The sequence below is a fragment of the Notamacropus eugenii genome, chromosome 2 (assembly GCF_028372415.1).
Source record: "Notamacropus eugenii isolate mMacEug1 chromosome 2, mMacEug1.pri_v2, whole genome shotgun sequence".
NCBI classification, from domain to species: domain Eukaryota; kingdom Metazoa; phylum Chordata; class Mammalia; order Diprotodontia; family Macropodidae; genus Notamacropus; species Notamacropus eugenii.
This window is the reverse complement of record NC_092873.1, coordinates 101201186-101272972: the sequence shown is the minus strand read 5'-3', so window position 1 is coordinate 101272972 and position 71787 is coordinate 101201186. Positions and strand designations below refer to the sequence as shown.

At 40.3% G+C, this 71787-nt stretch overlaps 4 protein-coding genes across 5 annotated transcripts in view; all 4 read left to right on the top strand.

Annotated features, from left to right (window-relative positions):
• LOC140523639 (trem-like transcript 4 protein) overlaps positions 1-1833 on the top strand; it is a 4731-nt gene extending 2898 nt beyond the window's left edge. Inside the window, exons 3-4 of the mRNA XM_072638421.1 lie at positions 343-464; positions 984-1833. Coding sequence (XP_072494522.1) covers positions 343-464; positions 984-1036 — 175 coding nt within the window. The 3' untranslated portion in view covers positions 1037-1833. The remainder of the gene's footprint in view (positions 1-342; positions 465-983) is intronic.
• A 12768-nt stretch (positions 1834-14601) lies between these two features.
• On the top strand, positions 14602-19904 carry LOC140526100 (natural cytotoxicity triggering receptor 2-like). The gene is made up of 5 exons (XM_072642041.1): positions 14602-14756; positions 15411-15752; positions 16746-16830; positions 18658-18779; positions 19299-19904. The coding sequence occupies exons 1-5, from the start codon at positions 14708-14710 to the stop codon at positions 19349-19351; spliced, it is 651 nt and encodes a 216-aa protein (XP_072498142.1). The 5' UTR covers positions 14602-14707; the 3' UTR covers positions 19352-19904.
• A 6763-nt stretch (positions 19905-26667) lies between these two features.
• Positions 26668-38440, top strand: LOC140522772 (triggering receptor expressed on myeloid cells 3-like). Its single transcript, XM_072638047.1, has 5 exons — positions 26668-26723; positions 32826-32989; positions 33644-33985; positions 36943-37065; positions 37590-38440. The coding sequence occupies exons 1-5, from the start codon at positions 26668-26670 to the stop codon at positions 37622-37624; spliced, it is 720 nt and encodes a 239-aa protein (XP_072494148.1). The 3' UTR covers positions 37625-38440.
• A 14874-nt stretch (positions 38441-53314) lies between these two features.
• LOC140526099 (natural cytotoxicity triggering receptor 2-like) lies at positions 53315-68279 on the top strand. Of its 2 annotated transcripts, none has more exons than XM_072642039.1 (6): positions 53315-53471; positions 54126-54467; positions 55514-55598; positions 61481-61599; positions 63358-63416; positions 67124-68279. In XM_072642039.1, exons 1-6 carry the CDS (start codon positions 53423-53425, stop codon positions 67319-67321), a joined length of 852 nt encoding a protein of 283 aa, XP_072498140.1. In that variant the 5' UTR covers positions 53315-53422; the 3' UTR covers positions 67322-68279. The 2 variants fall into 2 exon arrangements, with proteins under 2 accessions (XP_072498140.1, XP_072498141.1); XM_072642040.1 differs by lacking the exon at positions 67124-68279 and adding an exon at positions 64250-65107.
• Positions 68280-71787: the final 3508 nt, after the last annotated feature.

Genomic DNA, 71787 nt, shown 5'->3' with positions numbered 1-71787 from the left:
TAGTATCTGAGGAGGATTTCATCAGTAAGTCACTCAAGTATCTACTGTATGCTGTGTACTGTGCTGAGCTCTGAGGATACAGAGGAAGGAAAAGAAAATCATCTCTGGTCTCAAGGAACTCACAGAAAAATGGGAGAAACCATATGTAAACAATTCCCTAGAAAAACCGATGTACAAGATACATTATCCAGGAGATAATACACACAGGAGATAATCAGCATAGGGAGTGTAGGGAACCTCTACAGCTGGAGCTGAGAGCTAGATCTAAGGGTCCCTCACCCCACCACCACACTAATTTCCTGCACCTGTATCTCACTTATCTTGTTTACCTTTCTCCCATAGTCCACCACACTCTTCCATTTTCTCCAGTTCCTCAGTTATCCAAGTACTATGTGGGCTCATTGTGGCCAAAGGCCTAGTCTTTACAGCTCTGCTTGTTCTGCTGGGCAGGTGCAGGGACCCAGGTGAGTAGGAACCCTCAATCTGACTTCATTTTAAATGCACAAGATAGTGTGGCCTTTTCAATCCCCAGTCAGGGGCAGTTGCCTCAACTCCAAGCTCTGGAGGAAAGATGCCCAGGTATTACTAAAAGCTTCATTCTTGGAGCCAGACCCTGAGGTGTTATGATTGAGAATTCCTTGAAAATCCAACAGTAATAAACAAATACAAAGGATATGTCATCCTGAATATATGTAGCTGCCATTTCTGGTATTCCCCTGGAGGCCATGTGGAGGTCTTCTGGACACACACTGAGCTTATATCCACAAAGGAGTGGGATGGGAAGGAGGAGGGATAATGAGAAAGTGAAAATCCTAGTGTGTTCATTATTTTTTCTGCCATTGATTCTGCCCCTTTGGCTTGGGTCTCTACTTAGACCTCATCTTGGGTGGATTTGGGTCAGGCTTTAGGGGAAAAAGGAATAATTTCAGGCTAAAGGACAAAGGAAAAAGATTTATTAACTGAACTTTCTCTTATTTCCTCAGAGAAAGGGAGGGGCCACTCTGAGCTTTCTCAGGAACAAAATGACTTGAAATGAAATGAATTCATTGCAATGTACATCCCAACCTGATGCATGTTCCTGCCATCCTGAGCTTCGCCCAAGCTAAGAGCTATATGGGGATTTCCCTATCAGGACAAGAAATCCAGTTGCAATCCCCATGCTGATTTCCTGCCCACATCCATGAAGCCCTTTGTCTGCCCTTTCACCTCTGAGTGGACCTCAGAGTTCACCCCTTTTTCCTCTTATAATGAGAATCACCCCATATCTGCTTCTGGCATTCTTGTTGCTCTGTGGGTGGGTCAGTCTCTTTCTCTTGAGGACTTAGAATGACTCCTCATGGCATTTGAAATGAAGCCCAAATTCCTGGTACTCAAGACCTTTCATAATGTGGCCCTCAATTACTGATCCATTCTTCTTTCTCACCATTTTCCTGCAGCAAGAGACTCTCTGAGTTGGCCAGGTTGGGCTATTTTACATTCTCTGGAACATCATATAAAACTCAAGTATAAATGGGGGTTACTCATCTGTACATAATGACGCCCATGGGCGGCATTTGACTTATATAAACCATTTGTGAATATTGTCTGCATTATATTGTACATTTATTCATTTTCTTACCTATTTCCCAATTATGTCTTAACCTCGTTCAGACTGGTCTAGGTTCCTCTCTCCTCTTCCCCCTCCTTAGTGTCTCACATTTATCAATGTCTATTGTATTATAAATGAAAATTGGTAAGATTTTTAAATATCTATTAATACATTTCAAATAAAAATAAATAAACCTTCTATATGTTGAAAATCTTTTTTGAATAAAAAATAAATATTTAACAAAATTAGCGAGAAGAGCCACATTATTTTACATATTCTTGCAAAGCTCTTTAATGTCAGAACTAATAAGAGACAATTGGATTGTCCCATTTCATTCTGTATTCATGCTGTTGTTTACATTAGAATATGTGGAGAAAATTTGACCTTACACAAGGAAGAGAATGAGAATTTTAAGAGACAGAGTCTTGGCATTATGATGAAACTAGTTTTAACCTAGCAGATATTCAGAAAGGGTATGAGGGACCCTAAAGGATTCTTCAACCATGCTTTAAAAACCTCTGGATTAGATGGTGCATGAGATTTCCACCATCTTCTGAGCTATCGTCTATGATCCTAGGACCTAGTCGATATGCCCATCAATATTTCCTCTGGTCCCCAGGGGACCGATGGAGACATGATTAATTTGTGGTTAGATTGCAGGGCTGTATGTTCAACATTCAACCCTCCCCTTGTTCCTAACCTTCTTCAATCAAATCCCTTCCCTGGAGCTGGAAAAAGGACTGGTAAGGGTGTGGGGGAGGATCTAGTGTGAACAGAAAGAAGTGAAGGGGTAGTCTCTTTCATTGACCACTGGCCCTTTTTGGCCATAGTGAGTGGTTAACAAAACTGATAGCAAAGAGATCCATGAGTCTCCAACTGCTTCCACCATAGATCTCCTTCCTATCTATATACACCCATATTCCTAGCAGCTGCTGTCCACTTGAAATGCTCCCTTTCAGATGAAACAACTCCATTCCCATTTATCTGAGTCCTGATAGAATCCCAGCTCCAATGTTAGCATCTTTGTTCCCTCACTCTCTTCCCAAATCCCCACAGATTTGTGGTCCTAAACATAGGGTTCATGTGGGAGAACAGAAAATTAGTGCAATAAGACAAGCTCCACATTTAACTCTGTCCTTCTACAGGTTCACACAAGGACTCTAGGGCAGCCTCAGTGTTTAGGGAAATAAAGCCAAGATGGTAGACTGGCAGGAAGCTAGAAAGGCAAGCTCCCCTCCCACAAAAACTTCAAAAAATGTAAAAAAGTCAGCAACCTGAAACTCGATGGGGAAATACCGAACAAGTCCCACTGAGTCATTTGTCTAGTTCAGGTTAGCACAGAGAGACAGACAGAGAGGTCTTTAATGGGATTGGAACAGAATACTGTCTTGCCCAGAAAGAGAATGAGCACCGGACCAAGAGGATGTCTTATTTCCAAAACAAAGCGTGTGAAACCAGAACCAGATCACTGTAGTGGATGCAAGTGCCAAATGATAGCTTTGTTGTCCATTTGCCGAGATCTAAGTCATAGATCTAGGGCAGACTAAGAAGTGGCCCTGCCTATGAGGATGGGGTTCCAGGTTAGGGAGGCCCTAAGTGGTGTCCTGGCCTACTTAGATAGGAAAAAGTTCAAAAGAAAGGAGCATTATTGTGGCTCAGAGCCCAGGAGCAGAGCAGAGTCTCAGTTCCAGCATCTAGCCCAGGCTACAGAGAAATAGCAAGGCACGGATACCAGATCAAAGGGTAGACAACACTTCTGTTCCTATGAACCAACAAAGCCTTCCAGATGACTGATACATTCAGAGCCCACCAACATTCCACTCTTGCTCAAGCTGAAACTCAGATCAGAAACAGATTAAGCGGACACCAAGTACACTCGTCCTGAATTAAACTACATAGGGAGCTCTACGTGGGGAGGACTTGCAGGTCCTCAATCTCTCCCTCAGATTCTGAAATTATGGAGAACTCAGTTCTCACAAAAGCAGCAGACTTTCACTCCAGAACAACCACAAAGTCCACCCCTTGCACAAGACTCAGGCAAGAAATCAGCTAAAAGAATGTGCTATGAAAAATGAACCTAAACATAAAGAGTTATTTTGTTAGCAAGGAAGCTTAAAAAATACAGTTGAGAAGACAAGGAAAATTTCCCAACTTCTATAAACAATGACTCAGAGAAAAAATACAGGTTGGGTACCAACTCAATTAGAATTCCTGGAAGAGATGATCCAAGACTTAAAAACTGTTTTTAGAAATGAAATGAGAGTACATGAGAAAAATAATTGGAATAGACATGAGAGCAATGCCAAAAAGAATTAGAAAGGGGATTAATAGTTTGGAATAAGAAACTAAAAACCTTTCCTAAGCACTAAATTCCCTGAAAATCAGAAAGGACCAAGCTAAAGATAATAACTCCACTGGACAACAAGAAATATGAAAATCAAGGCAATGAATGAAAAAAAGAAGAAAACTTAAAATATTTCATATTAAAAATGAAGCTGGAAACCAGATTAAGAATATATAACTTAGTAAATATTGAAATACCTGACAGCTATATCCCACTGAAAAACCTAGAAATGATGAGAAATGTTGCCCAGATATTTAGCAACTACAGCACTAAATGGAACTATAAAAAAAATCTACCAATCACTTCCTAAAAGAAAACTCAAATTGCAAAAGCCCTGGAACATGATAAAGCAAATCTGCTTCAAGTCAAAACAGAACAAACAAAGAAACAAACTAAAAAAAAACAAAACAAAACCTTGTAAACATCATATAAAAGAAAGAGTTCAGATACCAAGCTACTACTCAGGATCCCACAACCATCTTCACAGTCATGCATCTGGCAAGCTTTGTGTTATCTGGACTCCTCACTCTCACTCACCAACACCCACCCACCCATCTGCATACACACACACAGAGACACACACACGCAGTTTCATACCCAATCCGCTGCCAAGGCTTGTCAATTTGATTTCCATGACATCTCTCTCATCTACCTCTTCCTCTCTTCTTCCTCTCCTCTGACACTGCCTCCACCCTGCTGCAGACACTCATCTCCTCATTGCTGTACCACTGCAATAGCCTGCTGAGTATCTCAGGTGTCTGGTCCATCTTCTTAGGAGTAATTAAAATGATCTTACTGAAGCATATGTCCCACCATGCCCAAATACTAATCATCATACTCTGGGAGCTCCCCCATCACTACAAGGAGCAAATATCCGATACTTTGGCATTCACAGCCCTCTCTCCTCATCTTTCCAGTCTTCTTATATTTTACTCCCTATCCCACCCTCTGCACAGCCCCGACCTACACAGCCTTAATAAATGTTTTGTTTTTTGGTTTTTGGTTTTTGGTTTTTTGTTTGTTTTTTTTTTTTTTTACTGAATAAGCTCCTTCTATGTCCTGCTTCGCTTGTCTCTGTGGATGAGACAAGGGGCCTCTGTTCCAAACACAGACATTCCCTTTGGCTTCCAGACTTAGACCTCCAATTGCACCGGCCTGATCTCAGGCTCCAGAAACAAGAATGAGAATATCCTGACCCTGATCGTGCCTGTTCCGGAATTTTCTTAATTCTATTTTTATTAATCTTGACTTTGGTTTTCAGAACTTCTAATTTTGGAATTAATTGGAGATTTTTAATTTGTTCATTTTCTAGCCTTTTTAGTTGCTTATCCAATTCATTGATTCTTCTCTTTCTCTATGTCATTCACATAAGCATTTAGAGATATAAAACTTCCCCTAAGCACTGCTTTTGCTGTATCTCATATGTTTTGGAATGTTGCCTCCTTATTGCCATTCTCTTAGACGAAATTACGGATTGTTTCTACAATTTGTTGTTTGACCCACTCATTCAATAGGATTATTTCATTTCCATTGAATTATTTGTCTATCTTTCCATAGCCATTTGCTACATGTAATTTTTATTGCATCATGATCTGAAAAGGATATATGTAATAATTATGCCTTTCTGAACTGGATTAAGAGATTTTTATGTCCTAATACATGACCAACTTTTTGTGTAGACGCCACATAGCACTGAGAAGGTATATTCCTTTCTATTCCCATTAATTTTCTCTAGAGTTCTACCATATCTACCCTTTCGAAAATTGTATTCACCTCTTTAACTTCTTTCTTGTTTATTTAGAGGTTAGATTTATTTCGTACTGAAAGGGGGAGTTTGACATCCCCCACTAGTATAGTTCTGGTGGTAATTTCTTTCTGTAACTCCCTTATCTTCTCCCCTAAGAATCTGGATGCTATACCACTTGGTGCATATATGTTTACTAATGCTATTGTTGTGCCTTAGGGATTCCGGGAACCCTGAAATGCAGGTGTATTGGGCACAGGTCTGTTTTTGAAAAAATTCAACTACTTCAGCCTTCTTTCAGTCCAAGTAGCTAGTTTATTGTAACACCAACAGAAGCAGGCCTGACTCTTAGTGACTCTGCAATACTTTTGATGCCAATACAAGCAGGCCTTATTTTAAAAATCTGAACAATTTAATGGAGGTAAAATAGACACTTTGATACAGAAAGACTGTGTGAAGATCTGGATGGAATTAAGAGTAGCAAGTAGCCAAGTGCAGATGATTGAGGGAGTGAAGTGGCCAGAGAACCACAGTGAAAGGGCAGTTAAAAGAATTCTTGACTGGGATGGGCCAAATGCTTCAGGTGATTGCCAGGGATCTGGATTCAGGGAATGGGTTCCTGAAATTTGTAAAAGTTCAGGGGCTTTTCTTCTTTGTGGTTCAGATCCAAAAGATATGGTCTTTTCCTTTGAGGGGCCCAAATCCTTTCCCAATATCAATATTACTTCACTGTCTGTGTTGACTTTTAGCACAATACAGTTTTCTTCCTTATCTCTTTTAATTAGATCTATTTTTGCTTTTGCTTTTTCTGAGATCACCACTTCTTTTTTTTTTACTTCTTTTACTTCAGGTGAAGCATAATGTATTAATTATGGTTTTACCCTTACTCTGTGTGTATTCCTCTGCCTCAGATGTGTTTCTTGTAAACAACTTATTGTAGGCTTATGGTTTTTAATGCACTCTGCTATCTGTTTCCATTTTGTGAGAGACTTCATCCCATTCACATGCACAGTTATGATTACTCATTGTGTCTTTCTCTCCATTCTATTTTTCCCCTTGTTTATACTTTTTTCTCTTTCTCCCTTTCCTTCCTCACTAGTGTTTTCCTTATGATTACCTCCTCCCTCAATTTGCCCACTCTTTTCTTTCCCTTTTCCCTGCTACTACCTATAGGATGAGATAGATTTCTAGATGAATTGACTGTGTATGTTATTCCCTCTTGGACCCAAACTCGCTGAAAGTACAGGTCAAATAAGGCTCATCTTTGACCTCCATCCCCTCTTTCCCTCCACAATAACAAATCTTCAGTCCTCTTCATATGATGTACTTTACCCTTTAATGCCTCCTTCAATTCTCAGAATAAAGATACAGTTTCAAATAAGCAAGTGAGTATTAACTTCCCTTGTAGGAATGTAAACAGTTTGCACTTATTGAATAATATATACATATATTTTTTCACTCCTGTTTACCTTTTAATGCCTCTCTTGAGTCTTGTATTTGAAGATCACATTTGCTGTTGAGACCTGTTCTTTTCATCAGGAATGTTCGGAAGATCCCTATTTCATTGAATGTCTATCTTTTTTTCTGGAAGATCATACTCAATTTTTCTGGGTCATTGATCCTTAGATGTAAGGATCAATGCCTTATGGCATATGATACTCCAAGTACTCTACCCTTTAAAGGTAGAAGCTGAAAAGGTCTGTGTAATCTTGACTGTAATTTCATGATATGTAAATTGTTACTTGCTAGCTGCTTGCAGTATTTTCTCCTTGATCTGATAATTCTGGGATTTTGTTACCATATTCCTTTGGTATTTCAATTTGGGATCTCTTTTAAGAGGTGATAGGAGGATTCTATTAAATGACTATTTTACTCTCTGGTTCTAGGACCTCAGGGCAGTTTTCTTTGTTGATTTCTTGAAAGATGCTGCCCAGGCTCTTTTTTTGATCATAACTTACAGGTAAACCAATAATTCTTAAATTATCTCTCTTGGATCTATTTTCCATATCAGTTGTTTTTCCAATGAAGTATTTTACATTTTCTTCCATTTTTTCATTCCGTTTACTTTGTTTGACTGACTGTTGCTGTCTCATATAGTCATGACCTTTCACTTGTCTGACTTTAATTTTATCATATTGTTTTCATCAATCAACTGTTGTACTTCCTTTTCCATTTGGTCAATTTTGCTGTTTAAGAAATTCTCTCCAGGAATTTTTGTGCTTCTTTTTCTATTTGGTCAGTTCTACTATTTAAGAAGTTGCTTACTTCAGTATACTTTTTTTCCCATTTGGCTAATTGTCATTTCTAAGGAACTGTTTTCTATAGTCACTTTGTATCCTTCCTTTTCCAAGTTGTTAACTCTGTCTTTCATTCTTTCCCCAATTATTCTTCTGTCTCTCTCTTATGTGACTTTTAAAATCCTTCCTGAGCTCCTCTAACCAGACTTTTTGTTCTTGATATCAATTCATATTCCCCTTTGACGTTTAAGATATGGGTACATTGATAATTTTGTCCTCTCACTTTGTGTGTTGATCTTCCCTGTTCCCATAGAAAGAATCTATGATCATTGTTTGTTTCTGCTTTTTGTTCATGATGTTTGGTTATCTCTGGCTTTTAAAGCTGAGCTCTTCTGCTGGAGTAAATGGGGCACTGACCCAAGCTTGTTGTGCCGGGGGGCCAGGGGCCTAATCACTGATTCTGTAAGCTGGGGCCACAGGTGCTTGCAGCTGGAAGGAGTCTGGAAGGGGTCTAGAAAAATGCCTGGTGTTAAGCTGGGGTTCTATTGGTGGTACCTGGTGTTTCCTGAGGCCAGGTGAGATTTTTCTACATTTCCCCAGTGCTATACTGAAACCTGTTGGGTTCTGGCCACTGGAGGATACCTGCCCAAGCCAGGTTGTGCTTAAGTGCTTGGTGGTTCTCCAAGCTAGTGTCTGCCAGTTCCCCTAGCTATGCTAAGGCATGTGGAGGGTACAGGCCATTTTTCTGTTGGCTCTGCTGTTTCAGGATCTTTCTGGGGACACTATTTTCTGGTTATTCAGAGGTCAATATGGGAGAGTGACAGCAATTTATTGCTTACTCTGCCATCTTGGCTCCCAGAAATTCAATCTGCATTTCTTCAAACACAGATGTGGTACTGTCAGTACATTCCAGGGGCTCCCTCTAACATTCAAGAGCCAATACACAATTGGCATTCTAATGTCTTCATAACCAATTGGATTTAAATAGGGAGGATTGTGCAAGGGTACCAGCTTTACTTTGTCCTTGGGAGCTTTCTGGGTCCAATGGCCAGATATGGCTTAGGATAACTCAAGATAAATGCAGATGCAGTGGGAGACCATAGACAATTTGATAACTGCTTGTGGACTGATTTACTGACTGGCAGAATTCCTAATCTATTACCTCCCAAACAGTCCCTCCTCCGGTTATGCAGGATCTACCCAGGCCTGGCTCTGCTCTTAATTCTGGAGCAGAAACAATGACAGCTTCTCTATTCAACTGCATCCATGAATCACCAAAAGGCCATATGTAAGGGACAAAAAAAGTTACTTCTGTGTTTTCTTGAAGACCATACCCGCACTATGAGAAATGGGTCAAGAGCAGATTCCTTTTGCATGACTTTTGAATCCAGGAATTACAATGTGTTTGAAAGAGCATTGTCCTGAGATCTGAGAGAACTTGGATCTAGCCCCAGCTCTGCTTCTTATTCATTTCGAAATGTTGCTTCAGTTCTCTGAACCTCTGTTTCCTTATCTTTCAAGTGAGGGAGATAAACTAGTCATTTTTCACTTCTGGCTGTATGTTGAGCTCAACAATTATTGCAAGAGATTGACTTCAAGAAAAAACTCAGTAGCAAATAAAAAAAATACCAAAAACTCGCATAATTTCTATATATTTATCAGTGATATGTATGTAACACACTTATTGCTCTTGTATACATCATTGCCTGCTAAGAGGAGGCAGGTCAGGATATAATATAGGATGACTTATTATAGGATGACTGTGCCTAATTGCCCTCTCTCTCCTCCCCCACCGATGAATGGTAAACCCTGGAAATAATATCAGGAATTCCACCAAGGGTAGCTTTTAACTCCCTTTGCATGCATTTAGGTTACATTAACTCAAAACTTTGCAAAGAAAGTCAATAGATGCCTTTCTCACTCTTCCCAGAAGGCAATCTCACCAAGGATTTTTCCCATTTCTGGTAGTGAGCAGATCTGATATTCTCATCAAGTCATCCTTGGCATAATCAATTAGTTTGTTCCACTAAATTAATCTGCAACACAACAGGATGCATTAACACAATGGTAATACTATGACATTAGGCTAACAGTGTTCATGGACCTTCATTGTGTCTCCTCCTATGCAGCTTCATGTTCTGCCTTGTCTCATGGAGATGAACATGACCAGGGGCTAGATTTCATCTTTCCCCATATGATATTTGACATGACTGGGGATCATACTACTTGGCCTCACTTTAGCTTTCTATCTTCTTTATGATTGATGGATGTTCTCACTGCTCTCTAAGATCAGTCTCAAACCTGTGGCTGGTCAGATTCTCAAGGTCAGAACACTGCACGTGAGAAGTGGCAGCTCTCATTAGCTTCTGGGAGATTTATGAAGAAAATGCTTTAAGAACACAGAGGTAGCCCAGAAAAGGGAAAAAAAATAAGACCATAGGAGGTTACTTTCTTGGTGAACAGATATCTCCTCTCATCCTTTCATATGAGGAAGAACAATGCTTACCATCAGGGAAAGACATAGAAATCAAGGCTTCTGTATCCCAAATAGGAAAAATAAATATTGAATGGGCTCAGGCCATGGAAGAGCTCCAAAAGGATTTTGAAAATCAAGTTAGAGAGGTGGAGGGAAAACTGGGAACAGAAATTAGAGACAGGCAAGAAAAGCATGAAAAGCAGGTCAACAGCTTGCTAAAGGAGACCCCAAACAATGCTGAAGAAAATAACACCCTGAAAAATAGGCTAACTCAATTGACAAAAGTGGTTCAAAAAGCCAATGAGGAGAAGAATGCTTTCAAAAGCAGAATTAGCCAAATGGAAAAGGAGATTCAAGAGCTCACTGAAGAAAATAGTTCTTTCAAAATTAGAATGGAACAGATGGAGGCTAATGACTTTATGAGAAACCAAGAAATCACAAAACAAAACTAAAGGAAAGAAAAAATGGAAGATAATGTGAAATATCTCATTGGAAAAACAACTGACCTGGAAAATAGATGCAGGAGAGACAATTTAAAAATTATGGGACAACCTGAAAGCCATGATCAAAAAAAGAGCCTACACATCATCTTTCATGAAATTATCAAGGAAAACTGCCCTGAGATTCTAGAACCAGAGGGCAAAATAAGTATTCAAGGAATCCACACATCACTGCCTGAAAGAGATCCAAAAAGAGAAACTCCTAGGAACATTGTGGCCAAATTTCAGAGTTCCCTGGTCAAAGAGAAAATATTGCTGGCATCTAGAAAGAAACAATTCAAGTATTGTGGAAGTACAATCAGGATAACACAAGATCTATCAGCTTCTACATTAAGGGACTGAAGGATGTGGAATAGGATATTCCAGAAGTCAAAGGAACTAGGACTAAAACCAAGAATCACCTACCCAGCAAAACTGAGTATAATACTTCAGGGGAAAAAATGATCTTTCAATGAAATCAAGGACTTTCAAGCATTCTTGATGAAAAGACCAGAGCTGAAAAGAAAATTTGACTTTCAAACACAAGAATGAAGAGAAGCATGAAAAGGTAAACAGCAAAGAGAAGTCATAAGAGACTTACAAAAGATGAACTGTTTACATTCCTACATGGAAAGACAATATTTGTAACTCTTGAAACTATTCAGTATCTGGGTAGTGGGTGGGATTACACACACACACACACACACACACACACACACACAGCACAGAGTGAATGGAATAGGATGGGATCATATCTATAAAAAATGAAATTAAGGGGTGAGAGAGAAATATATTGGGAGGAGAAAAGGAGAAATGGAATGGGGCAAATTATCTCTTATAAAAGAGGCAAGCATAAGACTTTTTAGTAGAGGGGGAAAGAGGGGAGGTGAGAGAAAAACATGAAGTTTACTCTCATCTCATTCCACTAAAGGAAGGAATAAAATGCACACTCATTTTGGTATGAAAACCTACCTTACAATACAGGAAAATGAGGAAGAAGGGGATAAGCAGGGTGGGGGGGGATGAGGGAAGGGAAGGTAATGGGAGGAGGGAGCAATTTGAACTCAACGCTCTTGGGGACGGGCAGAATCAAAAGAGAGAATAGAAGCAATGGGGGACAGGATAGGATGGAGGGAAATACAGTTAGTCTTACACAACATGAGTATTATGGAAGTCATTTGCAAAACTACATAGATATGGCCTATATTGAATTGCCTGCCTTCCAAAGGGAATGGGTGGGGAGGGAGGGATGAAGAGAAGTTGGAACTCAAAGTTTTAAGAACAACTGCCGAGTATTGTTCTTGCATACAACTAGGAAATAAGAAATACAAGTAATGGGGTATGGAAAGTTATCTGGCCCTACAGGACAAAAGAGAAGATGGGGACAAGGGAAGGGAGGGATGATGGAAGAGAGGGCAGATTGGTGATAGGGGCAATTAGAATGCTCAGGGTTTTGGGGTGGGGGAGGGGACAAATGGGGAGAAAATTTGGAGCCCAAAATTTTGTGAAAATGAATGTTAAAAGTTAAATAAATAAATAGATAGATAAATACATAAATGAAAAGAAACTGATAGCCAGATAGGTTAAGAGATTTGCCCAGTAAACTTGTAAATGTTACTAAATACTAATAACTAGCTACGAGATCCAAGGAGTAAATGTTGCATCCAAAAATTGAACCTAGGTCTTTTGACTCAAAGATTGTTTCCTTCCCTTACAGCATTACTTTAATATCTTCAGTGGTACACTTCCCTGACTTCTTTTTAGACCAGTAGTGAGAAACCTCTGGCCTCAAGACCATACGTGGCCCTCTGAGTCCTTGGGTGTGGTCTTTTGACTGAGTCCAGGTTTTACAGAACCAATCCTTGTATTAAGGGGATTTGTTCTGTGAAGTTTGAATTCAGTCAAGGGGCTGCATTTGAGGACCTAGAGGGCCACATCAACTTCCCCACCCCTGTTTTAGACTATATAATAATTCTCACACAGAAACCTGTCAACTTTTATTCCATACTTTCCAATGAATATAACTGCCAAACAAATAAAAAAAAAAAAAAAAGAACACAGAGGTAACCAAATGACTTTCTACTCAGAACATTCTCCCAGATGAACTCTTAAACCCAGTGATTCTTTACATTTTTGTTTCAGGACTCAAATATACTCTGAAAAATTACTGAGAATCTCAATGTGTTTTTAGAGGGGATTTATCTACTGATATTTACCATATTAAAAATTAAAAATAAGTTTGAATCAGCAGCTCACTAAATAATTCAATTAAATAATAATAAGAATTATAAACCTGCTACATGCTTCTGTATTTTCAAAAGTTAAAAACAACTGTCTTTAAAAAAAATAAAAGTGACAAGTGTCATTGTTTTACATAATTAAGGAAATCTCTTCACTCTCTGGCTTAATAGGACACGACTACATTCTCACATCTGCTATCCATTCAATTTGTAGCAACATGTTCTTTCAGCTGAAGTATATTAAAAAACATCTGGACTCAAATTGTTAGTTGGAAAAGGGAGGTATATTTTAAGAGGCAAGTACAAACTTAGTAAAATTATGTAAATAGCTGTGACCTATTAAGGACCCGAAAAAGAGGTTTTGGACCTGAGAGGTACCTGATTGTGCAGGAAACAGAATGCTGGGAATGGAGTCAATTAGTGCTGGGGGCAAATACAGTCTAAGACATTATATTAATTGTGTGACTCTGACAAAGTCACTAACCCTCTTTTTGACTCAGTTTCCTCAATGGTAAAACGACAGCTAGCAATAGTACCTACTTCCATGAGTTATTGTGAGGATCAAGGAGATAATATTTGCTAAAAAACACTTACCTCAGTGTCTTAGTAAGGACCACATAGTGCTTTCCCTTCCCTGCTCTCTTCCAAAGGTCCTTGGACCATTGAGAACTTCTGGCTTAAATGGTTTCTCTTGGCCATTAATTTATGCTCTATGGTGATCCATAACTTACATGGAAAGTAGTCTTAGATATATCCCTCTCTTTTCCCCAAGTGAATGATGGACAATAATTTCTGATTAAACCACAGGACTGTGTGTCCAGCAGTCACCTACCTCCTCATTTTCCCAAATCTCTTCAGCCAAAACACTACCCTGGAGATGGAAAAAGGACAGAGAGGTCTTAGTAGGAAGGACTTAGGGTGACCAGGAAGAAGAGGAAGAAGATGGAGAGTTGATGTGTCAGTCTCTCCATGTCCCACTGATCTCTCTTGGCCATAGGGAGAGGACAGGGAGAAGTGGGAGTGAGGAGATGGCATGCTCATATCCTGACTGTTCTTCTTGAATAGATCCCCCAATATAGACCTCCCCCCCACAGGAACTGTCATCCATCTGAGTTTATCCTCTCAGACCAGACAGCTCCAATTCCATTTTCCTGAATGCTGCTGAAGTGCTAGGCCCATGTCTCCTTTCCTTCACCCTCTCCCCTAAGCCCAGGCTCTTTGGTTACCTAAACATGGGACAGATATGTGTGAGATCGAGAAGCCTATGGTGTACCACAAGCTCCAGAAGAGGTTGTAGGGGTCAAGACTCTACCTGAGCTGGGTCTCTTGGTCATCCTTGAAATCAAAGCCCTGACCAACGGAATGCCCTAGACATAAGTGATCTCATCCCTCCCCTAGAAGGTCATCACTTCTGCTCCTTCTACTCCTCCCACTTCCCCAATCATATCTCCCCCCACTCTCTCTTACTTCTTCTTTCTTCTGAGAGGCTCAGAATCTGGCAGTGGAGAATCAGGACCATCACCCTCCTGCCATCCATCAACCAAAAGACAGCTTGAAGAGACCACCTCCCATGTCCCCTACCTCTTGACCCATGGAAGAATGATGGCCAAAGCAGTTCCACTACTGCTGTTGCCTTTTCTGTTAATAGGTATCTGGGAGTGGGGGTTGGTGAGGGAAGGGTTGAGGTGATGACTGGCAGGGAGCAGAGAAGAGAGAGGAGAGTGGCAGAGGGAGGAAGTTCAATGTTGTGTGGCCATGAGGGCCTAGGGAGGGATGGGAGCAGTGGTGTGCTAGAGCCAGCTCACATTGGCTTGGAACGAACTGATACTTACATTTCTAGTGAGAGTTTTTAAAATTGGCAATCACTGCACACAAATAAAGTGGTGGTTTATAGTTTTATTGATCTACTTAACTTAAAAAGTGTGCAGTGGGAATGTTAATGCAGATTAAGCTTTAAAATGTGGCAAAAGTATGTACATGGAAATGGATATGTTTATATATGTAGAATGAAAGAAGGGAGAGAAAAGAGAAGGAAAGAATGAAAAAGCAGAAGGAAGAAGAGGAAGAGGGCAGAGGAAGAGGGCAAAAACATTGAGAGAACTGGTTGTTAGTTGTCTTCTAGCACACCACTGATTAGGGACTCCCTTGGTGAGGGACTGGCTCTTGGAGGCATGTTTTCCTGGAAGATGTTATTGAAGGAGACCAGCTCCCAGGACCTTGTTCATATTCTTCTCATAAGGAAGGGAGGGGACTCAAGTCAGACCCAGCTGGGCTACCCCTGACCTGATGATCTGCTTTTCAGGGTCACAGGAACAAGTGTTCCAAATGAAGTACGAGGAAGGGCAGACACTCACAGTCTATTGCAGTTACAAGCTCCAGAGAGCTGAGAAGAGGTGGAAAATCTGGTGCAAACTGCAAGAAAATGGAAGACTGTGTGATACACTAATTATCAGGACACCAGTCTTCCTTAAACAACTTAGTGATGCACGAGTCTCCCTGCTGGATGACACCTCCACTGGTACCATCATCATCATCATGTCTAACCTCACTGTGGAGGACTCAGGCATCTATTGGTGTGGAATCTATGACTCTGCCAGCAGCACTATTGATACTATCAAAAGAATCAGCCTGGAGGTTGCCCCTGGTAAGTCCCTATCCACTCAATCCCCTTCAGTTCAAGCAGAGCTTCAGAAATACCTTCTGTGAACTTGACCCCATGCTAGGATGTGAGCTTACTCTTCCTTGGGGTCTCCAGGGAGAAGCTGCTCACCTGCTTTCAGCTCTCCAGTATCCTGCCCCTTCCTTTTCCCACTCTCTCCCCATTTCCTCCACACTCAGGTTTTAATGGTGGTTCCTTCTGATTCCTGGGGAAGGTGAAGCATTTTCTTCTCTGCTCTCATTCCATGCAGGGCAGAACATTTGTCCTGCGGCTTCTAAGTCTTGTGTGTCCAGTATCACACACACACTCATTCATGCAAATGCACCTGTGGCTTATACAGGCACAGACACAAACAGGGTTCTCCCAACGTATACACAGACTCAGAATTCTGCCTCAGTGATTAAGATGCCTGAAGCTCTGACCTCAAGAGACAGGGTTGCAAATTCCATCAGATATATTGTTTGAGCAGATGCTGGCAAGTTCTGATGAAAAGAATAGACATAGGGTCAAGTCTTAGTGGTGAAACTGATTATATTATTACTCTGAGAGGTCATTCTGCCTCTGTTAGACCTATTTCCTCATTTGTAAAACACGATTGGGTAGGAGAAGTTACTATTGTTACAATGAGTGTGGGAAATACACTTTCTGAATTAGAAATGCTCTGAAGCTGGAAACAGTTAGTATTGCCTTCATTCTGGACATGAACCATACCCTAATCCTGGGGATAGAAGTATCAGGCCCTTTGAGTGCCTAGGAGAGGAAAAGGAGTCTGATGGTGACCTTGGCAGTAGAAAGAAATAGGCTAGAATAGATAACAATACATAAGGAATGGAATATGATATGCTATCATCTATTACCCTAGCATGCCTGCATACCTCACTGGGGCCAGCAGTCTAGTGTTCTGGACCCTACAGGGACAAGAAGGAAGGTGAAAGTGTGTGGTCAAGAGCCAAGTGTTTCCTTCCTCTGTTCTTTCAGCCACATCATTCAAGACCACCGAATGTTCTCAACTTACCACTGAGATACCTCTCACCACCTCTGCCACCCCCTTGGCCACCAGCAGGTACAACTCCTTTTTAGAAATCCATTTATTCTCAGGAGCTCCCTCAGCAGTTACTGTAGGCTGCCTTGTGCTGCCCCAGACTCTTAGTCTAAGGTCAGCTCTTTCCAGCCTTCCCTTCTGGATGGGAAAAGAAAAAGGTCAAACAGAGGAAGATGAGAGTTCTTTGGGCCTAGTGGGACTGTACTCACTAGTTTCTCCCTTTTCCACATTTCAAAGTTTAGGATGACTTGAAATCTGATTTCTTTTAGCACTGGCTGCCATTTTTCACTCCTGAACCCATACTGCTTTGTGTCATATGCTAAGCCAGAGGTGGGGAAGCTTTTCATGTTGGAAGCCACGTTAATATTTAGCTGTAATAATATATATGTAAGAGGAACAAAAACGGATTGATAAAAATAAAAGGATTTGTTCTGTAAAATTTTGGAATCAGTCAAAGGGTTGAATGTAAGGACACAGAAGGCCACAAGGTCCCCACCCCTGTGCTGAGCCCTTCCCCTCCTGAACCATTACATTTCTGTCAGTAGGTACTGTTTATCAGGCTTCCTCATCTCCAGATAAACCAGATAAATTGCCCAATTCCTCTCTGTTAAACACATCTCTCTTCTTGATAAACTGGATGGCATTTCCTCATGGGTAATGGGCAGAGATCTGGTTATGTCACCACTGCACCTTTAGTGGCTCCTGATTACTTTCAGGATATAATCCAAACCCCTGGGTTGTTTCTCATGCTCTTCAGACTCTGGCTCCAGCCAACTTTTCTAGATTTCTGGAACTTTCCTGTATTCATCCATCATGCTCCAGCCATGCTTTTCCTCACACAAGACATGTCAGCTCTCATTTCCATTCCAGCACTGTCTGTCCCAGCTTCCAAAGCAATCATCTTCCTTTAATTATCTGGAGATTCCTCCAAGACTCAACTCAAGCACAAGACTCAACTCCCCCCTACAAGAGTCTTTCTTCATTCTCCCTAATTGGCAGTGATTTTCCTAAACATTTCTTTGTATTTATCTGGTTGGAACACTGTATCTACCTGTTGGTGGAGGTGTGGTTATTCCTCTAGAAAATGGGGCAGCTCCCTGCAGGATGAGATCCCTTCATTTCTATCCTTCTCTCCCACCATCCAGTGCAGCTCCTGGATCTGGACAGGCCATTAATTCCTAAATGCTCTTGGATTCATTGTGAGCCTGAGCCCTGCTCTGGGCCCCTGTGCCAATAGAAAACTAAACAAAATTATATCAAATCTTCCTACATCCTGAAGTCACAAAGTGCAGAGAAGTGGTAACCAGGATTCCTACTGAAGGATGTCTTGTGTTCCTCTCTCCCCTTCCCCCTCCTTAGTGTCTCACCTCAAATTCCCTCTTTGTTCTTTTATTCTTTGCAACCCCCAGCCTGTTACTGTTCCCTGGAAGAGCCAGGGAGGTCTCCTCTTCTTCACCCTCAATCCATTAACCCTTCATAGCAGACATACTGTGTACCAAATGTGAATAGTATCTGAGGAGGATTTCATCAGTAAGTCACTCAAGTATCTACTGTATGCTGTGTACTGTGCAGAGCTCTGAGGATACAGAGGAAGGAAAAGAAAATCATCTCTGGTCTCAAGGAACTCACAGAAAAATGGGAGAAACCATATGTAAACAATTCCCTAGAAAAACCGATGTACAAGATACATTATCCAGGAGATAATATACACAGGAGATAATCAGCATAGGGAGTGTAGGGAACCTCTACAGCTGGAGCTGAGAGCTAGATCTAAGGGTCCCTCACCCCACCACCACACTAATTTCCTGCACCTGTATCTCACTTATCTTGTTTACCTTTCTCCCATAGTCCACCACACTCTTCCATTTTCTCCAGTTCCTCAGTTATCCAAGTACTATGTGGGCTCATTGTGGCCAAAGGCCTAGTCTTTACAGCTCTGCTTGTTCTGCTGGGCAGGTGCAGGGACCCAGGTGAGTAGGATCCCTCAATCTGACTTCATTTTAAATGCACAAGATAGTGTGGCCTTTTCAATCCCCAGTCAGAGGCAGTTGCCTCAACTCCAAGCTCTGGAGGAAAGATGCCCAGGTATTACTAAAAGCTTCATTCTTGGAGCCAGACCCTGAGGTGTTATGATTGAGAATTCCTTGAAAATCCAACAGTAATAAACAAATACAAAGGATATGTCATCCTGAATATATGTAGCTGCCATTTCTGGTATTCCCCTGGAGGCCATGTGGAGGTCTTCTGGACACACACTGAGCTTATATCCACAAAGGAGTGGGATGGGAAGGAGGAGGGATAATGAGAAAGTGAAAATCCTAGTGTGTTCATTATTTTTTCTGCCATTGATTCTGCCCCTTTGGCTTGGGTCTCTACTTAGACCTCATCTTGGGTGGATTTGGGTCAGGCTTTAGGGGAAAAAGGAATAATTTCAGGCTAAAGGACAAAGGAAAAAGATTTATTAACTGAACTTTCTCTTATTTCCTCAGAGAAAGGGAGGAGCCACTCTGAGCTTTCTCAAGAACAAAATGACTTGAAATGAAATGAATTCATTGCAATGTACATCCCAACCTGATGCATGTTCCTGCCATCCTGAGCTTCGCCCAAGCCAAGAGCTATATGGGGATTTCCCTATCAGGACAAGAAATCCAGTTGCAATCCCCATGCTGATTTCCTGCCCACATCCATGAAGCCCTTTGTCTGCCCTTTCACCTCTGAGTGGACCTCAGAGTTCACCCCTTTTTCCTCTTATAATGAGAACCACCCCATGTCTGCTTCTGGCATTCTTGTTGCTCTGTGGGTGGGTCAGTCTCTTTCTCTTGAGGACTTAGAATGACTCCTCATGGCATTTGAAATGAAGCCCAAATTCCTGGTACTCAAGACCTTTCATAATGTGGCCCTCAATTACTGATCCATTCTTCTTTCTCATCATTTTCCTGCAGCAAGAGACTCTCTGGGTTGGCCAGGTTGGGCTATTTTACATTCTCTGGAATATCATATAAAACTCAAGTATAAATGGGGGTTACTCATCTGTACATAATGACTCCCATGTGCTGCATTTGACTTATATAAACCATTTGTGAATATTGTCTGCATTATATTGTACATTTATTCATTTTCTTACCTATTTCCCAATTATGTCTTAACCTCGTTCAGACTGGTCTAGGTTCCTCTCTCCTCTTCCCCCTCTTTAGTGTCTCACATTTATCAATGTCTATTGTATTATAAATGAGAATTGGTAAGATTTTTAAATATCTATTAATACATTTCAAATAAGAATAAATAAACCTTCTATATGTTGAAAAACTTTTTTGAATAAAAAATAAATATTTAACAAAATTAGTGAGAAGAGCCACATTATTTTACACATTCTTGCAAAGCTCTTTAATGTCAGAACTAATAAGAGACAATTGGATTGTCCCATTTCATTCTGTATTCATGCTGTTGTTTACATTAGAATATGTGGAGAAAATTTGACCTTACACAAGGAAGAGAGTGAGAATTTTAAGAGACAGAGTCTTGGCATTATGATGAAACTAGTTTTAACCTAGCAGATATTCAGAAAGGGTATGAGGGACCCTAAAGGATTCTTCAACCATGCTTTAAAAACCTCTGGATTAGATGGTGCATGAGATTTCCACCATCTTCTGAGCTATCGTCTATGATCCTAGGACCTAGTCGATATGCCCATCAATATTTCCTCTGGTCCCCAGGGGACCGATGGAGACATGATTGATTTGTGGTTAGATTGCAGGACTGTATGTTCAACATTCAACCCTCCCCTTGTTCCTAACCTTCTCCAATCAAATCCCTTCCCTGGAGCTGGAAAAAGGACTGGTAAGGGTGTGGGGGAGGATCTAGTGTGAACAGAAAGAAGTGAAGGGGTAGTCTTTTTCATTGACCACTGGCCATTTTTGGCCATAGTGAGTGGTTAACAAAACTGATAGCAAAGAGATCCATGAGTCTCCAACTGCTTCCACCATAGATCTCCTTCCTATCTATATACACCCATATTCCTAGCAGCTGCTGTCCACTTGAAATGCTCCCTTTCAGATGAAACAACTCCATTCCCATTTATCTGAGTCCTGATGGAATCCCAGCTCCAATGTTAGCATCTTTGTTCCCTCACTCTCTTCCCAAATCCCCACAGATTTGTGGTCCTAAACATAGGGTTCATGTGGGAGAACAGAAAATTAGTGCAATAAGACAAGCTCCACTTTTAACTCTGTCCTTCTACAGGTTCACACAAGGACTCTAGGGCAGCCTCAGTGTTTAGGGAAATAAAGCCAAGATGGTAGACTGGCAGGAAGCTAGAAAGGCAAGTTCCCCTTCCAAAAACACTTCAAAAAATGTAGAAAAGGCAACAACCTGAATCTCAATGAGGAAATACCGAATAAGTCCCACTGAATCATTTGTCTAGTTAGGTTAGCACAGAGAGACAGACAGAGAGGTCTTTAATGGAATTGGAAGAGAATACTGTATTGCCCAGAAAGAGAATGAGCAGCAGATCAAGAGGATGTCTTATTTCCAAACAAAACCATGGGAAAACAGAACCAGATCACTGTAGTGGATACAAGTGCCAACTGATAGCTTTGTTGTCCATTTGCCAAGATCTAGGTCATAGATCTAGGGCAGACTAATAATGGACCCTGTCTATGAGGACAGCATTCTAGGTTATGGAGACTCTAAGTGTTGTCCTGGCCTACTTATAAAGGAAAACATTCAAAAGGAACGAGCAGTAGTATAGCTCACAGCCCAAGAACAGACCAGAGCCTCAGTTCCAACATGTATTCCAGGCTGGAGAGGAAATACCAGGGAATGGATACCAGATCAAAGGGTAGACTACACATCTGTCCCTATGAACAAACAAAGCCTTCCAGATAACTGATAGAGGCAGAGTCCAACAGCACCCCACTGTTGCTCAAGCTGAAACTCAGGTCAGAAATAGATTAAGTGGACTGTAAGTACATTTGCCCTGAATTACACTACATAAGGAGACCTACATATGGAGGGCTTTCATGTCCTCAGTCTCTCCCTTAGGTCCTAAAATTACAGAGAACTCAATCCTCACAAAAGCAGCAGACTTTTACTCCAGAACAACCACAGAGTCCACCCCTTGCACAAGACTCAGGCAGGAAATCAGCTAAAAGAATGTGCTATGAAAAATAAACCCAAACATAAAAGGTTATTTTGTTAGCAGGGAAGCTTAAAAAATACAGTTGAGAAGACAAGGAAAATTCCCAAACATCTATACGCAATGACTCAGGTTAGGTGCCAACTCAATTAGAATTCCTGGAAGAGATGATCCAAGACTTAAAAACTGTTTTTAGAAATGAAATGAGAGCACTTGAGAAAAATAATTGGAATAGACATGAGAGATATGCCAAAAAGAATTAGAAAGGGGATTAATAGTTTGGAATAAGAAACTGAAAACTTTTCCTAAGCACTAAATTCCCTGAAAATCAGAAAGGACCAAGCAAAAGGTGATGACTCCATAGCACAACAAGAAATATTAAAATTGAGGCAATGAATGGAAAAAAGAAGAAAACTTAAAATATCTCATATTATACATGGAGCTGGAAACCAGATTAAGAATATATAATTTAGTAAATATTGAAACACCTGACAGCTCTATCCCACTGAAATACCTAGAAATGGTGAGAAATATTACCCAGATCTTTTACAACTCGAGCATTAAACAGAAGTATAAAAAAAAAATCTACCAACACTTCCTAAAAGAAACCTCAAACTGCAAACGTTCTGGAATATTATAAATTAAATCTAGTTCAATTCAAAACAGAGCAAAGAAACAAGCAAAAAAAAAAACCCTTGTAAACATTGTATAAAAGAAAGACTTCAGATACAAAGCTACTACTCAGGATCCCACAACCATCTTCACAGTCATGCATCTGGCAAGCTTTGTGTTATCTGGACTCCTCATTCTCACTCACCAACACACAACCACCCATATGCATACACACACACACAGACACACACACAATCTCATACCCAATATGCTGCCATGGCTTGTCAATTTGATTTCCATAACATCTCTCTCCTCTGCCCCTTCGTCTCCTCTGACACTGCTGTCACCCTGCTGCAGACACTCATCTCCTCATTCCTGTACCACTGCAATAGCCTACTGGGTGCCTCAAGTTCCTGGTCCATCTTCTTATGAGTGACTAAAATGATCTTACTGAAGAATACCTCCCACCATGACCAAATGCTAACCACCATACTCTGGGAGCTCCCCCATCACCTCCAGGAGCAAATATACAATACTTTGGCATTCACAGCCCTTTCTTCTCATCTTTCCAGTCTTCTTATATTTTTCTCCCTATCCCATGCTCTCCACAGCCCCCAACCTACAGAGCCTAAATAAATGTTTTTCTTTTTTTTTTTACTGAATAAGCTCCTTCTATGTCCAGCTTCCCTTGTCTCTGTGGATGAGACACGGGGCCTCTGTTCCAAACAAAGATATTCTCTCTGGCTTCCAGACTCTCACCTCCTACTGCACCTGCCTGATCTCAGGCTCCAGAAACAAGAATGAGAATATCCTGACCCTGATCGTGCCTGTTCCGGAATTTTCTTAATTCTATTTTTATTAATCTTGACTTTGGTTTTCAGAACTTCTAATTTTGGAATTATTTGGAGATTTTTAATTTGTTCATTTTCTAGCCTGTTTAGTTGCTTATCCAATTCATTGATCTTCTCTTTCTCTATGTTATTCACATAAGCATTTAGAGATATAACACTTCCCTTAAGCACCGCTTTTGCTGCATCTCATATATTTTGGAATGTTGCCTCATTATTGTCATTCTCTTAGATGAAATTGCTGATTGTTTCTACAATTTGTTGTTTGACCCACTCATTCATTAGGATTATTTCATTGCCATTGAATTATTTGTCTATCTTTCCATAGCCATTTGCTACATGTAATTTTTATTGCATCATGATCTGAAAAGGACATATGTAATATTTATGCCTTTCTGAATTGGATTATGAGATTTTTATGTCCTAATATATGAGCAGTTTTTTGTGTAGATGCCACATAGCACTGAGAAGGTATATTCCTTTCTATTCCCATTTAATTTTCTCTAGAGTTCTACCATATCTACCCTTTCGAAAATTGTATTCACCTCTTTAACTTCTTTCTTGTTTATTTAGAGGTTAGATTTATTTCGTACTGAAAGGGGGAGTTTGACATCCCCCACTAGTATAGTTCTGGTGGTAATTTCTTTCTGTAACTCCCTTATCTTCTCCCCTAAGAATCTGGATGCTATACCACTTGGTGCATATATGTTTAATAATGCTATTGTGCCTTAGGGATTCTGGGAACCCTGAAATGCAAGTGTATTGGACACAGGTTTGTTTTTGAAAGAATTCTACCACTTCAGTCTTCTTTCAGTCCAAGTAGCTAGTTTTAATGTAACACCAACAGAAGCAGGCCTGACTCCTAGTGACTCTGCAATACTTTTGATCCCAATACAAGCAGGCCTGATTTTAAAAATCTGAGAAATTTAATGGGGCTAAGATAGACACTTTGATACAGAAAGGCTGTGGTAAAATCTAGATGGGATTAAGGGTAACAAGTAACCAAGTGCAGATGATTTAGGGAGTTAAGTGGCCAGAGAGCCACAGTGAAAGAGCAGTTAAAAGAATTATTGACTGGGATGAGCCAAATGGCTCAGGTGATTGCCAGGGATCCAGATTCAGGGAATGGGTTCCTGAAACTTGTGGGAAAGTTCAGGGGCTTTTCCTCTTTGGGATTCAGACCCCAAAGATATGGTCTTTTCCTTTTAGGGGCCCAAATCCTTTCCCAATATCAATATTACTTCACTGTCTATGTTGCCTTTTAAAACAATATAGTATGCTTCCTTATCTCTTTTAATTAGATCTATTTTTGCTTTTGATTTTTCCGAGATCACCATTCCTTTTTTTTTCACCTCAGGTGAAGCATAATGTATTAATTATGCTTTTACCTGTACTCTGTGTGTATTCCTCTGCCTCAGATGTGTATCTTATAAACAACTTACTGTAGGCTTATGGTTTTTAATCTACTCCCCTGGTTCCATTTTGGGAGAGACTTCATCCCATTCACATTCACAGTTATGATTACTAATTGTGTCTTTCTCTCCACTCTATTTTCCCCTTGTTTATGCTTTTTCTCTCTTTCTCCCTTTCCCTCCTCATTAGTGTTTTTCTTATAATCACCTCCTCCCTCAATTTGCCCACTCTTTTCTTTCCCTTTTCCCTACTACTTCCTATAGGATAAAGTAGATTTCTAGACCAATTGACTGTATATGTTATTCCCTCTTTGACTCAAACCCGCTGAAAGTACAGGTCAAATAAGGCTCATCTTTGAACTCCATCCCCTTCTTTCCCTCCACTGTAACAGATCTTTAGTCCTCTTCATATGATGTACTTCACCCTTTAATGCCTCCTTCAATTCTCAGAATAAAGATACAGTTTCAAGTAAGCAAGTCAGTATTAACTTCTCATGTAGGGATGTGAACAGTTTGCACTTATTGAATATTATACACATATATTTTTTCATTACTGTTTACCTTTTAACATCTCTCTTGAGTCTTGTATTTGAAGATCACATTTGCTGTTGAGAGTTGGTCTTTTCTTCAGGAATGTTTAGAAGATCCCCATTTCGTTGAATGTCTATCTTCTTTTCTGAAAGATTATACTCAATTTTTCTGGGTCATTGATCCTTAGATGTAATCCAAACTCCTTTGCCTTATGGAATATGACATTCCAAGTCCTCTATCCTTTAAAGGTGGAAGCTGACAAGGCCTGTGTTATCTTGACTGTAATATCATGATATGTAAATTGTTTCCTGCTGGCTGCTTGCAGTATTTTCTCCTTGATTTGATAATTCCGGGATTTGGTTACCACATTTCTTTGGTATTTCACTTTGGGATCTCTTTTAAGAGGTGATAGGTGGATTCTATCAATGACTACTTTACCCTCAAGTTGTAGGACCTCAGGGCAGTTTTCCTTGTTCATTTCTTGAAAGATGCTGTCCAGGGTCTTTTTTTGATCATGACATACAGGTAAACCAATAATTCTTAAATTATCTCTCCTGGATCTATTTTCCCTATCAGTTGTTTTTCCAATGAGATATTTTACATTTTATTCCATTTAATCATTCTGTTGACTTTCTTTGACTGACTGTTGCTATCTCATATAGTCATGACCTTCCACTTGCCTGACATTAGTTTTATCATATTGTTTTCATCAATCAACTGTTGTACTTCCTTTTCCATTTGGTCAATTTTGCTTTTTAAGAAATTCTCTCCAGGAATTTTTGTGCTTCTTTTTCTATTTGGTCAGTTCTACTATTTAAGAAGTTGCTTACTTCAGTATACTTTTTTTCCTATTTGGCTAATTGTCATTTCTAAGGAACTGTTTTCTATAGTCACTTTGTGTCCTTCCTTTTCCAAGTTGTTAACTCTGTCTTTCATTCTTTTCACAATTATTCTTCTGTCTCTCTCTTATTCAACTTTTAAAATCCTTCCTGAGCTCCTCCAACCAGGCTTTTTGTTCTTGAGAGAAGTTCATATTCCCCTTTGAGGTTTAAGATATGGGTACATTGATAATATTGTCCTCTCACTTTATGTATTGATCTTCCTTGTCCCCATAGAAAGACTCTGTGATCATTGTTTGTTTCTGCTTTTTGTTCATGATGTTTGGTTATCTCTGGCTTTTAAAGCTGAGCTCTTCTGCTGGAGTAAATGGGGCACTGACCCAAGCTTGTTGTGCCGGGGGGCCAGGGGCCTAATCACTGATTCTGTAAGCTGGGGCCACAGGTGCTTGCAGCTGGAAGGAGTCTGGAAGGGGTCTAGAAAAATGCCTGGTGTTAAGCTGGGGTTCTATTGGTGGTACCTGGTGTTTCCTGAGGCCAGGTGAGATTTTTCTACATTTCCCCAGTGCTATACTGAAACCTGTTGGGTTCTGGCCACTGGAGGATACCTGCCCAAGCCAGGTTGTGCTTAAGTGCTTCGTGGTTCTCCAGGCTAATGTCTGCCAGTTCCCCTAGCTATGCTAAGGCATGTGGAGAGTCCAGTCCATCTTTCTATTGGCTCTGCTGTTTCAAGATCTTTCTGGGGGCATTATTTTCTGGTTGTTCAGAGGTCAATATGGGAGAGTGACAGCAATTTATTGCTTACTCTGCCACCTTGGCTCCCAGAATTTCAATCTGCATTTCTTAAAACAAAGATATGGTGCTCTCAATACATTCCAGGGGCTCCCTCTCACATTCAAGAGCCAATACACAATTGGCATTCTAATGTCTTCATAACCAATTGGATTTAAACAGAGAGGACTGTGCAAGGGTACCAGCTTTACTTTGTCCTTGGGAGTTTTCTGGTTCCAATGGCCAGATATGGGTTTGAATGACTCAAGATGACTCCAGATGCAGTGGGAGACCATACACAATTTGATAACTGCTTGTGGACTGACTTACTGACTGACAGAATTCCTAATCTATTACCTTCCAAACAGTCCCTCCTCCCACTCCACAGGATCTATCCAGACCTGGCTCTGCTCTTAATTCTGGAGTAGAAACAATGACAGTTGCTCTATTCAACTATATCCATGAATCAGCAAAAGGCCATTTGTAAGGGACAAAAAAAGTTACTCCTGTCTTTTCTTAAAGACCATAACCTCACTATGAGAAATGAGTCAAGAGCAGATTCCTTTTGCATGAACTCTGAATCCAGGAATTACAATGTGTCTGAAAGAGCATTGTCCTGAGATCTGAGAGAACTTGGGTCTACCCCAGCTCTGCTTCTTATTTGTTTGGAAATGTTCCTTAGCTCCTCTGAACCTCTGTTTGCTTATCTTTCAAATGCAGAAGATAAACTAGTCATTTTCCACTTGTGGGCTCTGTGTGGAGCCCAACAATCATTGCAAGCGATCCACCTCAAGAAAAAACTCAGTAGCAAAAATAAAAATACCAAAGTCACATATTTTTTGTAAATGTATCAGTAATATGTCTTCAACACACTTATTGCTCTTCTGCACATCAATGCCTACTAAGAGGAGGCAGGACAGCATATAATATAGGATGACTTAGCATTCTGTGCCTAATTGCCCTCCCTCTTTTCCCCCACCATGGTCAACCCTGGAAATAATATCAGGAATTCCACCAAGGGTAGCTCTTAACTCCCTTTACAAACATTTAGGTTAGGTTAACTCAAAACTTTGCAAAGAAAGTCAATAGATGCCTTTCTCACTCTTCCCAGAAGGAAATCTCACAAAGGATTTTTCCCATTTTTGGTAGTGAGCAGATCTGATATTCTGATCAAGTCACCCTTGGCATAATCAATTAGTTTGTTCCACTAAATTAATCTGCCACACAACAGGATGCATTAACCCAATGGTAATACTATGACGTTAGGCTAACAGAGTTCATGGACCTTCATTGTGTCTCCTGCTATGCAGGTTCATGTTCTCCCTTGTCTCATGGAAATGAACATGACCAGGGTCCAGATTTCATCTTTCCCCACATGATATTTGACATGACTGAGTATCATACTACCTGGCCTCACTTTAGCTTTTTATCTTCTTTAAGATCAGTGGATGTTCTCACTGCTCTCTAAACTCAGTCTCAAACCTGTGGCTGGTCAGTTTCTCAAGGTCAGGACACTGCACATGAGAAGTGGCAGCTCTCATCAGCTTCTGGGAGATATATGCAGAAAATGCTTTAAGAACACAGAGGTAGCCCAGAAAAGGGAAAAAAAATAAGACCATACAAGGTTACTTTTCTGGTGAACAGATATCTCCTCTCATCCTTTCATATGAGGAAGAACAATGCTTACCATCAGGGAAAGACATAGAAATCAAGGCTTCTGTATCCCAAACAGGCAAAATAAATATTCAATGGGCTCAGGCCATGGAAGAGTTCAAAAAGGATTTTGAAAATCAAATTGGAGAGGTGGAGGGAAAACTGGGAAGAGAAATGAGAGACAGGCAAGAAAAGCATGAAAAGCAGGTCAACAGCTTGCTGAAGGAGACCCCAAAAAATGCTGAAGAAAATAACACCTTGAAAAATAGGCTAACTCAATTGGCAAAAGAAGTTCAAAAAGCCAATGTGGAGAAGAATGTTTTAGAAAGCAGAATTAGTCTAATGGAAAAGGACTTTCACAACTCACTGAAGAAAATAGTTCTTTCAAAATTAGAATGGAACAGATGGAGGCTAATGACTTTATGGGAAACCAAGAAATCACAAAACAAAACTAAAGGAAAGAAAAAATGGAAGATAATGTGAAATATCTCATTGGAAAAACAACTGACCTGGAAAACAGATCCAGAAGAGACAATTTAAAAATTGTGGAACTACCTGAAAGCAATGATCAAAAAAAGACCCTAGACATCATCTTTCATGAAATTATGAAAGAAAACTGCCCTGAGATTCTAGAACCAGAGGGCAAAATAAGTATTCAAGGATTCCACAGATCACCGCGTGAAAGAGATACAAAAAGAGAAACTCCCAGGAACATTGTGGCCAAATTCCAGAGTTCCCTGGCCAAGGAGAAAATATTGCAAGCAGGTAGAAAGAAACAATTCAAGTATTGTGGAAATGCAATCAGGATAACACAAGATCTAGCAGCTTCTACATTAAGGGATCGAAGGGCATGGAATATGATATTCCAGAAATCAAAGGAACTAGGACTAGAACCAAGAATCACCTGCCCAGCAAAGGTGAGTATAATACTTCAGGGGAAGAAATGGTATTTCAGTGAAATTGGGGACTTTCCAGCATTTTTAATGAGAAGACCAGAGCTGAAAAGAAAATTTGACTTTCAAACACAAGAATGAAGAGAAGCATGAAAAGGTGAACAGCAAAGAGAAGTCATAAGAGACTTACTAAAGTTAAACTGTTTACATTCCTACATGGAAAGACAATATTTGTAACTCTTGAAACTTTTCAGTATCTGGGTAGTGGGTGGGATTACACACACACACACACACACACACACAGAGAGAGAGAGAACAGAGTGAATTGAATAGGATGGGATCATATGTTTAAAAAATGAAATTAAGGGGTGAGAGAGAAATATATTGGGAGGAGAAAGGGAGAAATGGAATGGGGCAAATTATCTCTCATAAAAGAGGCAAGCATAAGACTTTTTAGTAGAGGGGAAAAGAGGGGAGGTGAGAGAAAAACATGAAGTTTACTCTCATCTCATTCCACTAAAGGAAGGAACAAAATGCACACTCATTTTCATATGAAAACCTACCTTACAATACAGGAAAATCGGGGAGAAGGGGATAAGAAGGGTGGGGGGGATGATGGAAGGGAGTGAATGGGGGGGAGGAAGCAATTGGAGGTCAACACTCATGGGGAGGGACAGGATCAAAAGAGAGAACAGAAGTAATGGGGCACAGGATAGGATGGAGGGAAATATAATTAGTTCTTACACAACACTACTATTATGGAAGTCATTTGCAAAACTACACAGATATGGCCTATATTGAATTGCCTGCCTTCCAAAGGGAATGGGTGGGGAGGGAGGGATGAAGAGAAGTTGGAACTCAAAGTTTTAGGAACAACTGTCGAGTATTGTTCTTGCATACAACTAGGAAATAAGAAGTACAGGTAATGGGGTATGGAAAGTTATCTGGCCCTACAGGACAAAAGAGAAGATTGGGACAAGGGAAGGAAGGGATGATAGAAGAGAGGGCAGATTGGTGCTAGGGGCAATTAGAATGCTCAGGGTTTTGGGGTGGGGGGAGGGGACAAATGGGGAGAAAATTTGGAACCCAAAATTTTGTGAAAATGAATGTTAAAAGTTAAATAAATAAATAAATAGATAGATAGATAAATACGTAAATAAAAAGAAACTGATAGCCAGACAGCTTAAGAGATTTGCCCAGTAAACTTGTAAATGTTACTAAATACTAATAACTAACTACAAGATCCAAGGAGTAAATGTTGCATCCAAAAATTGAACCTAGGTCTTTTGACTCAAAGATTGTTTCCTTCCCTTACAGCATTACTTTAATATCTTCAGTGGTACACTTCCCTGACTTCTTTTTAGACCAGTAGTGAGAAACCTCTGGCCTCAAGACCATACGTGGCCCTCTGAGTCCTTGGGTGTGGTCTTTTGACTGAGTCCAGGTTTTACAGAACCAATCCTTGTATTAAGGGGATTTGTTCTGTGAAGTTTGGATTCAGTTGAGGGGCTGCATTTGAGGACCTAGAGGGCCACATCAACTTCCCCACCCCTGTTTTAGACTGTATAATAATTCTCACACAGAAACCTGTCAACTTTTATTCCATACTTTCCAACGAATATAACTGCCAAACAAATAATAATAAAAAAAAAAAGAACACAGAGGTAACCAAATGACTTTCTACTCAGAACATTCTCCCAGATGAACTTTTAAACCCAGTGATTCTTTACATTTTTGTTTCAGGACTCAAATATACTCTGAAAAATTACTGAGAATCTCAATGTGTTTTTATAGGGGATATATCTACTAATATTTACCATATTAAAAATTAAAAATAAGTTTGAATCAGCAACTCACTAAATAATTCAATGAAATAATAATAAGAATTAGAAACATCCTACATGTTTCTGTACTTTCAGAAGTTAAAAACAACTGTCTTTAAAAAAAATAAAAGTGACAAGTGTCATTGTTTTACATAATTATGGAAATCTCTTCACTTTCTGGCTTAATAGGACAAGACTACATTCTCAAATCTGCTATCCATTCAATTTGTAGCAACATGTTCTTTTAGCTGAAGTACATTAAAAAACATCTGGACTCAAATTGTTGGAAAAGGGATGTATATTTTAAGAGGCAAGTACAAACTTAGTAAAATTATGTAAATAGTTGTGCCCTATTAAGAACCCCAAAAAGAGGTTTTGGACCTGAGAGGTACCTGATTGTGCAGTAAATAGAATGCTGGGGATGGAGTCAATTAGTGCTGGGGGCAAATACAGTCTAAGACATTATATTAATTGTGTGACTCTGACAAAGTCATTGACCCTCTTTATGACTCAGTTTCCTCAAAGGTAAAAAGACAGCTAGCAATAGTACCTACTTCCATGAATTATTGTGAGGATCAAGGAGATAATACTTGTTAAAAACATTTAGCTTAGTGCCTGATACATAGTAGGGACCATATAGTGCTTTCCCTTCCCTGCTCTCTTCCAAAGGTCCTTGGACCATTGAGAACTTCTGGCTTAAATGGTTTCTCTTGGCCATTAATTTATGCTCTATGGTCATCCATAACTTTCATGGAAAGCAGTCTTAGATATATCCCTTTCTTTTCCCCAGGGGAATGATGGACAATAATTTCTGATTAAACCATAGGACTGTGTGTCCAGCAGTCACCTACCTCCTCATTTTCCCAAATCTCTTTAGCCAGAACACCTCCCTGGAGATGGAAAAAGGACAGAGAGGTCTTAGTAGGAAGGACTTAGGGTGACCAGGAAGTAGAGGAAGAAGATAAAGAGTTGATGTTTCAGTCTCTCCATGTCCCACTGATCTCTCTTGGCCATAAGGAGAGGACAGGGAGAAGTGGGAGTGAGGAGATAGCATGCTCATATCCTGGTTGTTCTTCCTGAATAGATTCCCCAATATACACCTCCCCCCGACAGGAGCTCTCATGCATTTGAGTTTATCCTCTCAGACCAGACAGCTCCAATTCCATTTTCCTGGATCCTGATGAAGTGCTAGGCCCATGTCTCCTTTCCTTCACCCTCTTCCCTAAGCCCAGGCTTTTTGGTTACCTAGACACTGGACAGATATGTATGAGATAGAGAAGCCTATGGTGTACCACAAGCTGCAGAAGAGGTTGTAGGGGTCAAGACTCTACCTGAGCTGGGTCTCTAGGTCATCCTCGAAATCAAAGCCCTGACCAATGGAATGCCCTAGACATAAGTGATCTCATCCTTCCCCTAGAAGGTCAGCACTTCTGCTCCTTCTACTCCTCCCACTTCCCCAACGATAGCTCCCCACATTCTCTCTTATTTCTTCTTTCTTCGGAGAGGCTCAGAATCTGGAAGTGGAGAATCAGGACCAACACCCTCCTGCCATCCATCAGCCAAAAGACAGCTTGAAGACACCACCTCCCATGTCCCCTACCTCTTGACCCATGGAAGAATGATGGCCAAAGCAGTTCCACTACTGCTGTTGCCTTTTCTGTTAATAGGTATCTGGGAGTGGGGGTTGGTGAGGGAAGGGTTGAGGTGATGACTGGCAGGGAGCAGAGAAGAGAGAGGAGAGTGGCAGAGGGAGGAAGTTCAATGTTGTGTGGCCATGAGGGCCTAGGGAGGGATGGGAGCAGTGGTGTGCTAGAGCCAGCTCACACTGGATTGGAACGAACTGATGCTTACATTTCTAGTGAGAGTTTTTAAAATTGGCAAACAGTGCATACAAATAAAGTGGTGAGTATTAGTTCTATTGATTGACTTAACTTAAAAAGTGTGCAGTGGGAATGTTAATGCAGATTAAGCTTTAAAATGTGGAAAAAGTATGTACATGGAAATGGATATGTTTATATATAGAGAGTGACAGAAGGGAGAGAAAAGAGAAGGAAAGAATGAAAACGCAGAAGGAAGAAGAGGAAGAGGGCAGAGGAAGAGGGAAAAAACATTGAGAGAACTGGTTGTTAGTTGTCTTCTAGCACACCAGTGATTAGGGACTCCCTTGGTGAGGGACTGGCTCTTGGAGGCACGTTTTCCTGGAAGATGTTATTGAAGGAGACCAGCTCCCAGGACCTTGTTCATATTCTTCTCATAAGGAAGAGAGGGGACTCAAGTCAGACCCAGCTGGGCTCCCCCTGACCTGATGATCTGCTTTTTAGGGTCACAGGAACAAGTGTTCCAAATGAAGTACGAGGAGGGGCAGACACTCACAGTTTATTGCAGTTACAAGCTCCAGAGAGTTGAGACAAGGTGGAAAACCTGGTGTAAACTGCAAGAAAATGGAAGGCTGTGTGATCATCTAATTACCAGGACACCAGTCTTCCTTGGACAACTTAGTGATGCACGAGTCTCCCTGCTGGATGACACTTCCACTGCTACCATCACCATCACCATGTCTAACCTCACTGTGGAGGATTCAGGCATCTATTGGTGTGGAATCTATGACTCTGCCAACAACACTATTGACATTCTCAAAAAAATCAGGCTGGAGGTTGCCCCTGGTAAGTCCCTATACACTCAATCCTCTTCAGTTCAAGCAGAGCTTAGGAAATACTTTCCGTGAATGTGACCCCATGGTACCATGTGAGCATATGCTTCCTTGGGGTCTCCAGGGAGAAGCTGCTCAGCTGCTTTCAGCTCTCCAATATCCTGCCCCTTCCTTTTCCCATTCTATCCCCATTTCCTTCCACATTCTGGTTTTGATGGTAGTTCCTCTTCTGCTTCCTGGGAAGATGAGGCACTTTCTTCTTTGCTCTCATTCCATGCAGGGCAGAACATATGTCCTGGGGCTGCTAAGTCTTGGGTGTCCAGTGTCACACACTCACACTCATTCATGCAAATGCACCTGTGGCTTACACAGGCACAGACACAAACAGCGTTCTCCCAACATATACACAGACTCACAGAATTTTGCCTCAGTGATTAAGATGCCTGAAGCTCTGACCTCAGAAGACAGGGTGGTGAGTTCCACCAGATATATTGTTGGAGCAGATCCTGGCAAATTCTGATGAAAAGAATAGACACAGGGTCAAGTCTCAGTGGTGAAACTGATTATATTATTACCCTAAGAGGTCCTTCTACCTCTGTTAGACTTAGTTCCTCATTTGTACAGCACAATTGAGGAGGAAAGTGTACCATTTTAACAATGAGTATGGGAAATACACTTTTGGTGGATCATAAATGCTCTGAAGCTGGAAACAAGTTAGTATTGCCTTCATTCTGGACATGAACCACACCCTAATCCTGGGGATAGAGGAAGTATCAGGCCCTTCCACTGCCTTGGGGGTGGAAAAGGAATCTGATGGTCACTTTGGCAGTAGAATAAATAGACTAGAATAGATAACAATACATAAAGAATGGAATATGATATACTATCATCTATTACCCACAGCATGCCTGCATATGATGCCTAAAGGTTTTTTTAAGGCCCAACACCTCACTGGGGCCAGCAGCCTAGTGTTCTGGACCCTACAGGGACAAGAAGAAAGGTGAAGGTGTGTGGTCAAGAGCCAGGTATTTCCTTCTTCTGTTCTTTCAGCCACAATGTTCAAGACCACCAAATGTTCTCCACTTACCACTGATGTACCTCTCACCACCTCTGCCACCCCCTTGGCCACCAGCAGGTACAACTCCTTTTTAGAAATCCATTTTTTCTCAGGAGTTCCCTCAGCAGTTAGTGTGGGCTGTCTTGTGCTGTCCCAGACTCTTAGTCTAAGGTCACCTCTTTCCAGCCTTCCATTCTGGATGGGAGAAGAAAAGGGCAAACAGAGGGAGATGAGAGTTCCTTGGGCCTAGTGGGACTGTTCTCACTAGTTTCTGCCTTCTTCTCATTTCAAAGTTTAGGATGACTTGAAATCTGATTTCTTTCAGCACTGGCTGCCATTTTTCAGTCCTGAACCCACACTCCTTTGTGTCACATGCTAATCCAGGGCTGGGGAAGCTTTTCATGTTGAATGCCACGTTAACATATAGCTGTAATAATATATATACATATATGAGGAACAAAAATGAATTAATGAAAACAAGGGGATTTGATCTATAAAATTTGGATTCAGTCAAAGGATTGAACTTAAGGACACAGAAGTCCACAGGGTCCCCACCTCTGTACTGAACCCTTCCCCTCCTGAACCACTACATTTCTGTCAGTAGATATTGTTTATCACACTTTCTCATCTCCAGATAAACCAGACAAATCACCCAATTCCTCTCTGTTAAACACATCTCTCTTCTTGATAAGCTGGACAGCATTCCCTCATGGCCAATGGACAGAGATCTGGCTATGTCACCCCAGAACCTTTAGTGGCTCCTTATTACTCTCAGGATATAATCCAAACTCCTGGGTTCCTTCTCTGACTCTGGGTCCAGTCAACTTTTCTAGATTCCTAGAACTTTCCTTTATTCCTCATCCTTCATTCTCCAGTCAAATAATCTTTCTTGCTTTTCCACACACAGGACATGCCAGCTCTCATTTCCATGCCAGCACTGTCTCTGTCCCAGCCTCCAAAGCAATCCTCCCCAACTCTACCTTTAATTATCTGGAGATTCCTCCAAGACTCAGCTCAAGTACCTCCCTCTACAGGAGCCTTTCTTCATTCCCCCTAATTGGCAGTGACTTCCCTAAACATTCCTTTGTATTTATCTGGTTAGAACTTTGTATCTTCCTGTTACTGCATACACTGTCATTCCCCAGAACATGGGGGAGCTCCCTGCAAGAGCAGATCCCTTCATTTCTGTCCTTCTCTCCCACCATCCAGTGCAGCTCCTGGATCTGGACAGGCTGTTGATTCCTTATTGCTGCTGGACTCATTGAGAGCCTCAGCCCTGCTATGGGCCCCTGTGACAATAGAAAACTAAACACAAACAAATCAAATCTTCCTACATCATGAAGTCACACAGTGCAGAGAAGTGATGACCAGAATTCCTACTGAAGGATGCTTTGTGTTTCCTCTCTCCTCTTCCCCTTCCTTAGTGTGTCACATCAAACACCCTCTTTGTTCTTTTATTCTCAGGAGCCTCCAGCCTGTTACTATTCCCTGGAGGAGCCAGGGAGGCCCCCTCTTCTTCACCCTTAATCCATTAACCCTTTATAGGGGACACACTGTGTACCAAATGTGAACAGTACTTAAGGAGGAATGTATCAGCAAGTCAGTCAAGTACCTACTGTATGCTGTTGACTCTGTTGAGCTCTGAGGATACAGAGGAAGGAATACAAAACCCATCTCTGCTCTCAAAGAGCTCACAGAAAAATAAGAGAGACAATATACAAGCAATTCCCTAGAAAAATCGACGTACAAGATAAATTATACAGGAGACAACACACACAGGAGATAATCAGCAGAGGGAATATAGGGAATCTCTACAGATAGAGCTGAGGGCTAGACCTAAGGGTCACTCACCCTGCCACAACACTGCTTTCCTATACCTATATCTCACTTTTCTTGTTTACCTTTCTCCCAAGGTCGACCACACTCTTCCATTTTCTCCAATTCCCTAGCTCTCCAAGCACTATGTGGGCTCCTTGTGACCAAAGGCCTAGTCTTCACAGCTCTGCTTGTTCTCCTGTGCAGGTGCAGGGGCCCAGGTGAGTACAGACCCTCCATCTGACTTCATTTTAAATGCATCAGGAAGCATGGCCTTTTCAACCCCCAGACAGAAGCAGTTCCCTGAACTCCAAGTTCTGAATGAAAGATGCTCAGGCATTTCTAAACATCTCATTCTTGGAACCACACCCTGAGGTGTTAATGACTGAGAATTCCTTGAAAATATAACACTAATAAATAAATACCAAGGAAATGTTATCCTGTATATATGTAGCTGGCATTTCTGGTATTCCCCTGCAGGCTGTGAGCTGGAGGCCATGTGGAGGCCTTGCTGGACACACACTGAGCTTGTATTTCCAAAGGAGTGGGAAGAAGGAGGGATAATGAGAAAGTGAAAATGGTAGCTTGTTCATCTTTTTCTGTGCCATTATTCTGCCTCTGTGACTGGGACCTCTACCTAGACATCATCTTGGGTGGATTTGGATCAGGGTTTGGGGAAAAAAGAGTAATTTCAGGCTAAAGGACAATGAAGAAAGATTAATTGAACTTTCTCTTATTTCCTCAGAGAAAGGGAGGAACCACTCTGAGCTTTCTCAGTAACAAAAAGACTTGAAATGAAATGAATTCATTGCAGTGTACATCCCAACCTGATGCATGTTCCTGCCATCCTGAGCTTTGCCCAAGCCAAAGGCAATATGGGGATTTCCCTATCAGGACAAGAAATTCAGTCACCATCCCCATTCTGATTCCCTGCCCACATCAGTGAAGTCCTTTGCGTGCACTTTCAGCTCTGAGTGGACCTCAAAATTCACTCCTTTTTCTTCTTAGGATGAGAACCACCCCATATCTGTTCCTGGCATTCTTGTCTCTCTGTGGATGGGTCAGTCTCTTTCTCTTGAGGACTTAAAATGACACCTCATTCCATTTGATATGAAGCTCAACTTCCTGGGACTCAAGACCTTTCAAAATGTGTTCCTCGATTATTGATCCATTCTTCTTTCTCACCATTTTCCTGCAGAGAGAGACTCTCTGGGCTGGCCAGATTGGGCTCTTCACATTCCATGGAATATCATATGAAACTCACAGATAAATGCAGGTCACTCACCTGTACATGATTCCTGGGTGCTACATTTGACCATTTATGAATATTGTCTGCATTACATTGTACATTTATTCATTTTCTTGCCTGTTTCCCAATTTTGTCTTATTGTGATTCAGGCTGGTCTAGGTTTATGGGGACTCTGTCAATGTCTATTGTATTATAAATGAGAATTGGTAAGATTTTTAACTATTTAGTAATACATTTCAAATAAGAATAATGAATCTTTTACATGTTGAAAAACTTTTTTGAATAAAAAATAAATGTTTAGAAAAAGCAAAATTCATGAGAAGAGTCACATTATTGTATATATTCCTGCAAAACTCTTTAATGTCAGAATCAATAAGAAACAGTTCAATTGTCCTATTTGATTCTGCATTCAGGTTGTTGTTTATGGTAGAGTATATGGAGAAAATTTGACCTCACACAAGGAGGAGAATAAAGACTGTAAGAGACAGAGTCTTAGTATTATGATGAAGCAATTTTTAACGCAGCCTCTATTCGGAAAGGGTATAAGGGACCTTAAAGGATTCTTCAACCATACTTTAGCAGTCTCTGGATTCAATGGTGTGTGAGGGTTCCTTCAGCTTCTGAGCTAGTTGATATGCCTAGCAACTGTTCTCTGGAACTCAAGGGACCAAAGGGGAAATAATCAATTTCTAGTTAGTTTTCAGGACTGTGTGTTCAACATTCAACCCTCCCCTTGTTCCTAACCCTCCATAGACAAATCCCTTCCCTGAAACTGGAAAAAGTTCTGGTAAGGCTGTGTGGGGAGGATCTAGTGTGAACAGAAAGAAGAGATGGGATAGTCTCTCACTTGCCACTGGCTGCTTCTAGCCAGAGAGTGATTAACAAAACTGATAGCGAAGAGATCCAGGAGTCTCCATCTGCTTCCACCATAGATCTCCTTTCTATGTGTATGCCCCCATATTCCTAGCAGCTGCTGTCCACTTGAAGTGGTCCCTCTCAGATGAAACAGCTCCATTCCCATTTATCTGAGTCCTGATTGAATCCCAGCTCCAAAGCTACCATCTTCGTCCCCTCACTCTCTTCCCAAATCCTCACACTTTTCGTGATCCTAAACATAGGGTTCATGGGTGGGAAAACAGAAAATTAGTGCAATAAGACAAGCTCCATTTTTAGCTCTGTCCTTCTTCAGCCTTAGGCAAGGGCTCTAGGACAGCCTCAGTGTTTAGGGAAATAAAGCCAAGATGGTAGACTAGCAGGAAGTTAGAAAGGCAAGCTCCCCTCCCAAAAAAACTTTAAAATCATGTAGAAAAGGCAGCAACCTGAATCTCGAAGGGGAAATGCAGAACAAGTCCCATTGAGTCATTTGTCTAGCTCATATTAGCGCAGAGAGAAAGGTAGAGAGGTCTTTAATGAGATGGGAACAGAATACTGTATTGCTCAGGAAGAGAATGAGCACCAGGTCAAGACGATGTCTTATTTCCAAACCAAAGCATGTAAAACCAGGACCAAAGCACTGTAGTGGATACAAGTGCCAACTCATAGCTTTGTTGTCCATTTGCCCAGATCTAGGTCATAGATCCAGGGCAGACTAAATGGGCCCTGCCTATGAGGATGGCATTCTAGCTTAGGGAGGCCCTAAGTGGTGTCCTGGACTACTTATAAAGGAAAATGTACAGAAGGAAGGAACTGTAGTATGGCTCACAGCCCAGGAACAGACCAGAGTCTCAGTTCCAACATCTACCCCAGGCTGCAAAGGAAATAGTAGGGCATGAATACCAGATCAAAGGGTAGACTATACATCTGTCCCTATGAACAAACAAAACCTTCCAGAGATCTGATAGAGGCAGAGTCCAATAGCATCCCACTGTTGATCAAGCTGAAACTCAGGTCAGAAATAGATTGAGGACAGCAAATATACTTGCCCAGAATTAGACTACATAGGTAGACCTTCATGGCAAGGGGTTTCAGGTCCTCAATCTCTCCTTCAGATCCTAAAATTACAGAGAACTCAATCCTCACAAAAGCAGCAGACTTTTACTCCAGAACAACAACAAAGTTCACCCCTTACACAAGACTCAGGCAAGAAATCAGCTAAAAGAATGTGCTATGAAAAATGAACCCAAACATAAAGAGTTATTTTGTTAGCAGGGAAGCTTAAAAAATACAGTAAAGAACACAAGGAAAATTTCCAAACATCTATAAACAATGACTCAGAGAAAAAATACAGGTTGGGTGTCAACTCAATTAGAATTCCTGGAAGAGATGATCCAAGACTTAAAAACTGTTTTTAGAAATGAAATGAGAGTACATGAGAAAAATAATTGGAACAGACATGAGAGCTATGCCAAAAAGAATTAGGAAGGGGATTAATAGTTTGGAATAAGAAACTAAAAACCTTTCCTAAGCACTAAATTCCCTGAAAATCAGAAAGGACCAAGATAAAGATAATGACTCCATTGGACAACAAGAAATATGAAAATCAAGGCAATGAATGGAAAAAAGAAGAAAACTTAAAATATCTCATATTAAAAATGGAGCTGGAAACCAGATTAAGAATATATAATTTAGTAAATATTGAAACACCTGACAGCTCTATCCCACTGAAATACCTAGAAATGATGAGAAATATTGCCCAGATCTTTACAATCACAGCACTAAGCAGAACTATAAACAAAATCTACCAGTCACTTCCTAAAAGAAACTCAAACTACAAACGTACTTGAACATGATAAAGCAAATCTGCTCCATGTCAAAACAGAACAAAGAAATAAACTAAAAAAAAACAAAACAAAACCTTGTAAACATCGTAAAAAGAAAGAGTTCAGATACCAAGCTACTACTCAGGATCCCCAAACCATCTTCACAGTCATGCATCTGCCAAGCTTTGTGTTATCTGGACTCCTCACTCTCACTCACCAACACCCACCCACCCATCTGCATACACACACACAGAGACACACACACGCAGTTTCATACCCAATCCGCTGCCAAGGCTTGTCAATTTGATTTCCATGACATCTCTCTCATCTACCTCTTCCTCTCCTCTTCCTCTCCTCTGACACTGCCTCCACCCTGCTGCAGACACTCATCTCCTCATTGCTGTACCACTGCAATAGCCTGCTGAGTATCTCAGGTGTCTGGTCCATCTTCTTAGGAGTGATTAAAATGATCTTTCTGAAGCATATGTCCCACTATGCCCAAATGCTAGTCATCATACTCTGGGAGCCCCCCCATCACTACAAGGAGCAAATATCCGATACTTTGGCATTCACAGCCCTCTCTCCTCATCTTTCCAGTCTTCTTATATTTTACTCCCTACCCCACTGTCTGCACAGCCCCGACCTACACAGCCTTAATAAATGTTTTGTTTTTTGGTTTGGGGTTTTGGGGTTTTTGTTTTTTTTTTTACTAAATAAGCTCCTTCCATGTCCTGCTTCGCTTGTCTCTGTGGATGAGACAAGGGGACTCTGCTCCAAACATAGACCATTCCCTCTGGCTTCCAGACTTAGACCTCCTACTGCACCGGCCTGATCTCAGGCTCCAGAAGGAAGAATGAGAATATCCTGACCATGATCCCGCCTGCTCCAGACCCTACTGGGAGCGTCCTCAGAGGCTGCTGAGGGCTAGGGGAACAACTTTCAGACAAAGGTCAATGCCACCTCCTGGTGCTTTAATATTTCCAGACTTGGCGCTAGAGGGAGGGGAGGGGACGAAATGAAAAGGAGAGAATGTGAAGGAGGGTGAGAGAAAGGGACGAGGAAGGGAAAAGAAAAAAAGTAGTGGTGGTGGGAGGGAAGGATGTGACTAGGGTGGCAAAGCTGCAGCAACACCAGCCTGAGCAGAGGAGGGGAATCGATAAGTGCAGTAGGCAGCGGAAAGGAGAAGAAGGAGCTGCGGCCAGTGTGAGCCAGGAGCATGAGATTCTGGGGTCCCTCTCCCCTTCCCCATTACTCTTCCAGCTCCCCTTCCCGCTCCCCTTGGGGAATGCGCGCTTCCAGGTCCGTGCGCCTCAGAATGTTAGGCACTAACCACACCCGGACTGGGGAGGGGCCTCTGTCTCTTTCCAGGGAGAGATACCAGGTTGAAGTGGAGCGCGAGCCTCAGCCGCCCCTCATTCAAAGACAAGACTCCCCCCTCCGTTACCATTTCCGCAAAAAGAAAGAATTCCTCGCGCTTTCTCACTCCCCTCTCCCTTACCCCACCAGAAAGGCGGTCCTTCCCTTCCTGTCAGATAGAAGGGCACAATTTCCAGTTTCCCTAGCAGTTTTATCAAAAACTGAGTTTCTTTTTCCCATATAGGGATGTAAACAGTTTAACCTCATTGAATAAGATTTTTTTCTTTTATTTCCTGTTTATTTTTTTTTTGTGCTTCTCTTGAATTTTGTATTTGAAGATTTAATTTTTTCTTTCCTCTGGTTTTCTCATCAGGAATGATGGAAAATTCCCTATTTCAATGAATGTCCACCTTTTCCCCTGAAAGATTATGTTCAATTTTGCTGATGCTTGATTGTAATCCAAGCTCCTTTGCCTTATGGGAAATCATATTCCAAACCCTGCAATCCTCTAATGTAGAAGCAACTAACTCCTGCATAATCTTGACCGTGATGCTACAATATTTAAATTGTTTCTTTCTTGCTGTTTGCAGTATTTTCTCCTTGACCATCTTGATAATTCTGGAATTTGGCTGCAATATTACTTGGTATTTTCATTTGGGGATATCTTTCAGGTGTTGATTAGTAGATTCTTTCAATGACTATTTTACCCACTGTTTCTAGGACCTCAGGGAAGTTTTTCTTGACAGTATCTTGGAAAATGCTGTACAAGCTCTTTTGTTGATCATGGCTTTCAGGTAGACCAATAATTCTTAAATTACTTGTTTGCAATCTATTTTTCAGCTCAATTGTTTTTCCAATGAGGTGCTTTATATTTTCTACTATTTTTTTCATTCTTTTGATTTTGTTTGATGGATTCTTGTTTTCTCATAGAGTCATTAGCTTCTACTTGCTCAATGCTAATTTTTTAAATTAATTTATTTTTGGTTTTCAAAATTCATTGCTAGAAGATTTTGAGTTCTAAAATTTTCTCCCTCTTTCTCTCCTCCCCCATCCTAGGCATACAAGCTGATATAGACTCTACATCCACATTCATATTAAACCAATTTTCATATTACTCATGTTGTAGAGAAGAAATGGAACCAATGGGAGGAACCATGAGAAAGAAGAAAAAAAGGAATAGTAAAATTATGCTTCAATCTGCATTTAGACTCCATAGTACTTTTGATGAATAATGATAGGATTTTCCATCATGAGTCTTTTGAAGTTATCTTAGATCTTCACATTACTGAGAAGAGCTAAGTCTATCACTGTTAGTAATAATAAACCATTGCTGTTACTGTACACATTGTTCTCCTGGTTCTGCTCACTTCACTCAACATCAGTTCATGTAAGTCTTTCCAGGTTTTTCTGAAGTCTGCCTGTTCATCATTTATTATATAACAATGTTATTCCATTACATTCATATACCAAAACTTGTTCAGCCATTCCCCAGTTGATAAGCATCCCCTCAATTTCCAGTTCTTGGCCATCACACAAAGTGGTGCTTGTAATGGTAATTTAAATGGGAAGATCCTTCACATTCATTAATGGATCCATGTGATCTGCCTGGGTCACATGGAAGACTGAGTCACATGAGTCAAGTTACATGGGACAGGAAGGTATGGAGCAGGAAGGGTGGAAAAGGAAGAAGTGGAGATAGAGCACAGCTGAGAGGAAATTAATCAGAGCAGTCTAACCTGAGGGAGAGAGAAAGGCAGACAGATAAGCTCAAGTGTGTTTGTTTGTGGGAAAGCCTGATAATATGTATAGACTTCTTGGTTGCTATGATGGATTTCTTTGTTACCGTGATAGATTTGTCTCTAGTGTCTGATGTTTTTCTTCTACCTTCAATATGGAGAATCCATTATATTTCATGATTCAGAATTGTGCTGACATATTCATGGCTGTTGTAGGCTCTTTGTAGGCTACAATTCTATAAATATTTTTGTACATGTGGGTTCTTTTCCCATTTTTATGATCTTTTTGGGATACACTCATGGTAGTGGTATTGCTAGGTTAAAAGGTATGCACAGTCTTATAACCCTTTGCACATAGTTCCAAATTGCTCTCCAGAATGGTTAGATCTCAGTCCATACCTCCAACAAAATCTATTCATGTCCCAGTTTTCCTACATCTTCTCCAAAATTTATCATATTCCTGTTTTGTCATGTTAGCCAGTCTGATAGGTGTGATGTGGTACCTCAGAGTTGCTTTGATTTGCATTTCTCTATTCAATAGTGATTTAGAGCATTTTTTCATATGACTATAGAGACCTTTAGTTTCTTCCTCTGAATACTGCTTGTACATATCATTTGACCATTTATCAATTGGGGGATCATTTGTATTCTTATAAATTTGATTCAGTTCTCTATATATTTGAGAACTGAGATCTTTATCAGAGTCACTGGCTGTTACAATTGCTTCCAGCTTACTGTTTTCCTTCTAATTTTAGTTGCATTGTCTTTGTTGGTGCAAAAAATTTTCAATATAATGTAATCAAAATTATTCATTTTGTATTTCATAATGTTATCTGTCTCTTGTTTGGTCATAAATTCTTCTGTTCTTCACAAATTTGACAGGTAAAATATTCCTTACTCTTCTTGTTTCTTATTAGTATAAGCCTTTATATCTAAATTGTGTACCCATTTTGTCTTTATCTTGGTATATGATGTAAGATGTTCGTCTATGTCTAGCTTTTGCCATACAGTTTTCCAGATTTTCCGGCAGTTTTTGTTAAATAATGAGTTTTTATCCCAGAAGCTAGAATCTGTGTGTTTATCACACAGTAGTTTACCATAGTCATTAATTATTGTGTTTTGTGCAACTAACTATTCCACTGATCCACAACTCTTTTTCTTAGCCAGTAGCCAGTAGTTTGGACAATTACTGCTATGTAATACAGTTCTAGATTGGGTATAGCTAGGGCACCTTCCTTGCATTTCTTTCCGTTAATTCCCTTGATATTCTAGATCTTTTGTTCTTCCAGATGAATATGGTTATTTTTTTTTAAGTCCATAAAGTAAATTTTTGGTAGTTTGATTAGTAAGCCACTGAATAAGTAAATTAATTTAGTTAGAATTGTCATTTTTATTATCTTAGACTATCCTACCTATGAACAGCTGGTATTTTTCCATTTATTTAGATCAGACTTTATTTGTGCCAAAAGTGGTTTGTAATGGTGTTTGTATAGTTTCTGATTTTATCTTGGCAGGTAGACTCCCAAATATTTCATGAAGTCTACAGCAAATTTAAATATAATTTCTCTTTTTATTTCTTGCTATTGGCTTTTGCTGGTAATAAACAGAAATGCTGGTGATTTGTATGTATTTTATTTTCTATCCTGCTACTTTGATATCATTGCTTATTATTTCAAGTAGATTATACTTGATTCTCTAGGATTCTCAAAATATACTCTCATATCATCTCCAAAGAGTGTTACCTTTGTTTCTTCTTTGCTTATTCTAATTCCTTCCATTTCTTTTTCTTCTCTTACTGCTAAAACTAGCATTACTAATACAATATTGAATAGCAGAGGTGATAATGAACATGCTTGTTTTACCATTGAACTTACTCAAAATGCTTCTAGTTTATCCCCATTACATATAACGTGTTCTGATGGATTTAGATAGATACTGCTTATCATTTTAAGGAAGACTCTATTTATTCCTATGCTCTTTAATATTTAATGGGTGTTGTATTTTGTCAAAAGCTTTCTCTGCATCTATTGAGATAATCATATGATTTCTGTTAGGATTGCCTTTGATATGGTCAATTATGCTGATAGTTTCCCTAATATTGAACTGGCCCTACAGTCCTGGTATAAATTCCACTTGGTCATAGTATATTATCCTCATGATAAGTGCTGTAATCTCTTTGTTAATATTTTATTTAAATTTTTTGCATCTATATTCATTAGGGAAATTAGAAATAATTTTTTTCTCTATTTCTGCTCTTCCCAATTTAGGTATCAGAACCATATTTCTATCATAAAAAGAATTTGGCAGGACTCTTTCTTTTCTTATTTTCCCAAGGAGTTTTTATATTGTTGGAATTAATTGTTCTTTAACTACTTGATAAAATTCACTTGCAAATCCATCTGAACTTGGAGATTTTTTTTTATGAAGTTCATTGATGGTTTCTTCAATTCTTTTTCTGAAATGGAGTTATTTAAGTATTTTATTTCTTCTTCTATTAATCTGAGTAATTTAGATTTTTGGGACTATTCATCCATTTCACCAAGACTGAGTTCACTGTTTTCATTTTTGATACTAGTAATCTGGTTTTCTTCTTTTTTTAATCAAATTAATCAAAGGTTTATCTATTTTAATTTTTTTAAATTCATAATATCAACTCTTAGTTTTATTGATTAGTTCAATAATCTTCTTAATTCTAATTTTATTAATCTTGCCTTTAGTCTTCAGAATTTCTAATTTTGGAATTAATTGGAGGTTTATAATTTGTTCTTTTTCTAGCTTTTTTAGTTGCTCATCCAATTGATTGATCTTCTCTTTCTCTATGTTATTCACATAAGCATTTAGAGATATAACACTTCCCCTAAGCATCGCTTTTGCTGTATCTCATATGTTTTGGAATGTTGCCTCATTATTGTCATTCTCTTAGATGAAATTGCTGATTGCTTCTACAATTTGTTGTTCGACCCACTCATTGGTTAGGACTGGATTATTTCATTTCCATTCAATTATTGGCCTATCTTTCCATAGCCCTTTGCTACATGTAATTTTTATTGCATCACGATCTAAAAAGGATAAACATTTATGCCTTTCTCAATTGGATTATGAGATTTTTATGTCCTAATACATGACCAATTTTTTGTGTAGATGCCACATAGCCCTGAGAAGGCATATTCCTTTCTATTCCCATTTGATTTTCTCTAGAGTTCTACTATACCTACCTTTTTGAACATTCTTTTCACCTCTTTATCTTCTTTCTCATTTATTTAGTGGTTAGATTAATCTAGTTCTGAGAGGGGGAGGTTGACATCCCCTGCTAGTATTACTTTCTGTAACTCCCTTAACTTCTCCCCTAAGAATCTGGATAGTATGCCACTTGGGTGCACGTATGTTTACTAATGCCATTGTTGTAGCCTAGGGGTGCTGGAAAACCTGAAATGTGAGGGTATTGGGCACAGGTCTGTTTTTGAAAGAATTCAACCACTTCACCTTCTTTCACTCCAAGTAGCTAGTTTATTGTAGCACCAAGAGAAGCAGGCCTGACTCCTAATGAATCTGCAGTACTTCTGATGCCAGTACAAGCAGGACAGATTTTAAGAATCTGAGCAATTTAATGGAGGTAAGATAGACACTTTGAGACAGAAAGACTGTGTGAAGTACTGGATGGGATTAAGAGTAGCAAATAGCCAAGTGCAGATGATTGAAGGAGTTAAGTGGCCAGAGAGCCACAGTGAAAGGGCAGTTAAAAGAATTATTGTGGGCCAAATGCCTCAGGTGATTGCCAGGGATCTGGATTCAGGTAATGGGTTCATGAAATTTGTGGGAAAGTTCAGGGGCTTTTGATCTTTGGGGTTCAGATCCCAAAGATATGGTCTTTTCCTTTTAGGGGCCCAAATCCTTTCCCAGCATCAATACTACTTCACTGTCTATGTTGCCTTTTACCACAATATAGTTTCCTTCCTCATCTCTTTTAATTAGATCTATTTTTGCTTTTGATTTTTCTGAAATCACCATTGCTTTATTTTTTTTTTTTACTTCAGATGAAGCATAATGTATTAATTATGCTTTTACCCTTACTCTGTGTGTATTCCTCTCCCTCAGATGTGTTTCTTGTAAACAACATATTGTAGGCTTATGGTTTTTAATCTACTCTGCTGTTTCCATTTTGGGAGAGACTTCATCCCATTCACATTCATAGTTATGCTTACTAACTGTCTTTCCCTCCATTCTATTTTCCCCCTTGTTTATACTTTCTTCTCTCTTTCTCCCTTTCCCTCCTCACTGGTGTTTTCCTTATGATCACCTCCTCCCTCAATTTGCCCACCCTTTTCTTTCCCTTTTCTCCACTACTTCCTATAGGAAAAGATAGATTTCTATACCAATTGAGTGTGTATGTTATTCCCTCTTTGACTCAAACCAGCTAAGAGTACAAGTCAAATAAAGTTCATCTTTAACTTCCATTCCCTTCTTTCCCTCCACTGTAACAGATCTGTAGTCCTCTTCATATGATGTACTTTACCCTTTAATGCCTCCTTCAATTCTCAGAATAAAGATACAGTTTCAAGTAAGTAAGTCAATATTAACCTTCCATGTAGTGATTGCAGTTTGCACTTATTGAATAATATATACATATATTTTTTTCATTCCAGTTTGCCTTTTAATATCTCTCTTGAGTCTTGCATTTGAAGATCACTTTTATTGTTGAGAGTTGGTCTTTTCATCAGGAATGTTTGGAAGACCCCTATTTCATTTAATGTCCATGTTCTTTTCTGAAAGATTATGCTCAATTTTTATGGGTCATTGATTCTTAGATGTAATCCAAACTCCTTTGCCATATGGAATACAACATTCCAAGTCCTCTATCCTTTAAAGGTAGAAGGTGACAGGGCCTGTGTAATCCTGACTGTAATTTCATGATATATAAATTGTTTCTTGCTGGCTGCTTGCAGTATTTTCTCCTTCATCTGATAATTCTGGAATTTGGTTACCATATTCCTTTGTCATTTCAATTTGGGATCTCTTTTAAGAGGTGGTAGGTGGCTTTTATCAATGACAATTTTACCCTCTGGTTCTATGACCTCAGGGCAGTTTTCCTTGTTAATTTCTTGAAAGATGCTGTCCAGGCTCTTTTCTTGATCATGACATACAGGTAAACCAATAATTCTTAAATTATCTGTCCTGGATCTATTTTCAACATTAGTTGCTTTCCCGATGAGGTATTTTATGTTTTCTTCCATTTTTTCATTCTTTTGACTTTGTTTGACTGATTGTTGCTGTCTCATAAAGTCATGACATTCCACTTGCCTAATTCCAATTTCATCGTATTGTTTTCATCAGTTAGCTGTTGCACTTCCTTTTCCATTTGGTCAATTTTGCTTTTTAAGAAGTTGCTTATTTCAGTGTACTTTTTTTCCCATTTGGCCAATTGTCATTTCTAAGGAACTATTTTCAACAGTCACTTTGTGTCTTTCTTTTCCAAGTGGTTAACTCTATCTTTCATTCTTTTCACAATTATTCTTCTGTGTCTCTCTTATTTGACTTTTAAAAGCCTTCTTGAACTCTTCCAACCAGGCTTTTTGTTCTTGAGACCAGTTCATATCACCCTTTGAGGTTTAAGATATGGGTACATTGATAATATTGTCCTCTCACTTTGTGTGTTGATCTTCCCTGTCCCCATGGAAAGAATTTATGATCATTGGTTGTTTCTGCTTTTTGTTCATGATGTTTGGTTATCTCTACCTTTTAAAGTTGAGCTCTCCTGCTGGAGTAAATGGGGCACTGACCCAAGTTTCTTGTACAGGGGGCCAGAGGCCCAGTCACTGTCTCTGTATGCTGGGACCACAGGTGCTTGCAGCTGGAAGGAGTCTGAAAGGGGTCTAGAAGTTTGTCTGGTGTTAAACTGGGATTCTACTGGTGTTATGTGGTGTTTGCTAAGACCAGATGAGATTTTTCTACATTTCCTCAAGGCTACATTGAAACATGTTGGGGTCTGGCCACTGGAGAATACCTGCCCAAGCCAGGTTGTGCTTTAATGCTTGGTGCTTCTCCAGGCTAGTGTCTGCCAGTTCCCCTAGCTATGCTAAGGCATGTGGAGGGTCCAGCCCATCTTTCTGTTGGCTCTGCTGTTTCAGGATCTTTCTGGGGGCACTATTTTCTGGTTGTTCAGAGGTCAATATGGGAGAGTGACAGCAATTTATTGCTTACTCTGCCATCTTGGCTTCCAGAAATTCAATCTGCATTTCTTCAAACACTGATGTGGTTCTGTCAATACATTCCAGGGTCTCCCTCTCACATTGAAGAGCCAATGCACAATTGGCATTCAAAGTTCCTCATAACCAATTGGATTTAAACAGGGGGGACTGTGCAAGGGTACCAGCTTTACTCTGTCCTTGGGAGCTTTCTGGGTCCAATGGCCAGATATGGGTTTGAATGACTCAAGATGACTCCAGATGCAGTGGGAGACCATAGAAAATTTGATATCTGCTTGTGGACTGACTTACTGACAGAATTCCTAATCTATTACTTCCCAAACAGTCCCTCCTCCCATTCCACAGGATCTATCCAGTCCTGGCTCTGCTCTTAATTCTGGAGTAGAAACAATGACAGGTCTCCTATTCAACTGCATCTATGAATCACCAAAAGCCCATTTGTAAGGGTCAAAAAATAAGTTATTCCTGTCTTTTCTTGAAGATCATAACCCCACTATGAGAAATGGGTCAAGAGCAGACTTCTTTTGCATGAACTTTGAATCCAGGAATTACAATGTGTCTGAAAGAGCATTGTCCTGAGATCTGAGAGAACTTGGGTCTAGCCCCAGCTCTGCTTCTTATTCATTTGGAAAAGTTGCTTAGGTCCTCTGAACCTCTGTTTGCTTATCTTTCAAATGAGGGAGATAAACTAGTCATTTTCCACTTGTGGGCAGTATATGGAACCCAGCAATTATTGCAAGAGATCTACCTCAAGAAAAAACTCAATAGGAAAAATGAAAAAACCAAAAACTCACATATTTTCTGTATATTTATCAGTAATATATCTGCAACACACTTATTGCTCTTATATAAATCAGTGCCTGCTAAGAGGAGGCAGGTCAGGATATCATATAGGATAACTTAGCTAGCTGTGGCTAATTGCCCTCTTTCTCCTCCCCCACAGATGTAAGGTAAACCCTGGAAATAGTATCAGGAATTTCCCTAAGGGTAGCTTTTAACTCCCTTTGTAAGCATTTACGTTAGATTGACTCAAAACTTTGCAAAGAAAGCCAATAGACTCCTTTCTCACTCTTCCCAGAAGGCAATCTCATCATGGATTTTTCCCATTTCTGGTAGTGAGCAGATCTGATCTTCTGATCAAGTTACTCTTGACATAATCAATTAGTTTGTTCCATGAAATTAATCTGGAACACACCAGCACGTATTAACACAATGATACTATTTTGACATTAGGTTAACAGAGTTCATGGACCCTCATGGTGTCTCCTGCTATGCAGGTTCATGTTCTCCCTTGTCTCATGAAAATGAACATGACCAGGGCCTAGATTTCATCTTTCCCCACATGATATTTGACATAGCTGAGGATCATACAACCTGGCCTCACTTTAACTTTTTATCTTCCTTAAGATCAATGAATGTTCTCATTGCTCTCTAAGCTCAGTCTCAAACCTGTGGCTGGTCAGATTCTCAAGGTCAGGAGACAGCACATGAGAAATGGCAGCTCTCACCACCTTCTCAGGAACTTATGGAGAAGATGCTTTAAGAACATAGAGTTAACCAAATGAATTTCTGCTCAGAACATTATCCCAAATGAAATCTTAAATGAATGATGCTTCACATTTTTGTTTTCGGACTCAAATACACTCTGAAATATTACTGAGAATCTGAATATGTTTTTATAGGGAATATATATACTGATATTTACCATACTAAAAATTACAAATGATACGTTTCAATCAAATATTCATTAAATAATTCAATTAAATAATAAGAATTATAAACCTCCTACATGTTTCTGTACTTTTAAAAGTTAAAAACAACTGTCTTAAAAAACAATATCAGTGACAAGTGTCATTGTTTTACATAATTATGGAAATCTCTTCACTGTCTGGCTTAATAGGACAAGACTACATTCTCATATCTGCTATCCATTCAATTTGTAGCCACATGTTCTTTTAGCTGAAGTACATTAAAAAAAATCTGAACTCAAACTGTTAGATAGTTGGAAAAGGGAGGTATTTTTTAAGAGGCAAGTAGAATCTTAGTACAATTATGTAAATAGTTGTGATCAATTAAGAACCGCAAAAAGAGGTTTTGGACCTGAGAGGTACCTGATTGTGCAGGAAATAGAATGCTGGGGATGGAGTCAATTACCATTGGAGGCAAATACAGTCTCATATTATATTAGTTGTGTGACTCTGACAAAGTCATTAATCCTCTTTTTGACTCAGTTTCCTCAACTGTAAAATGACAGATAGCATAGTACCTACTTCTATGAGTTATTGTGAGGGTCAAGGAGATAATATTTGCTAAAAACACTTAACTTAGTGCCTGATACATAGTAGGGACCATATAGTGCTTTCCCTTCTCTGCTCTCTTCCAAAGGTCTTTGGACCATTGAGGACTTCTGGCTTAAAGGGTTTCTCTTGGCTGTTAATTTATGCTATTTTGTCATACATAGCTTACATGAAAAACAATCTTAGATATATCCCTCTCTCTTCCCCAGGGGAATGATGGACAATAATTTCTGATTAAACCACAAGACTGTGTGTTCAGTAGTCACCTACCTCCCCATTCTCCCAACTCCCTTTAGCCAAAACACTTCCCTAGAGATGGAAAAAGGACAGAGAGGTCTTTCTGGGAAGGAATTAGGGTGACCAGGAAGAAGAGGAAGAAGATGATGAGTTGATGTGCCAGTCTCTCCATGTCCCACTGATCTCTCTTGGCCATAGGGAAAGGACAGGGAGAAGAGGGAGTGAGGAGATGGCATGCTCCTGTCCTGGTGGTTCTTCCGGAATTGATGCCCCAATATAGACCGCCCCCTCCAGAGGAGCTGTCATCCGTCTGAGGTTATCCTCTCAGACCAGACAGCTCCAATTCCATTTTCCTGAATCCTGCTGAAGTGCTAGGCCCATGTCTCCTTTCCTTCACCCTTTCCCCTAAGCCCAGGCTCTTTGGTTACCTAAACATGGGACAGATGCATATGAGATCAAGAAGTCTGTGGTGTACCACAAGCTCCAGAAGAGGTTGTAGGGGTTAAGACTTAACCTGAGGGGGGTCTCTAGGTTATCCTCAGGATCAGAACCATGACCAATGGAATGCCCTAGACATAAGTGATCTCATCCCTCCCCTGGTAGGTCAGCACTTCTGCTCCTTCTACTCCTCCCACTTCCCCAATCTTATCTCCCCCCACTCTCTCTTACTTCTTCTTTCTTCTCAGAGGCTCAGAATCTGGAAGTGGAGAGTCAAGACCAACACCCTCCTGCCATCCATCAGCCAAAAGACAGCTTGAAGAGACCACCTTCCATGCCCCCTGCCTCTTGACCAATGGAGGAATGATGGCCCAGGCAGCTCCACTACTGCTGCTGCCTTTTCTGTTAATGGGTATCTGGGAGTGGGGGTTGGTGAGGGAAGGGTTGAGGTGATGACTGGCAGGGAGCAGGAAAGGGACAGGAGAGTAGCAGAGGGAGGGAGTTCAATGTTGTGTGGCCATGAGTGCCTGGGGAGAGATGGGAGCAGTGGTGTGCTAGAGCCAGCTCACACTGGCTTGGAACGAACTGATGCTTACATTTTTAGTGACAGTTTTTAAAATTGGCAAACAGTGCATGCAAATAAAGTGGTGAGTCATAGTTTTATTGATTGACTTAACTTAAAAAGGGTGCAGTGGGAATGTTAATGCAGATTAAGCTTTAAAATGTGGAAAAAGTATGTACATGTAAATGGATATGTTTATATACAGAGAGTGACAGAAGGGAGAGAAAAGAGAAGGAAAGAATGAAAAAGCAGAAGGAAGAAGAGGAAGAGGGCAGAGGGAGAGGGAAAAAACATTGAGAGAACTGGTTGTTAGTTGTCTTCTAGCACACCACTGATTAAGGACTCCCTTGGTGAGGGGTTGGCTCTTGGAGGCATGTTTTCCTGGAAGATGTTATTGAAGGAGACCAGCTCCCAGGACCTTGTTCATATTCTTCTCATAAGGAAGGGAGGGGACTCAAGTCAGACCCAGCTGGGCTCCCCCTGACTTGATGATCTGCTTTTCAGGGTCACAGGAGCAAGTGTTCCAAATGAAGCACAAGGAGGGGCAAACACTCACAGTCTACTGCAGTTACAAGCTCCAGAGAGCTGAGAACAGGTGGAAAACCTGGTGTAAACTGCAAGAAAATGGAAGATTGTGTGATAGACTAATTACCAGGATGTCAGACTTCATTGATCAACGTAGTGATGCACGAGTCTCCCTGGAGGATGACACCTCCACTGGTACCATCATCATCACCATGTCCTACCTCACTGTGGAGGACTCAGGCATCTATTGGTGTGGAATCTATGACTTTGCCAGCAACACTATTGCCATTATCAAAAAAATCAGGCTGGAGGTTGCTCCTGGTAAGTCCCTACCAACTCAACCCCCTTCAGTTCAAGCAGAGCTTAGGAAATACCTGGGGTGGACATGACCCAGGGCTAGGATGTGAGCTTAGTCCTCCCTGGGGTCTCCAAGGTGAAGCTGCTCACCCTCTTTCAATCTCTCAGCTTTCTGCACCTCCATTTTTCCTTCCTCTCCCCATTTACTTCCACATCCTGGTTTTGATGGTAGTTCTTCCTGGTTCCTGGGGAAAGTGGGGCCTTTTCTTCTCTGTTCTCATTCCTTGAAGGGCAGAAGAGTTGTCCCAGGGCTTTTAAGTCTTGGATGTTCAGTGTCACACACTCACACTCATTCATACAAATGCACCTGTGGCTTACACAGGCACAGACACAAACAGGGTCCTCCCAACATATACACAGACTACCAGAATTGTGCCTCAGTGATTTAGGATGCCTGAAGCTCTGACCTAAGGAGACAGGGCAGGGAGTTCCACCAGATATATTGTTGGAGCAGATGCTGACAGGTTCTGATGAAAAGAATAGACATAGGGTCAAGTTTTAGTGGTGAAACTGATTATATTACCCTGAGAGGTCATTCTACCTCTACTAGAGTTAGTTTCTCATTTGTAAAACAGGACTGGGAAGGGAAGTGTATGCTTGTAACAATGAGTGTGGGAAATACACTTTGTGAATTATAAATGCTCTGCATCTGGGAATTTTTAGTATTGCCTTCATTCTGGACATGCACTATACCCAAGGGATAGAGGAAACATCCCTTAGGAGTATCCTAGGTCAGACTCTCAGAGTGCCTGGGGGTGACAAAGAAGTCTGATGGTGACATGAGCAGTAGAAACTCCAGGCTAGAGTACTTGACAACACATAAGCAATGGGATGTGATATAGTATAATATATTACCCCACAGCATTCCTGCATAAGATGCCTAATGGTTTTTCCAGACCCAGCACCTACTGGGGCCAGTAGTCTAGTGTTCTGGCCCCTCCAGGGAAGGGGAGGCAGGTGAGGGTGTGGGCTCAAGGGCCAAGTATTTCTTTCCTCTGTTCTTCTTTCAGCCACAATATTGAAGACCGCCAAACATTCTCAACCTACCACTAAGACACCTCTCACCACCTCTGGAACCGCCTTGGCCACTATCAGGTACAAGTCCTTTTTGCAAATCCATTTTGTCTCAAGAGCTCCCAGCCTTTGCAGTTAATATGGTTCTCCCTTGTGTTGCCCCAGACTCTTAGTTTAAGGTCATATCTTTCCAGCCTTCCATTCTGGAAATGAGATTTCCCTTGGGCCTAGTGAAACTGTAATTACTAATTTTCCCTCTTTTTCATTTCCATGTCTAGGATGACTTGATATCTAATTTCTCTTAGCCTTGGCCTGGCATTTTTCAATCCTGAACCCACATTGCCTTGTGTCCTATACTACGCCTTCTTCCTCCTGCACCACTACATTTTGGACAGTGGGTATGTTTTATCCCACTTCCTCATCTCCACATAAACCAGACAAATCCCCAAACTCTTCTCCATTAAACAAGTCTCTCTTCTTGATGAGTTGGGCAGCATTCCCTCATGGCTGATTGCCTTTCCCTTTCTCTTCTCTCTTGGAGATTGATGAACCAGGCAAAATAGTGAAGCCAGGAAAATTTACCTTCCAGAAAAGATTGCTTAGAATATGCCTGCCCAGAAAAATAATCATGTTGCTGCTACTTCCCCTCTCATTCATTTCTCAAGCCCTTACTTCTGACTTCATCACTCAACTGAAACTGTTCTTTCCAAGGTTACCAAGGATGTCTCAATTTCCTCTTCTTCATATTCACCCTTCTGGACATCTCTGAGGTATCGGACTCTACTGATGACCTCTGCCCCACCCCCACCTCTCTTTCTCTTGGAAACTCCTTCCTGGGTTTTCAGGAAACTGCTCTTTCAGATCTCTCAGTTCCTCTGATTGCTCTGCTGGGTTCTCCTTCATATCTGTCCCTTTTGTGGGAGTGTTCCTCATCTAGCCTGATAGTGCTTTTCCTCCATCTTTATTGTCTGTAAGACAAAGATTCTAATCCTAGGATCCATGAACTTGGTATGATTGTTTTTAATTAACTCTATTGCTATACCAATGGTTTTCTTTCTAATCCTGAGTAATTTTATTTTAGGCATTTAAAAATACTGTTTTGAGAATGAGTCCATAGGCTTTACCAGAATAAGAACTCCAGGACACAAAAAGTGTTGAGAAACCTTTATCTAAAAGATTCAACAAATAATTAATTTTAGTCTGGTCAGATGACATATATGTGTATGTGGAAATACATAGACATACACATATATATGCATCTACATGTGTATATGTATACATATATATTGTGCCCTAGTCTCTCCTGAGCCTTCGACACACACCACCAATATCTAAAACTCGATTTCCTATAGACAATTCCAAATAAACAAGCCCAAAATGGAACTCATCATCTTCCCCACTCACTCCTATGCCCTCTGATTCCAAATCATTCCCTCCTTCCAAGTTCCCCATTTCTCCTCAGGGCTTCCAATACTTCTAGTCATCAAGGTTGGGAGCCTCAGAGACATCTGTGATTCTTCACTCTCCTTCACTCTTCTGATCCAATCAGGTACTCAGTTTATTCATTCTGATACTACAGTCTCTTTTGCCAGTCTTCCCTTCTTCACCCAAATAGCCACCCCTGTGATGTGGTTAGTAAGTTTTCAACTGGACCAGAACCAGACTCCAACCTTTGGATGGCCAGAACCAAACAAGTAGAGCAGGCTAGAGAGAGGAGAGGCAGGACACAAAGAGAAGTTTAATTCATTTCAGACCAAGGAAAATGACATGGGCATATGGAAGACTCTCCTCCTAAAAAGGAGGGCTTAAGGCTTCTAAGGCTAGGGCCACTTATACATGAAAGGGGTTGGCCCACAAACCAATCATTCCTAGATCCTGAGATAGTTCTCATGGTTGGCATTTCTTGGAACAGTAAAGGAAATCTTGTATCCCATGGGAATAGTCATTGTCTCAAGTCTTAAGGCTCATGGCCACCCTGCCAGGTTCAGAACCAGAATTCTGTGACTGGAAGAGGGTTGCAGCACCTGTCATTGACAAGAAACAGGGATTGTGAACATATGATGGATAACCCTGGGAAAAAGGAGAAGCTAAAACCCTCAGTCTGTGAACACCTGGTTCTGGTCCAAGACATACACATTGCCAAAGGGTGACCACCCAGAGATTATTGTTATGCCAAACTCAAGGCAAAGCCTGTTTGTTAGACCTCAGCTCTGGAAAACAGAGTATCACCTAGATGATATAGTGACATAGTCAACAAGCATTTATTAAGCCCTGATTATGGATGGGACACTGTGCTAGTCCCTGGGCAAACAAAAAAAGCAAAACCACTGGTCCCTGCCCGCAAGAAGCTCATATTCTAATAGGGAGATACAACATGAAAAAAACATTTATATAAAATATATTAATATAAAACATAAATGGAAGGCAATCCTAGAGTGAAGGTATTAATAGTGTGTGTGTATGTGTGCATGTGTGCATGCATGCATGTGTGTGTGTGTGTGTAAGAAGAACAGAAAAGGCTTTCTGCAGATACGTTTGAGATTCAGACCCTTGTTATCCCTTGTTGGACTGCTGTAAAAGCTTGCTAATTGCTCTCCCTGATTCCAGTCTTTGTTTCTCCTAATCCATCTTCCTTAGACCTACCAGATGGTACTACAATGGCATAGGTTTCACCACATCCTTCAGGAAAATCCAGTGGGGTGTTATTGCCTTCAGGATATAATACAGGTTCCTATGTTGGTATCTAAAAGCCTTCAGAATGTGGGTCACACCTACATTTATAAAGAAATTCCCCTTCATATTCTGCAAATTCCCAAGGCAAAAATCATAGCAAGTCAGCTATTCTTCTTATATCACACTCCATTTCCTGTCTTTACTCTTGACTATCTCTCATGCCTGAAATGCCCTCCCTCTTCAACTTTATCTCTAAGAATCACTAGTTTCCTTCATGGCTTAGCTCTCATTATTGTTGTTTTTGCTCAGTTGTTGAGTTCTGTCTGATTCTTTGTGACGCATTTGGGGTTTTCTTGGCAAAGATACTGGAGTGGTTTGCCATTTCCTACTTCAGATCATTTTACAAATGAGGAAACTGAGGTAAACAGGTTAAGTGACTTGCCTATGGTCACACAGTTACTGAGTGTCCGAGGTCAGATTGGAGCTCAGAAAGATAAGTCAAACACTCTATCCATTGTGCCACTTCCCTGCTCAATCCTGACTTTGACTTGAATTACTTGTGTGACCCTGGGCAAGTGATTCAGCCTCTATGAATGTCAGTTTTGTCATCTTTAGAATGAGGATGGGCTCAATCTCCATGGCTTCTAAAGTCCCTGCTAGCTCTAAATCTGTGATTCTATAATCTTATCATTCAATAAATATCTATCAAGCCCCTACTATGTGCCATGTATACAAATACTGAAAATGAAGTGATTCCTGCTCTCAAATAGCTTGTGCTCTATCAGAGGAGAAAGCCATGTGTGTCTCTGTATTTATGCATATATATATATATATATATGTATATATATATATATGTTTGTATGTATATGTAGATATATATACACACCTATGCATGTGTAAATCTAGCATGTCCCCATAATTTAATGCAGTTTTGCACTTGCATAACTTCAGAAGTATACATGTAATGAAATTTTAAAAATGATTTTGAAAGATTAATTATTTAAATTTATTTTACAGTTAATTCATTTTGTGGATTTTAAATAACAAAATTTTAATTTAAAAAAGATTTTGCATTAGGTATTTCATGTGCAAAAGTTTCTTGATGACACTTCTCAGCCCAGTAAATGGTAAAGGAGTTATTCCTGCTCGGTTCCTTCAGTTACATGATCTATCTTCCTTAGACTTTCTCTTGTGTGGTCGCATCAAACTGTCATGTATTTATTGAAACTTAATTTTTTTGGATGATTTTGAGGCTAGGATTACAAGTGCAATAATTTCAGGGGCTGAGTAGCAAGTGATGAAAGTTTATTAAAAGTTCTAAAATTTATTAATGATATAATACTTTGAGATTTAATAGTTAACTTTTCAGATTGAAAAAATAAGTTTATGACATAGTTATAACAAATCACTTCTGAAGGTATTCAAGCTTAAAATTTCGATAGGACTTTTGAAATAGCCTGTATATGTATGTGTGTGAGAATATACATACATGTGCATATGTATGCATTTATATATGTAAATATATACATGAAGGTGTTGTGTTGTTTTAAGGTTTTTCAGTCATATCTGAATCATCATGAATTTGTGGTCTATATTCATGGGTTTTTCTTGGCAAAAATACTGATGTAGTTTACCATTTCTTTCTCTAATATGTCCTCATTTTGCAGATGAGAAACTGAGGAACATAGGGGTTAATTGACTTGCCCAGGATCACACAACTAGTAAGTGTGTGAGTTTGAGACTGAACTCAGATCTTACTCACTCTGAGTACTATCCACTCTATCCACTGAGCCACCTGATTGCCTTGTATATGTGTACATGTGCATCAGTCACAGTATGATATATGCATATTGTGCACATCAGATAGATATATGTGCACATATATGAATATATAGACATTGTCATCTATGTGTATGTATGCAGTGTGTTAGTATATATGTACATATACAACGTTGCCCATTTGTGCCTCCATAATAATTCTCTTCTAATGCTTTCTTCCTACTCACAGTCATCAACTTGTTTCAAGTACTCATCACCTCTTGCCCAGACTATTGCAACACCTTCCTATATTGATCTCCTGTCCTAACTCTCTCATCGTCGATGAAGCTGCCAGAGAAATATTCTTTTAGTACAGATCTGGCCATGTCACACCCTAACTCAATAAACTCCACTCTCTCCTTATTACCTCTAGAACAAAATATCATAATCTTCTCTCCTTTGGATTTTAAATCTCTTCACAACTTGGGCTCAGTCTATCTTTTTAGCCTAATTACATATTAAATCTCTTTTCTTTCTTTACAAGCCAACCAAATTGATCTTCTCTCTGTTTCTCTCACACATTGACCCATCTCCCAGTTCCAAACATTTGCATGGGTTGTCCCCAATGCTAGAATGCATCCCCTCCTCATCTTGGCCTCAAAGGAATTCTCTCTCTTTCCTCAAGGCTCCAGAATCATCTTCTATAAGAAGCCTTTCCTGATCTCGCCAAATATTAGTGCCCTCACTCTCTCTCTAACTGCCTTGAGTTTAAATGTTTTGTATTTCTTCTGAGTAACATTCATGAATGTGTTGTCTCCTCAATAAAATATAAACTTCTTGAGAGTAAGGATTGTCTCATTATTTGTACCTCAGTGCTTTGTATCCTTACAGTATCTAACATATAGTACGTGTTTAATAAATTCATGTTGACTTATTGATATAAGGAAAATGATATGAATTGTTTGATATAAGATAGAAATGGAAAGAATTGACAACTGATTGGATATGGGTGGGATGAGAATAAGAAGTGTAAAATGTATACTCAAGTATAATGCTGAAGTTTAAAAGAGTTTGGAAGAAGATGATGAGTTTGTTTTGGACATGTCGGATGTGATATTGAAAGCACAGGAAATTCAGTTAGAAGTATCCTAGGATGGGAGTGAAATATTATAGTAAGAACAGCTAATTTTTGGTGAGGGAAGGAGGCACATACTTTTTAAGAGCCTACCTACTATATACCAGGCATTGGGTTAAGTGCTTTACAAATATCATGTTTGATAGGGGAGAAATTCTCAGAAAGATACGGAATGTGGAGTCCTGCTTGGATTTAACTGGTCAGGCCCTGCAACAGGGCACTGAGGAGGGAGGAGGAACTTGAGGTTTCCTGTGGGCACCTGTGGAGAAGAGTGGTAAGAAGCCCAAAGACAAAACTAGGCTCTTCTGTTTCCTCAGACAAAGGGCACACAGTCTTCCCCAGAGTGATCTTATTTTGTCTGATATTGTCTCACCAAACTGGTCTCCCTTCCCATTAGCCCGAGAGACAACCAGAAATTCATCATTTGGGGCTCAGTGCTGGTCATTTTGCTCCTAGTTGGGCTCCTCAGTGCGGGCATCATGTATGCTGTGAAAATCTCCAGAAAACAGGGGACAGGTAAGATACGTGTGGTCACTTAGCCTCTTCCCAAGGAACCCTCAGCTCCCTCCTGCCCTCCCTCCTTTACTTCCGTTGACTCAGTGGCTAAGGGAAGATGAACCCAAGGCTCCACAGACTGTGGATGCTACTCTCTGGATCCTGTTTTTTCTCCTCTATGACAATTAAATCATTATAATTTTTGTTACAGTTAGTGTATGCTTTTCTTATCTGACCCCCTGTAAAGCAGGAGCTTCACAGAGCCAGATTCTATTTTCCTTCTTTTTCATCTTTCTTTCATTCAGGCACAAGTTGTCTCAAAGGTTTGTTCTTAGGGTCAAGTGAGGTAATATTTGTAAAACCACAAGGCCTGGCACATAGTAGGCATTATATCAGTGTTTAGTCCTTTTCCCTTTCCTCCCTCCCCCTCATTCTCAGAACTTAGCAAAGTGTTTTGCACATAAAAGGTAGTCAATCACCATATATAAAATGAATGAATGAATTCCTAGAAATCTTAGTAAAGAAGAGTTTCCTATGGAAACAACTTTTCCCTTTTGCTCTTTTTTTATCCCATTTCCCAGAATTCAATTTAAAGTCACTAACATTTATTAAGGATTTCCAGTTTATAAGGCAATATGGCAGGTGTGGGGGATACAAAGAAAGACGTGCCCCAAAGCCTATCCTCCAGGACTTTAGCTTAGAATCCTCCTTGTTATGGATGGAAAGATGTTTATGAATAAAGAGAAAAAGAGAAAAAGTGAAAGACAGTAGCGACTGAGATCCAGCAAAAACATAACTTTGAAAAGGAAGAGATCACTTTGAGCCCAATTAGGGGCCTGAGTGTGAAGGGATCAAGAAAGACCTCATAGGTCAGGTGTCACCCGGCCTGAGCCAGGGAACAATAGAGGGACTTCAATAGAGGAAGATGGGTTTAAGGGATGAGAAGTCTGATTCTAAGCCTAGGAGGCATCATGTGTATGGCATAGAGACAGAACATGATGAGAAAGATGCAGTGGAGTCAATGATGAGTAATATGAAAAGAGGCTGGAAATCCTAGCTGAAAGTTAGAAAGCAGAATGCTTTGATGCCAAGCCAGAAATTCTTTTTTCAAGAGATAGTGAACAGCCACTAAAGGCTTCTCAATAGAGAAGAAACTTGATTTCTCCCTCTCTGATTTTCTCTTTCTCTATCTCTATCTCCCTTTTTGTCTCTGTCAGCCTCTCCCCATGCTATCTCTCTTTCCCTTTCTCTGTTTTCTTCTATCACTCTCTTTGGCTTTCACTTTGTTAATTTGTCTCTCTCCCAGTTTCTTTCTTTTCTTTCTTTCTTCCTTCCTTTTTCTTCCATTTCTTTCATTTTTCACTGTCTGTCTCTGTTTCTATCTCATTTTCTCTCTGTTTCTGTCTCTTTCTGTCTTTCTTTGCCTCTGTCACTCTCTGTCTTCATCTCTGTCTCTTTGTCTGTCTGTCTCTCTACCTCTCTCTCTCTTTTTCTCTATCATTATCTCTCTCTCTCTTTCTCTCTCTCTCTCTCTCTCTCTCTCTCTCTCTCTCTCTCTCTCATTCAACGCACAAGCATACACAGATACTCTTTGGGACACTAAGTAGAAGTGGAAAATAAAGCAGGAAAGTTTTGATTGGGGAAAGGGGGAAAAGTACCATGAAACATAGCAAACACTTTTTCAGTAGATAGATCCCAATTTGGGGGAGGTAAGGGAAATGAAATAGATCTCAGCTTCCTCCTAAAGGGCAGGTCCTCTAAAGACATGTGCTTTGACAGGTGATGATGATGGCCATCATGTCTATGATGACCTTGAGGAGCAGAAGAAAAAGGCCAGGGTAAGTAATAAACATCCTTTACTTGTTTCTACAGAGCATTGTGCCTTTCAATACAACTTCACATACCTTAACTCATTTGCCTCTGACAACAGTCCTAGGACCTGGAGAGGGAGGGGGTTCTCTCCATGGCATAGAACAGCATGACCCAGTGGATAGACAACTGGCCACTGGGGAGAGAAGACCTAGTGTCAAGTCCTGCCTCTGACACACACTGGGTGGGTGACCTTGGAAAAAATCACTTAGCCCCTTGGGGGTCCAAGACAACTAATGCTCTTAAGATTGTAAGTTATAAAACGGAGGCTGATATGCATTGGTAAAGGGAATTTCCTCCTTTGGAGTTTCCCAGTGAAATCATTATCTTGGACCGAAAAATGAAAAAAAAAAAAAAAAAACCACCTCCAAACAGAATACAGGATCAGAGGGACTAGAAAGGGAAAAGAATTTAGGGATTATCTGGTCCAAACCTCTCATATTATAAATAAGGAACCAAAGATCTATAGAGGTTAATTGACTTTTTCAGTCACACAGCAAGTTAGAATGATGACTAGTAGACGACTAGTCTCAGAGGGAGAAAGACATAGATTTGAACCTCACTACAGATAAGTCCTGGCTGTGTCATCTTGGGTAGGTCAAAATGTAACTCCCTTGGCCACAGTTTCTTCACCTGTAAAATGAAAATGGAGGGAGGGTGTGACTCAGTGACCTCTGTGGTTCCTCTGGCATTAAATCTAGAGAGGATAAATCACAGAAAGTGCAGAAATATAGATTATTTTCACTTTAACCTCTCTTCAGATTGCTTACACAAAGTTGTATTATTTTCTTCTCTCCATTAGACTATGAATTCCTTGAGAGGAAGGATGGTCAGTCTTTAGTTTTCCTTTGTATCCTTCATGCCTAGCACATAGTGTGTGTTTCATAAGTGCTTCTTGACTGGCTCTCTAGAGATAATCAACAGAGAAAAGGCACTAACATAAGGGGGACTGGGAAAGACTTCTTATAGAAGATGTGATTCTTGCTTAGACTTAAAGGAAGGCAGGTAAGTCAGAAGGTGGGAATGAGGAGGGAGAGAATTCCAGGTATGGGGAGCAACCAGCAACAATGAACCAAATTAAGATATAGATTGTCTTGTGCAAGGAAGCCAGTGTCATTGGATCACAGAATACTTCAGGGGTGTAGGATTGAGAAGTAAGTAAACTAAAAAGGTGGAGAGTATCAAATTGTGAAGGGCTTTGAATGTCAAAGGATGGTATATTTTGTCCTGGAGGTGATAAAGAACCACTGGTGTTGACTGGATTTGAAGGTGGGTGGGGGTGGATGACATAATCAGACATGAGCTTTAAGAAGATCACTTTCTCAGCTGAGTGAAGGATGAACTAGAATGGGGGAAGTCTTGAGGCAGGAAGACCAACTGTTTGCCTCAGTATCCTCATCTGTCAAATGAGAAGGAGAAGGAAATAGCAAACCACGCCAGTATCTTTGCCAGGAAAACCTATCATGAAGGTCATGAAGAGCTGGAAATGACTGAAAACCAACTGAATAACAACAAGTTGATAAGGGACTGTATTAGGGTGGTGGCTGTGTCAAAAGGGAGAAAGTGGTATGTGAGAGAGATATAATGAAGTTCAAATTAACAGGGGACTTGGCAGCAAATTGGCCATAGAAGATGAGAGAGAGAGGGAGAGAGGGAGGGAGGGAGGGAGAGAGAATTAAGAATGATACCTAGGTTATGAGCTTCTGTTACTGGAAAGATGGTAATACCCTATATAGTAATGGGTAAGTTTGGAAAAGGGATTTGGGGAGAAAGACAATTAATTCAGTTTTAGACATTTTAAGTTTGAAATACCATATTTCACAGGGCAGCTAGGTGATGCAGTGGATACAGTAACAGTGCAGGAGTCAGGAGGACCTCAATTCAAAACTCACCTCAGACACTTGACACTCACTAGTTATGTGGCTTTGGGCAAGTCACTTAACCCCAACTGCCTCATCCTGGGTCATCTCCAGTCATCCTGATGAATATTTGGTCACTGGATTCAGAGGGCTCTGGAGGAGAAGTGAGGCTGGTGACCTACACAGCCCTCCCTCACTCAAAATAAAGTCAAGTGCAAGTCATGACATCATTTCTCTCATGGCATGGTCTTCTTTTGCAACAAAGGACAATCACACACACACTGTATTTCACTGCATAATTATCATCAATATTTATGCTCAATTTTTTTGCAAAAAAAGTGGGGTGTGACCATTAGGTAAAAATCATTTATTACTAAACTATCTTTGGTGCAAGATTAAACTCATAATGAGAAAGAAATGCTTCGCACATTAATGTGTCACTGGCAAACTGTACAGTTTAGCTAATGCAGAAAGATGCAAGTTTCACCACGTTCAACAACTTCCGCAAGGCAGTCTCACCTGCCCACCCACTCCCCTTGTGCCTAAGGTTCTTCATTGGGTTGAGTGATAATACTGTTAATACTTCAACACTAATCAAACTCCACAAGTCGACTTTCAGAAATACACTGACAATGCACATGCGCCAAGAATTCTACAGTCACAATGTGTGAAAGATAAATGTGTATCCATATGCCACTGGTGAATACATTGCTGCTCTGTTTATCTTTCACGTGGCATGACCAACAGAATTTTGCCATGTGACGATTACACAACGAAAAGTAATAAAGCAACTTATGGACTGAAAACAAGAGGGTGTGAGGATTATGTGGTGAAATACTGTATGGATATCCAGCTCCAGATGTCCAATAGGCAGTTGGAAATTTGAGTCTGGAGCTTATGAGAGAAGTAAGGGTTGGATTAGCAAATCTCAGTATCGTTAGCACAGAGTTGACAAATCCATGGGAGCTGATGAGATCACGAAGTGAAATAGGCAAAAAGGAAAAAAAAAAGAGAGTCTGGGATAAAGTCCTAGGGAATGCTCACTATTTGTGAATGTAATCTGGATGAAGATTCAGCCAAGGTGAATGAGAAGGAATGGCTTGACAGGAAGGAGGAGAATAAAATAATGTCATAGCAACATAGACAAAAGAGAGTGTCGGGAAATGGAGTTCCTGAAAGATCTAGAACTGAAGCCAAGGTCCCAATGCACATTGTGAACAGTGTGCTGCATGATTGACCTCATATACTATTTCCATTGTGTATGGCAGTTACAGAATTCACTGTCGATTCCTTAGGTTGGACTTGATCTGAATTCCCTAGTATGACATTATTACCTCATAAGCTATGTCATGTAATTCCCCAGTATCCAATTAAAATAACAGCACTTAGCACAGTACCCAGCACATAATAACCACTTGGCAAATGTTGATTGACACAATTAGCCTGGTACCAGACACATAATAGTTGCTTCATAAATGCTTGTTGAATGAATGAATGTGACTGGGAAATCTTGGATCTAGTTCTGGCCATACAACAAACTCTGTGTGTTAGGAAAGGTATCTCCCCTTGTGTGGCTTCAGTATTCTCCTACATAAATTGAGGGAAATATACTAAACAGCTCCAATATTTTATATGTGACTCTATGACATTCCCAAGTATGTTTCCTAGGCATGTTCGCCTCCTCCATTATAGTGTCTCACTTCTCTCTCTTTTACCTCACCCCCCAACCTTGAGGACACCAAATTTGGCACCAGCAGCTTCTCTCACCCTGATCTCTACTTTCTAGTTGATGGTTTCCCTCTCTCTCTGGCTCCTAGGACATCACTGTAGAAATGCAAGAAGAAGATTCTGAGGTCATCCAATATGCCTCGTTGATGCATGCAACACAGCTCAGCCTTGGAGATTCAATCTATGCCAATACACAGATGGAGCATAACCCTGGTTCCACTCATATCCCCAGGGAGCCTGTGGAATATGCCAGTATTGCAAGACCTGGATGCCAACTTCCTAAATAAGTTTCCCCTCAGGAGGCAGTGAGGAGGGACTGGGTGGTCATTGAAGGACCTACTTAGTATAGAACCTCAAGTTTTGGGGGCTAGAAGACTTAGGGGGCATGGGAGAGAAAGCATGAGTCTCTGCCATTGAAGTGATAATGGTTTCACTGGGGACACTAAAGTAAGAAATAATTTGAGGATAACTGAAAAAATCAATATATTAATATATTAATGATCTGATTATCTTATACATTATGAACTGATTTCCCTATATTAACATATTAGTGGGCTAATTTACCCACTATAAATTGATGGCATATAAGCACAACTGGACCCTCTCTGCTGCTCATCAATTCTTCCTTCCTCAATCCATCCCTCCCTATATGAGGGATTCTTACTCAACAGGCTCACTTACCCATTCCCTACCCCCACCATCCCCAAGGATTAATCAAGCCTATGTGAAAAACTTTGAATCCTAAAAGTGAGAACAAGGACCCTCTGTGAAGCAGAATTACTGTATATACAGGAAAGAAGGAGGAGGATGTTGGTACAGAGGAAGGTACAAGGCACTGAGAAGACAATAGTATTTTTCCAATATCTGAGAATCTTAGAGCCGTGGGGAAGAGAATGGCAGAGATGAGTAACAAGGGGCATTCTTTCCTGCTCTTAGGGAAGTGAAAGAAGAGTCAGAGAAAGGGAATGAGTTGACTGGGAGCATATGAGTTCAAATATGGAGGGCTCCAGATTCCAGACCTAGACAGTATCTGTGGCATCCAATCAGACAACTCCACCAAAAGAGTCTCCCTGAAACACATCTTCTGGCAAGCACTAAGCCAGCACAGCTCAGAAAACAAATTATACCGAAGTGTTCTTGAGCCTAATCTGGAGAAGAGACATTTAAATGGGAATTTTCTGTAATCCTTTTGTTAGAGGTGTTTGTTATTCTAGAAGGATGAAGTAAAGTTTTGTGGCAATGTTATCTTTCCTTCTGTGTGAATCTCTACCCACAACCCCAGAGAAATCTCTTCCGTGGAGAAAACAAAATGGTGGTATGAATATCTCATGGGCAAATACATTGACTAATAGCTATTGATAATGAATTCATTACATTATAAAGGGAACATTAAACATCATGAAATTTGCAATAAGTAAGAATAACCTCCAATCCAAACATTTCACAGTGAGTACTTCCCTGTGTCACTGAGAGCTTGAACAACTCCTCTTTTCACATCCCCATGATAGGTGTTCTCTCATTGTGATACCTGAGGTCCCTAGGACCATAGGAAGCAGGCGAATGATGTGAAATCTCTTGCAAGCACACTGGATAAGAAATATCAGAACTAGGTTTTATTATTTGTTCAAAGAGTCATGTAGTCTGCAGCAAAAATCTTATAGCAACTCCAAATCCCAAAGATTTCCCAAAAAGCAACCCCTCTCTTCACCTTCTTCCTTGTTTGCTCCTAGTGGTTGCCTCTCAGTCACTAGAAGTTGATGTCTCCCTCTACCATCTTCTTCCACTAACTCATCCAAGATTCAGGCTTTTTTGTCACTCCCACAAAATGACATACCTTCCTCTCCTTAGATTTTCATTTTCTAGAGCATCTCTTCCTAAGATTGTTCTTATCATGGCTCCACTTATCATGCCACACACTCTGACCCTTTATTTAGTCAAGATGACCTATGCTTCATCTTAGCCTTTCACCCACCCTTCAAACCCTGCTGGGAAGAAGAGAAGTATTGTTCAAGAAACTAGACCCTATTTCTCCAGTGTCTTCTAGTCAGTCATTCAATAAATATTAAGCATCTCTTATATGCCAGAGCACTGGAAGAAATGCAATTCCAGAAACCTCATTTGCCTGTCAGTTCATTCTCTTGAGGTTCTACTAACAACTATGCAAATTAAACCCCAAAATAGTCTTCATAACCACCTTATGTTACACTCCCATAAAATGTCACAGTTATACAGAACCTCCAAAATGGTAGTCTAGATACAACTTACCTGCCCTTTCCTGTTTTACTGAAAGAACAACTAAGGTTCAAGAGGGTAATTTACTTGTCCAAGAACACATAGATAGTCCATGTCAGAGACCTTGGTAAAGGGAAAAATGAGCAGAAAAACTCAAGTCAATTAGCATTTACTGAGAACCTACTACAGGCCAGGCACTGAGCTAAGCACTGGGGAGACAAAGAAAGGCAAAAGACAGCCCCCTGTACTGAATAAGTTTACGATCAAAAGTCTATTTTCCTCCTATCTACTGTCTCCCTTAATCTTCCCTTTCTTGTATCATCTCCCACCATTCTCTTATTCCCTTACCCTCCTATTTCCCTGTTGGGTAAGTTGCATTTCTATACACATCTTATTGTGTATATATATATATATATATTCTTTCCACTTTGAACCAACTTTGATAAGAGTGATATTCAAACATTGTCCACAACTCCACCACCATTCCCCTTCCATTTAAAAGTGCTTTCTTGAATACCTCTTTTATATGAGAAAAAATTCCCCATTCAAACTCTCCTTTCCCCTTTCTCTCCAGACTGGTTCCAAAGCAAAGAGGAGTGGTAGCACTTGTAGCTGCATGAGACCCCTTGATCCACTGGCATTAGCACATAGAATCCCAGGCCCTTGTTACCTTCAAATGCATTTAGATTTTTTTGGCCTCCATCTATAGCAGACCTACACAGCTTGCCAAGAGATAGGAGACAAAATTAAAATAGGCTCCCAAATAGGCTCTCTTAAAACTCCTATCCTTTGAAGTAATCTTGTGCCTCAGGGCAGATTTGGACATTTCAGATGAGTCTGCTTAGGCCCAAGGCTGAGTTGTTGGCCTGGAGAGTCAAAGCCTAATAGCTATAGGACCGTGAGGGGATCAGAGGCCAAGTGCCTAATCTCAATGGCTGGAGAAAGGACTGGCACCAAATATGTATTTTGCTGCTCAACACTGACAACCAAGTAACTATCACACTAATGGACTCCTTATGGGTCCACATGTGTTGGGCTACTGGACACTGACAGACAAGTAACTATCATTCTAATAGGTTCTTATTAGGTACATTTTTTGGTTTAGGGTTTCAGGAGACAGTCCACAAAAGGAAAGGACATTCTTGCTCAGGCAGAAGGAATGAGTGTAAGACCCCCTGTGTAGATGACATTGTGGTGGCTAATCAGATTTTTGTTCACTGAAAAAAATTAAATTCCAACAATCAAAAAGGAACTACCAATTATGACTCTCTAGAAGACTGATGATGAATCATCTTGTCACTTGCTGTCATAGAGACAAGGAACTAGAAGTGCAAAGTAAGACATATTTTCAGACATAGGCAGTGTATGGATTTGTTTTGCTTGCTGTTGTTCATTTGTTTCTTTTTTTCAGTCATATCCAGTTCTTTGTGACCTTATATGGAATTTTCTCAGCGAAAATACTGGAGTGGTATGCCATTTCCTTCTCCAGCTCACAATTCTTCAGCTTTCAATTCAAAGTTTACATGGTAGTTCCAACATTGCCCTGTTTGGTTTTGTCATCTTCTGAAATTCCTTCCAGAGCTACTAGGTGGTACAGTCGATAGAATGCCAGGCATAAAGTTAGGAAGACCTGAGTTCAAATCTAGTCTCAGACACTTATTAACTGTGTGACCCAAGGCATGTCACTTAATCTCTGTTTGCCTTAATCCCCTAGAGGAGAAAATGACAAATCACTCAAGTATCTTTGCAAAGAAAATACCATGGACAACATTGGCATGCTATGGTCCATGGAGTCACAAAAAGTTGGACACGACAGAACAAAAATGACACCTACTAGTCAGTTTGATTCTCTTTCATCTATAAAAAAGTTATACAGATTCATTGCATATTTCTATCCCTTCACGAATTAAATTTTTCTTTCCTGGTTGACATTTTGTTTCTAGAAGGGGAATGTCATACCTTGCCAATTTGTTCATTTTTACATCTAGGACTATGACTTGGCCCTGACCTCTTTTAGATTATCAGAATGAAGATTGTCTTCCCTGTTATTCTTGTTTTGAGGGAGAAGGTAAAATGACTGGTTTAAAAAATTATATAAATTAAATGTGGATTAATATTTTTCTTTCCTTCTTAAATTTAAGACTGCTTTAAACCCTAAGTCTTTGTGTGTGTGTGTGTGTGTGTGTGTGTATGTGTGTGTGTGTGTGTGTGTGTGTGTTGATGATGATGATTGTGTATAGATGTGGAAAACTCTGGAACTTGGACTCTGTGTGTGATAGTAATATTCAACCCCTACTTTCCTTTTAACAAACCAATATCAGCAAATCCTTTAATGATAACAGCTGGTAACTATATAGTGCTTTAAGGCTGGCAAAACACTTTTCAAATATGATCTCATTTGATCCTCAAAACTACCCTGGGGGGGGGGGGGTATTATCTTCATTTTACAGATGAGGAAACTGAAGTAAATAAAATTAAATTACTTGCCCAGGCTCAGAAGGCTTGGAAGTTGAATGAGACC

Coding starts and splice junctions, on each gene's coding strand:
- LOC140526100 (XM_072642041.1), top strand. CDS start 14,708: ATGATGGCCAAAGCAGTTCCACTACTGCTGTTGCCTTTTCTGTTAATA. Junction 14,757..15,410: donor GTTGCCTTTTCTGTTAATAG/GTATCTGGGAGT, acceptor TCTGCTTTTCAG/GGTCACAGGAACAAGTGTTC. Junction 16,831..18,657: donor ACCCCCTTGGCCACCAGCAG/GTACAACTCCTT, acceptor TTTCTCCCATAG/TCCACCACACTCTTCCATTT.
- LOC140522772 (XM_072638047.1), top strand. CDS start 26,668: ATGCCTGGTGTTAAGCTGGGGTTCTATTGGTGGTACCTGGTGTTTCCT. Junction 32,990..33,643: donor GTTGCCTTTTCTGTTAATAG/GTATCTGGGAGT, acceptor TCTGCTTTTTAG/GGTCACAGGAACAAGTGTTC. Junction 33,986..36,942: donor CAGGCTGGAGGTTGCCCCTG/GTAAGTCCCTAT, acceptor CTTTCTCCCAAG/GTCGACCACACTCTTCCATT.
- LOC140526099 (XM_072642039.1), top strand. CDS start 53,423: ATGATGGCCCAGGCAGCTCCACTACTGCTGCTGCCTTTTCTGTTAATG. Junction 55,599..61,480: donor ACCGCCTTGGCCACTATCAG/GTACAAGTCCTT, acceptor CCTTCCCATTAG/CCCGAGAGACAACCAGAAAT. Junction 61,600..63,357: donor CTCCAGAAAACAGGGGACAG/GTAAGATACGTG, acceptor GTGCTTTGACAG/GTGATGATGATGGCCATCAT.